This window comes from Mustela lutreola, chromosome 3 (assembly GCF_030435805.1).
Source record: "Mustela lutreola isolate mMusLut2 chromosome 3, mMusLut2.pri, whole genome shotgun sequence".
Taxonomy (NCBI): Eukaryota; Metazoa; Chordata; class Mammalia; order Carnivora; family Mustelidae; genus Mustela; species Mustela lutreola.
The window spans coordinates 72,494,877-72,566,965 of NC_081292.1; the positions used below are offsets into that span (position 1 = coordinate 72,494,877).

The window sequence follows — 72,089 nt, forward strand, 5'->3', positions numbered from 1 at the left end:
TCCCCCCACACCCCCTGCCAGGACGCGGCTTTCATAATCTCCTAGGGAACTCCCCGTAGTGGAGCCCTGGCGGCCCCACAGGATTCCACCTCTTGGGTCACAGGCGGAACCTGATGCCCTTCCCCAGCTTCTCGGGTTGCAATCCTACCTGCCCCAGATTTCGGGCCTGCGTCAGAGGCTGCTACAGGAGGAGGCAGGGAGGTGACCCTGTTCGGTCGTGCAGGGGCTGAACTCCTCCGCGCAATTTCAGCCAGCCAAGAATAGTCCTGAAGGCAAAGGTCGCTTAGTAAGGTTGTCCTGAGAGGTTGTGAAGCCAGGACTGCCAGGCTCAAAGCCCTAAGTCAGTGGTCTTTGCGTGATCAGTGAGTCACCGACATGTCCTTCATACTCGCTGCCACTGTGGAGTAGCAGGCTTCAGGGACATAGTCGGAGCAACTTTGGATGCAAGAGACAGAAAGCTGATTCGAACGAGCTTAAAATAGTTTATTGGCTCGGAGCTAAAACGGAGTCGAGAGCAGTGGCAGGACTGAGGGCTGCATCCAGAGATGGTTCAAATGCTATTGCTGGGGGGTTTCTCTCTCTCTCTCTCTCTGTCTTGGAAAGAGTGAATGCGCACAACAAGCAGGATGTCTGTGAGGGAACATGACTTACATCCCAACACATCGCAACTCAAGAGAGGCAGCCAGTCTATCCCAACAGCTCCAGGAGAAAATGTCTGGAGAGAATTCCGACTGGCCCCGTCCTGGTCACGCGCTCATCTCTGAGCCAATCAGTGATCAGCCAGACCTGAACCCACAAACCCACCGGGGTGGCTAAGGTGGGGGCTGCGCTCCAAACCTACGGAAGGGGTTATTCTGAAGAAAATGGGGCTCGCCATTGCTTTCACTTTGCTGTGACCAGTTGTCGTTTTCAGACTTTGCCTTAGCTGCCATGGATAACCTCTTCTTCCTCCTTGAAACATGGCGTCTACCGTCCAGTGACTCCGTTCTCCTGGTTTACCTTTTCACTGGGCCTTTTATTCCCAGCCTTTTTTCCCCTGGCCTTCCTCATCTCCCTGGTTTCCTTATGCTGCAGCCCCAAAGCTCAGACCCGACCTCTCTCTTTCTTTCTCCTCTGCCTTCGGTTCATGCTCCATTGGTAATCTCATTCTGTCTGTGGTCTTATATAGCATCTATATAGTGGACGCCAGATTTAGATCTCTGTGCTTCCTCTCCAGAGCCCCAGACTCCACTTGGAGTGCCCCTCAACCCCAACATGGACGAGCAACAAACATCTCAAACAGTTTCAGCCCTGAGCTTCTGATAGGGCCCACAGCGTCTTCTCCTTGCCGTTCATGCAACAGTTGCTGAGACCAAATGACTCAGAAATATCTTTGTCTCCACTCCTGCTCACATGCCACATCCAGGCAATCAGCAAATCATGGCATCTCACCTTTGAGGACAGACTCTATTACTCACCTCCTCCACCATTGCCAGTCTGGGCCAAGTCATAGCATGCCTCACGAATAGATCACCACCACCTCCTAATTGCGTGCCCGTCCCTGTCTTGTTCCTCTTCCTGCATTCACTCAGCTCAGCGGTCAGAGCAAACCTATTAGCAGAATCAGACAATGACTTCCTCTGGTCAGCACCCTGAAGTGACCCTCGGCTCACTCAAGATAAAACTCTTAGAGTAGTCTGCAAAGCCCTACACAGTCTCCGTGTGCACCAACCCCCATTTCTTCCCTGTTAGTCGACTGCCCTACCCCAGTCCACACCAGCCACACCAACTCCCTTGCATGCCTCTCATTAACCAAGCAAGATTGTGCCTCAGGGCCTTTGCACTTGCCCTTCCCTCTATCTGGAGTCCTCTTTCCCCAGATGTCTACATGGCTTCTTTATTCATGTCCATCGGATTTTTAATTCAATGTTCCTTTTCCGTGAGACCTTCACTGACCACCTCAATCTAGAACTGCAAATCCCTTCCTGACTCAAACTTCTTGTCTTCCATCACTGCTTTGCTTTTTCTCCATAGTAGTGAGTATATTCTAACACACCTATTTTTAAAATGCACTTTTAATTTATTTATTTCATTTAATTTTCCCTTACTTATTTTAGCCCCTGTTTCCCCAGTACTAGACTCTGCTGAAGGAGGGCCTTTTGTCTGTGTGTTCAGTTCACTAATACTGCTAGGATAACTCCTCCAGCCAACGGAGGAACGAATAAAATGGAGTGACTTTCTCAGTCCTCCAATCTGGCCCCCATGGGCATGTGGTAACCTTCAAGCTCCCCTCTTGTCTCATCCTCTGAGTCTTCTTGGCCAATTGTCCGCATGCAGGGACCAGGGAGCAGCACAGAATTACTACCCAGGCAGAGGCAAAATGGCTGCCTGTGACTGGGAAAGAAGAGGCCAGACCACAGAGGGGCACGTGTGAGGGTTGGGCAGCAGGGAAAATGCGGTGGGCTGTGACATTCCAGTCATAGGAAGGGGCCCCGTGGGCAGCAGCTAGACCAGCCCGGGCATGGGGGCCTGCAGTCGTGGGTGGGAAGCTGCATGGCCTCAGTCCTTTTTTAGGCCGGTACAGAGCAGATGCCAGGTCCAAGCAGGGCAGACAAGGGGAGAGAAATCATGAGACATGCTGAGGTCAAAATGGATGGGGGCCAGAACACAGTGCCCAGGAAGCTCTGCCACAGAGGCAGGCAATCTGTCACCCTTCCCGGCCAGGGTTGAGGTGAGCTGTTTGGACACCAGGCTCTCCCCGCAGGGCTGCGCCTTCTCTTACCTTAAAGGGTCAGCTCCTTATTTCTTTCACTTGGCAGCCTGGACCTCTTCAGGCAGAACCCCAGTTACGGCTCTGGCCACCCCAGGAGGGCCGCCTCCACTGGCCTTGTCATACCCATGAGACACCCCCCTCAGCTTCAGCCAGTCCACTCACTGCTTGAAGGAGACCCACCTCCCAGCTCCCCAACACCCGCCGCAATTTTTGTCAGCATTATAGAATGCAAAGGTACCTGAGAGACCCTCCCAGTCCAAGATCCTCATTTTATCCGTGGGAAACCTGAGGCCCTGTGGGGTTGAGCTAGCTGCAAGGGCAGGGCCCAAATGAAGGCTTCTTAAACAAGACCGTGCTGTCTAAAGTGGCCTCCATCCCAGAGGGTGGGCTAATCACAGGCCAGGCCTGGGTGCTTTACCTGGGAATTGGAAGCTCTCTAATGCTCCAAGAGTTTGCAGGGTGAGGGGTCAAATAGCACAGCCACTCTGTGAGGAGTGTGTTTACACCACCCTCTCTCTTTTCTCTCTGCTCCCCATTTCGTGATGGAATCGGGGGAGGTCACTCTTCTGCCTGATGAAAATCTCGGCCCTCGCCAAGCTGCTGCTCTCTCTAAGCTCATTATCTGACTGGCTCATACTTTCCCATGGGTTGCAGGGAGGAGGAAAGGTAATTAAGTGTTTTGCTTAAATGGCCTTTTCAGTTGACAGAAATAGCTGCCCAGGGATGTGGTGGCCGCTCCTTCCCCGTTCTCTCCCTGCTACTGTGGTGGGGGAGGGCGGGGGGCAGCAGGCTGAGTGCAGGCACTGGGGCGGGGGCCAGGCAGGGAACCAATGACAGTGCAAAGGCCAAAGGGACCAAGGCTGCCGCCCTCCCCCAGATAATTCCAAAACTGGATCACTGGCAGGCAGATAATGGAGAAGGGGGAAATAAGCCCAGGCCGGCCTTCCTCCCCTGGTGGAAGGAAAGCCTCCGATTCCCATGTCCGCGTGATTTTGGGTGTCACATGTGATCAGGCCCACAAGAACCAGGGCTCTTCTCCTGCCTCAAATGGGCCTCTGTGGGACCAGCGTCCTGTGTCTAAATCTTTTCAGTGGTGATGGCTCATGTTCCTTTACAGCGCCACGTAGTCACTGCTGCTTAGAGAATGCGTTATTTTGGGAGAAACGATACTGCTCTTCGGAGCCCTTCTAGGCGGGGGGGGGGAATATGGGACAGGAGCTGCAGGCCAAGTACAAGGGTACATCTCCCCAGACTCCCGGCCTTTGGTCCACAATGGCCTCAGGCTTCAGAAGAAGGAGCAGAATACACGTTTCCATACACAGAAGAATCTGGATGCCAAAGAGGTCATTATCCAAACATACAAAGCAAGCAAGAAAGGGGGGGGAGGGGTGGAAGCAGGAAAAAAAAAAAAAAAAAAAAAACAAAGTAAAAACGGGACTGTGACTTGCTGAGGCTGGGAAACCACTGACAGGGCCACAAAGAACTACTTAACTCGGCCCACAAAGAGTTAAGTCTTGGTGACCAGCACCAACGGATGTGTCCCGGGCACATTCAGCATCATTGTGTTAAAGATAATAGTAGCCTTATTATAACAGAGAGCCCCCTATACATTAGTGCCCACACAATGTCACCTGTCTGTGAATTCAGCAGAATTTTGTTCACGGAATAATACAGTTTTACCATTGTTCCAGCTTAGAACTACACATTCATTAATAGAAACAGTATCTCTGCACTTCTCGGCTATGCTAAGTCCCCAAAAAAAGGCTCATTACCGAGTGTGGCCCCACAGCCAGTAATGGCAGTCATTATGACAACGTGCATTAATATCAAAGGATCCGTGATTATCTTTACATTTGTTCCTGGCATCATCAGCGGTTTTCTAAATTGTGCACCAGTCTCAATGTAATCAGGGGTCCTTGCAGCCTCTGTCCTTATGCAAAATTTCCTTGCAAGTTGCTAGAAATTGCAGAAGACAAACCTTATAGGATGTTTCTGAGCTATCATTTTGTTTCAGACTGAACCTTGAATCGTAGTCAAGGTGACTTCACTGTCCTTCAGTGGTATTTGGCCCAAATCAAGTCAATCACGTGCTTCAGAATTATCATGGGAATGAACATACTGAAGACATAAATCTTCCCTCTTCTGTATATTGGGTTGGGATGGTTCAAGGTGGGCCACCAAAACTCTCGGGAAAGGAGAGAAATTGACATGTATAAGAAAATTCAAGGGAGGAAAAATGACTTTGCCAAAATTGTGTTTACTACTGAAGAGAGTCCTAATCTCTCTTTCTCGTATAGATGGGCAATGTGACAAGCTCTAGCCTATGAAACAGAAGTGGGAGTTGATGGTTGTTTCTGGGCCTAATTAGAGGACAGTGTATGACACCCGTACCCTTTCTCCTCCTGTTCTACAGTGTTCTTGTAAAAGTTCAGCAAGCTGGGGGCGCCTGGGTGGCTCAGTGGGTTAAGCCGCTGCCTTCGGCTCAGGTCATGATCTCAGGGTCCTGGGATCGAGTCCCGCATCGGGCTCTCTGCTCAGCAGGGAGCCTGCTTCCCTTCCTCTCTCTGTGCCTGCCTCTCCATCTGCTCGTGATTTCTCTCTGTCAAATAAATAAATAAAATCTTAAAAAAAAAAATTAAAAAAAAGTTCAGCAAGCTGTACATTTCAATGTGCTTTTCTGTTCATGCATTATGTGTCTATTAAAAAGCCATAAAAATGGGACACCTGGGTGGCTCAGTCGTTAAGCATCTGCCTTTAGCTTGGGTCATGATCCCAGGGTCCTGGGATTGAGTCCAGCACCGGGCTCCCTGCTCAGCAGGAAGTCTGCTTCTCCCTCTCCTGCTCTCCTTGCTTGTGTTCCCTCTCTCATTGTGTCTCTCTCTGTCAAATAAATAAAATCTTAAAAAAAAAAAAAACCCACACATAAAAATAAGAGGTGGTCCTGAGTAAATTTTGCCCTCCATGGTACCCTTCACTTCTAAAACTTCTGCCTTCTGGTGGCTCCATTCACCAACATCCTTACTTTTGTTCAAGGATAATGAATAGAACGCCTTCTCCCCAGGTCCTAGGACCAAAGGAGGGAGAAGATCAGAGTCTCATCAGAGTTTCAGGTGTTAGGGATTTATTGAGCAAGTGGCTTACAGGGCAAACTGGTGAGGGGAGGAGGGAGTGAAGCATCTTGGAGAGGAGAGGAAAGAGCTGAGCAAAGCTGTAAGCTCAGGAAAGTCCAGCCTTCGCCTGATCTGTGGTAGGGAGTGAAGGGAGTTCCAGAGCCTCAACACAACTGCAGACCTACTGCTCCCACATGATGTAAAAGATTTTGCCTTTCATACCCCCTTTGCAGTCAACCATTGCCTGGGAGCCCCCCCCCCATCCTGGAAGTCAATGCAAATTTTCCTGGTATGATATTCCCATCAGTGGAGGGAAATGTTTTAGAGCAGGGGACAACAGATACCTATGGACCACGGACACACAGAGCAAGGGAGCGTTCTGGCCCAGGACAGTGGATCCAAACACGGGAACACGGCACCTACTACAGTCCACCCATTTCACCATCCACTTCCGCTTGTTCTCACAGCCAGTGGGTTTCCTCGTGACCTTGAGTGTCATGCATGATCAGGCCCATCCATCCAGGCCTGGCTTCTTCTGGATTCTGTGTCACAATTCCTGAAGAAACTGACAAGAGGATTGTTAGTGGGATGAGTTACAGTCCCCATGACTGCATCTGGTCCTGGGGCTACATACTTCATCATCATTATTGCCCTGTTCTACCAACTAGTGGTTCATTCCTCTCACCCTTGGGTAGCACTTCTGTGGTCCTGGGTGATTTTCATGAAGCATCTAAGTTCTTCAGATCATGCCCTAATCAGGCCATGTTTGCTCTAAATTGCCCATCTGCAATTTAGAGTGAGCACTGAGAGTAACCACAGGAAGATTATCGGAATGCCAAACATATGACTCCCAATTCTCTGCATGTACCAGCAGTTTCTCACGATGGTCAGAATCAATCACTTCTGCTTATAATAGATTTTCCCTTGTTCAGTTGTCAATTGGCATGAGAAGACCATATGACCAGAGGGCCAGCTATAGCTTCACATTTGCCAGAATCCTCACCGTGCTTCTCGGTGGTAGCAGCAACTTTAAAAACCAGGATATCTAACATTGTACGGATAGAAAACACAAACTTCTCAAGTCAGACATGATGACGGCAGTGCTGATGATCAAAGTCATGGCTATTTCCTGGAGCCATGATTTTTTTTATCTCTTATGGATACAGCTTGTATACTAGCATTAGTCTGCAAAGTCTCCTGCATCTTGAAATAGTGCCTTACTCACACAGGGTGTCACACTCAAGCCAGTGATTCAGCTGCTTGGTTGAAAGCCTTTTCCACTATTCTATCAGGTTGGCAACTTCTGAATGGTATGGCATGGGGTCAAATCAGTAATCCCATGGTCATATGCCCACTGCCTCACCTCCTTTGCCATCAAATGAGTCTTGAGTCTAAGGAGATGCTGGGTGCAATCCCACATCAGTGAATCAGACACTGCCTGAGCCCTTGGATAGTGCATAGGCCAAAGTCTCATGGGCAGAAAAGACAAATCCGTATCCAGATTACTTGTCAATCTCTGTGAGCATGAATCACCACCTTATCAAGGATGAGAAAGGACTTATATACTAGACTTTCTACAATGCCTTTCTGATCTGCTCAAGGAACTCAGATTTGATTTTCAGTAGCAGTAGTAGCTAAATCAGCTTTGGTGAGAGGAAATCCATGCTGTTGGGCCTCTGTTTCTGCCTTCATAATTGTTCCATTCATGAGCCCATTGCAAGGGTAGAGGCTGACGTCAACTGGCCAAGTCATCCTATTTGCCTGATTGTTCAGCATTTCCACTGTAGTGGTTCCTCATGTGCGGTCATATGCAATACAAGGATCTTCACACTTTATGACCTCTCCCATAGGTCCATCTACATATCTCATCCCCAGAATTTCTTGTCCCCTCTCCTTCTGTGTGCCTTCAAACCAGCCAAATCATCAGTCACTTTGCCAGAGCCCATATATATTCTTACTTTAAGCCACTTTTCTTGCTCTATGAAGTCAATGACCAGATGCCATGCTGGTGCAGAACTCTGCCTATTGATGGCCTCACATCTGTCAGGGCCACAAGGGAAGCTGTCACCAAACAATAGCCCATTTTCAGCTTATGTCAGTATACCTTAGCTGATCCATCTGTGAGTTAAACTCGGGTTTTCCGCTATCAGCTGGTCATAAGAAATCCCCTTTATGGCAATAGATATGAGGAAGGGAAAGACATTAATGCAAAGTTTTATGTGACATGAAGATTTGGGCCACCAACTTATTTGTGTCCTGTGGACCTGCTCAAGCCCAGTCTAAGATGTACCACTTACAATCTATACTGGATTGCTCCTAAGCTTGTTTGACCTTGTCTCTTGGTGGGGCTGATAGAATACAGGTCATGATAGGTAGTTTGCCATGTGCTCAATTGATACTTACTCCATATTTAGGTGGTCTGTCTCTACCCAATAGAGACAGTGCCTAATAACAAGTCAAGAGATATTTTTCAAGTGGTGTAGGATACTCTGTTGCATGCAATAGGCCTTGCTCCAGAACTTTAGAAGTCTGTGCTGGAATTCCCCTTTGGGGGCTTAGAAGAACGTCTAGTCAATAGCCCTTTCTACCCAGACACCTGAAGGGCCATGAAGTGTGTTGGTTCATAGAGTCCAAATAGCAAATGCTTTTGCTGCAAGGACTCTTCTTGCTCTGAGTCCAATGCAAAACTAGCAAGCTTCCATGTCATTTAATAAGTTAGAGAAATATTCTCGATTGTATAATATACTGCCTTCAAAACCCAAAAGATTTGACAATTATCTTGCTTCTTTCTTAGTAGTGGTGGGTTCAAGGCACCAACTGGTTCCTTACTTTGTCCTTATTAAGAACACGGTATCGTTTGTTCTTTTGGAGGACCTATCCTGGCATACCCTAGACCACTGGACAGTTACAATCTTCACTGATGTCATAGGTCCCTGAAACTGTGGAGTGTTTATCTCCTACTCTCTGGAGCATTTATCTTACTAAGGCATCCAAAGCACTTGAGTGGATCAAAATTCTTCAGAAGGTCCAGCCAATCCAGATCCTTCCAGACTGTATTATGACAGAGTTTAAGACAATCAATATATCCCTCATACTCGAACATGACCTTATACTGTTTTCCCTCCCATAAGGAATGCTGACTGCTACTCTTTGTCTTTCCTTACGGAAAAGAATTCACTGATCACATCAATAGCTGCATCCCTCATACTGAGGCTGTGAGGATCTATGCTAATTAAGCACATCTGACAAAGCCAGTGTAACTGAAGCTACTTTCTGGTTATGTCTGCAGTCGTCCTTTGTCGTATGCCATGATCCACCTGGTTTTGCAAAGACCAGCCTGGCATGGTAGTTATGATGAAAGCCACTACCTTTGTATCACTTAAGTCATTTAGTGTCACACTCGTGTCTGTTATTCTTTCCAAGAGAGAATTCTGCTTTTGATTTACTACTCTGGTGTGGGAATGGGCTTCCACTTGACTTGTTCTACTACAACAGCCCAAGAAACCAAAAGGAGTATTCTGTTAGGCTAAGTATGTTTTTACCAACTGTATACTCAGGAATTTGGAGAATGACCACCTTCGGTCTATGGACCCATTAGACCCACTGTGAGATGGACCTGAGCCATGACTCCCATAAAGCCGAGAATCAACATTAATTCAGACCTACAACCACCAGCCTTTGATCAGGCCAGGTATAACCTATTCCTGAGTGGATGGATACCCAAGTAAATAGCTTTAGATTCCTTAAAGGAAGTACTGAAGAATCACTACTCTATCCACTTGCCTCTACATTGCGGAAGCATCTTTAAAGGGCCTGATCTTCAAACGGGTGTCTGAGAACTGGCTCTAGTTTGGAACTTGGGCCATTGATCATGAGTTTAAACTGGGATCTAAGTTTTCTATTCTCTTCTTCATCCTTGTTCTCTTATTATGCCGTATTTACCAACTACTGAATGCCTTGTGATGGATGCTGGATGTTGGAGATGCAGGGGGAAAAGATACAACCCATGGCCTCCTGGAACTGTTCCCTTCCCCCTTCTCTTGATCATCTTCTCCTAAACACAGGCTGAAAGAACCAAATATGAAGATAGAGAATGTTGTGGATTCTTAACAGCTAACATATTTGAAAGTAAAAATGACAAGAATGGTCAATATTGAGGAATTATTAAATATGTTAATATAGTATTATAGTATTGTATAGTATCATAGTACTGTATTATCTGATGTAATCTTCACAGTCCTGTTGGGGAGTTTTCCTTATTTGGTGGGTGGGAAACTCATACTTACAGAGGTGGTCAAGGCTCAAACTATCTCCCAAAAGCTGTTTATGACCAAATGAACATGAGAGAGATGCTAACTGCTGTTCGTAAAAAAAAAAAAAAAAAGAGAGAGATCCCAGCTAGTTGTAATTTTTACTGGAGGAAGCCTAATTCCCCAGAACTCAAAATGGTTACCTTTGTAAACAAGTTTTTTCTCTTCTGATTCAAGCCAACCTGGGAATGGCAGGGAGTTCAAATGATAGGAGAATGTCACCTAATTCAATTATTTCCCATGGGAAACACATACCATGTCCTGAGCCCTGTGGAAAAGTGAAAACCCCACTATACTTTCCTGAAGGAGTTCAAAGCCTGTTGAGATGAACTTGTACACACTGAAAAAGTAAGGAACCACAGAGGTTCAATGGCCTGGTTATACATGGCCTTAACCCTTTTGTGAATCATGACAACACTTTAGTAGGTTTCCACTAATATTTAAAAATTTAAATAGAACCTAACCAAAGAGGGGCACCTGGGTGGCTCAGTGGGGGTAAAGCCTCTGCTTTTGGCTCAGGTCATGATGCCAGGGTCCTGGGATTGAGCCCGACATTGGGCTCTCTGCTCGGCAGGGAGCCTGCTTCCTCCTCTCAATCTCTGCCCGCCTCTCTGCCTACATGTGATCTCTCTCTGTCAAATAAATAAATAAAATCTAAAAAAAAAAAAAAAAAAAAAAAGAACATAGTCTTTGGACTCATTAAAAAAAAAACCTAACCAAAGAGAATATTATCAAGTAGAAAATACTAGGTTACCTCTCTCTTATAGGAAGAATACATACTGTTTTTGTGAAGTTTTGTTACTTTGGATGAAGTAAAACATATTCCTTGCTGTGGGTTGTGGTCAAAACTTTTAAAAAAGACTACCATAGAACATATATTAAAAAATACTTTAACAAACAGACACAACAAGCCAGCCTCAAATCAAGAGGGAAAGGAAACGCTGAGTTGGCATTACATAAAGAGAAAAGTGAATGACTAAAACAGAAGTACCATATTATTTGGATACCTAATGTAATTTGGATATCTAATGTAATGTATCCATATTATTTGGATATCTAATGAACTAATGTAACTTCAAATGTTACATTAGTAACATTTGTAGGGCCATCTCAATAAAAAATAATGTCGTTAACAGCATTAACAACAAAAGACCTTAATGCTTCTAGACGTTGGCTGATGGTGACCCTCTCTCAGAGTCATCTAGGACAGAGAAGTGATTGTGTCTAGTCACTTCACTTCATCAAAGAACCTCCTTCTACCAGCATTCACACATGCTAAACACTCACTTCTCCATAAAGTGAGTCTGAGGGAAATTACTTTGGTACACAGGCTTCAGCAGGAGAGTCACACATTAACAAAAAGGGCATGGGAGGCTCACATGGGCTTGAAATACTTGCCAATGCTGCTTAAAGGAAGCAACTGTCATTTTTTATTCCTGCTTGCCACATTCTGGTTGACTGCATAAAAAGCCAGAATTTCTTCCTTAGCAATCCACTTGGCAGTATAAAGTCTCCTGGCTTGAGAATTATTCCACTATGAGTCCAGGAAGTATAAAATGAAAAGGAGGTAATGTATAGGTTTTCAAAGCACTTCTTACTCCGAAAGGGATCTATATGAGTCACACTTCATATCGAGACAGCATTCCTCTTCCCGAAGGGTTTCAAGAGCCTTATCTTACTTATCACTGCCTCTTAATTGGATCTAGCAAAGATCCTTGTTATGGATTCCCCAAAACCCCAAGTTCTAAAATGAGGCTGGGTTAAGTACAGCCTGGAGAAGAAGGATATCCATGCTTCTAGCCACCTTTGGTCACTCTGGGACTGAAGTCACACAGTATGTCAGTAGCATATGTCAGTAGTTTTATGCTTGATTCATAAATTAAAACTCTGAGCTACTCGAATGTTAGCAACTCAAGTCACACTGAGGACCAGAAACAGGGTCAGAACTGATTTGCAAAGGGGGCGTTGGAAAAACAGTTCTGGAGTTTTGCCCACAACTTGTTTCTGCTGCGCCCTCACCCAGAAGTTTCTTCCCTCCTGCTCTGCACCAACCTGACTTCTTCTGATTCTCAGACCTCAGCGAAATGTCGCCTTGTCAAAGAGCCCCTCCCTGACCACCCCGCCTGAGTCAGGTCACCCAATCAATGCATTCTCGATGGATCCTGCCCTTTCCCTTTACAGCACTGATCACGATGAATAACTATATGCTGATTTGTATGTGCAGTTGTTTAAAATCTCCCTCCCCGGGTGACTAGAAACTCTGTGACAGCCTGTGGGTTTACCCTGGACCCCTTAGCACACTGCCCCCAGCACCCGGCCCTCAGAAGATAGTGAATGTGTATTGAAGTAGTAAATGAGTTCTGTTTATGTAACTGAAATGTCTTTACCTACTGCTTCCCATTGAGCAGTGGATTTGCTTTTGAATTATTATTATCAAAAGAGTGTGTTGTGTACCCCTGTTTATAGCGGCATTCCTCACAACAGCCAAAAGGCAGAAGTGACCCGTGTCCATTGACAGATGAACGGATAAAATTGTCGTTATACATACAATGGAATATTATTCAGCCTTAAAAGGGAAGGACATTCTGATATGTCCTTGAGCACATTCTATTAAAAGAAATAGGCCAGTCACAAAAGGACAAATACTGCCTTATTTTGCTTTATATGAGGCACCTCAAGCAGCCAAGTTTATAAAGCCATAAGGTAAAATGGTAGTTACTGGGGGACTAGAGGGAGGGAGGAATAGGGATGTGGTGTTGAATAGGTACACAGTTTCAGTTTGGGAAGATGAAAAAGTTCGAGAGATGGGTGCTGGTGACTGTTGCACAGGAACGTGAATAAACTTAACTTCTAAACTTCACACTGAACTTCACACTGAAAAATGGTTTAGATGGTAAATTTTGTGTTATGTATATTTTGCCATAATTTTTAAAAATAAAATTTAAAAATTCACTTGGAAGTATTGTTTCTTTCCACGCACATGCTTGCTTTTGGTATTCTGGCAAAATAGAGCACATTTTGTATAAACATTAATGTGTAAATACTGAAAATATTGGTCACATACTGAATCAAAGTTTTGCATTCCAGCTGATTTGGGTGGAGGTTTCTTCCCTCCCTCTGTCTAACTGGGGAGGCCCTTGGTATAGCCCTGTGTCTGACACATGGCAGGAATTTAGAAATACACACTGAACGGATGGCTGGAGGGCTGACAGGATGCATGGGTGTACAGACAGGTGGGTAAATAAACAGAAGGATGTTTATGATAAAAGAAGGTGTTTAGGGCGCCTGGGTGGCTCAGTGGGTTAAAGCCCCTGCCTTTGGCTCAGGTCATGATCTCAGGGTCCTGGGATGGAGGTATGCATCAGGCTCTCTGCTCAGCAGGAAGCTTGCTTCCCTTTCTCTCTCTGCCTGGCTCTCTACCTACTTGTGATCACTGTCTATCAAATAAATAAATAAAATCTTTTTAAAAAAATTTTTAAACTTAAAAAAAAAAGATGTTTAAAAGTGTGTTAAGGAGGCTAAAATTCATAGCCTAGATTTTGATAGTTAGGACACCTTATTTTCTTTCTTTCCTTTTTTTTTTTTTTTTTCTTTAAGGTTCTATTATTTATTTATTAGAGAGAGAGAGAGAGTGCACACAAGTGGAGGGAGAGGCAGAGGAGGAGAGAGAGGAACAAGGAGACTCCACACTGAACTTGAGATTGTGACCTGAGCTGAAACCAGGAGTCCAACACTTAACCGACTGAGCCATCCAGGCACCCCCTAGACACCCTCATTCCTCAAATCACTTCATTCCCTTTCCTAATGAAAGGTTTTAATAATGAATATTTTTCAATAATCAAATTTGGTGAAAATCTTAAGAAAGGTAGAATTTTAAATTGTATTATGCTATATATTTCTGAAAGAAGTGTTTTATTCACAGAGGCAAAAAATTATAATCATATTTTTAATGGCAAACATTTATGAGTGGCCATTATTATCATCAGATTTCACAGAAGAAATAATTGGAGCAGAGAGAGTATGGTACATCACAGAAGAGCATAGAGCAAGGAAGTGACACAAGCCACAAGCCAGATCCAGTGTTGCTAACGGTAAGTTCTATAGCTCTCGGGAAGGGAGAGGTAGGAAAAGGTAGGAAGATGGGGAAGGGAAGGACCTTCTAGTTCATCTTCTTAAAATTGGAAAGCCAAGTCATATTCAGCTACTAAGTCTATTTGAATACAAACAACTCAGAATGGGGCGTCTGGGTCTTCCTCCAGGCCGAGCCCGAGTCTTGCCAAATGAACTCTGCTCTTGTTTCCCAGGTCGCTGCCCCTCTGCAGCTGAGAGCCCAGCCGGCTGTTCCACAACACACTGCCTCACTCACTCTTCCTGTAACAAGGAATAACTTCCGTTGACACTCCACAGTTTCCAGAAGGCTGCATTGTTCTTGAGTCCCATGTTGGAGTTCCCAAAGACCTCATTTCCTCTGGTTATTCTTCGGCCTTCCCTGGTAAGTGGGAACAAAACCAACTCTTCCATTTTCCTTTGCTTTTGTTTGCCATCGCCTAGGGATCCTGAGAAAATGTACTTCAGGTGCTAAGACACCGATATTCTCAATAAGCTTCAACACCACAGGAACATAAGCTAGGTGCGGTGAGCCCTGCTGGGGTTGGGGTGTAGGGTGGGGCGGCAGCGGCGGAGGAGGGAATGAGGAAGTCACAGAGAGAGGGATGATACAAAAGCCCTTGTGGTTGTGTCTAGACAAGACCAACCTCCCCGTAAAAAAATTCAATAAGTACACCAGAAAGTGCTATTGAACTGGAATTTATTGTAATAGATAAGTTTTGTCTACGGCCAAACCCTGAACGCGCCCGATCTCGTCTGTAATAGATAAGTTTTATTATTGCCATCAAGTTCACCCTTGATCCATAAGGCTATTTAAAAAGAGCAATTTTAAAAGTAGGGGTTCCTGGGTGGCTCAGTCAGTTAAGCCTCTGTCTTCAGCTTAGGTCATGATCCCAGGGCCCTGGGATCAAGTCCCACTCTGTGGGGGGTCTGCTTCTCTCTCTGTACCTCCCCCTCCTCCTGCATGCATGTGCTCGCTCTCTCTTTCTCTCTCCAACAAATAAATTTTTTTTCCTTTTTTTTTTTAAAGATTTTGTTTGTTTATTTGACAGAGATCACAAGTAGGCAGAGAGGCAGGCAGAGAGAGAGAAGGGGAAGCAGGCTGAGCGGAGAGCCCAATGCGGGGCTCGATCCCAGAACCCTGGGATCATGACCTGAGCCGAAGGCAGAGGCTTTAACCGACTGAGTCACCCAGGTGCCCCTAAATATTAAAAAAAAAAAAAAAGCAATTTGAGGAAAGTGGTATGTTTACTAGCACTTTATATCTTTACTCTCTTTGAGATATAATCTATCATCATCATCGCTGGGATGTCTGCCTGGTCTTTATGTCTTTATGCTTTAAACAAGTCTAAGGAAGGCTTCTGTGCTGAAAAGAAATGGTATTTGTGTAAACTCCGGGCAGCTACCTGCTGCTCTGGGCTCATATGCAGATTACACAAAACAGGCCTTCTTCTTTCCCTCTGAATTCTGGCTATCTCCTGGCAATGCAGACCAACTCTTGGTGACGGTGAGACAGGTCAGACACCCAAGTGCCTGGCCACAAGGAGGCTGGTACCACTGCACACTCATCCTTCAGGATCAGATTCAAAGTGTTGTCAGTTTCTCCGTGAAGCTGAGAAATCTTAAAATTACTCTTACAACTTTAATAAATAATTAAAACACACACACACACCCTAGAACTTCAGACTGGAAAATGCAAACAATAGAAGGAAATGATGAAGGCACCATGACTTTTAAGCTCGAGCGAGCAACGCAGCTCCAGGGACACAGGAATTGCAGACTCTCCCTCTGCTGCACCCCACAACCCTATTGAGGTCAGGGAAGAAAACTGAAAGCTGCAGTTCTCCTCAAAAGAAAACACTGAAGACCAAGCAGCTCAGGGCTTTAGTTCCACTTGATGCAATTTGCATCTCTACTTTCAGCCTTGAAAATAAATGAACACTGGGGTGCCTGGTTGGCTCAGTGGGTTAAGCCTCTGCCTTCGGCTCAGGTCATGATCTCAGGGTCCTGGGATCAAATCCCGCATTGGGCTTTCTGCTCAGCGGGGAGCCTCCTTCTCCCTCTCTCTCTGCCTGTCTCTTTACCTACTTGTGATCTCTGTCAAATAAATGAATAAAATCTTTTAAAATAAATAAATAAATAAACAAACAGATTTCCAGGTATTTGACATAACAATAAACCAACTTGAACTACATACATTTTCAAGTAATATGTTCACTACTCTCCTTCAACTTCTAGACTTCTTTTCAAATGCAATATCTCTACATTTAAAGCAGTAGGTCCAATTATTTGTCTGCAAAAGGGGAACAGATTGACGAAACATCTGGAAACCCAGGGAAAGTTGGGTATTTATTATGTCTTTATCCAGTGTACCTTGAGTTTGGGGACCTCCCTTATTTATCTCTTTTTTTGTCAAGTCCTTTGTTTCTTTTTCCCAACCACCAGATGGGTTTTCCCTCAGAAACTCCTGAATATAACATGCACAAACACAACTGCAAGGAAGATAAAATCACACTCAAAAGTTAGACCTAACTTTGGCAAATAAGACCTAGTGATTGTTAGTGAATGGATAAAACTGCTTAATCAATGATTCTTGGGTGCTCCAAGTGCTGAAAGGTCATTCCTGGTATCTTGGGCTCTGAGTAAGGGATTGCTGGTTTCTGAGAACTGGAGCTATGGTCCCTGGCTCTAAACTTTCCCCTTGAACTTGGGGATGATGGTGAAGACCTCTCAGAGCTGACCCAGTCCAGATAACAGGCTAACGACTGCTTCTCCATCTTACAAACCCAGCCCAAGTTGCTAAGACAGGGGTTATTTGCAGGATGTTATTGTTCACTCCTGAGTTAAACTTTAGGCTGATATGAAGGTCATTTGCTCTACAACTTGGTTCCTCTGTCAAGGTCCGTCCAGCCCTGATGTGTAGCAGAGAATACAGCTCTCTTTGACCAGCCTGAGGGAGCTCCTTGCTTGAGCAGTAAGCAGGATTCAGACCCCTCTGGAGACAGCAGTGACATGATGGCTGAGTGGTCCTGCCTGAGCTTTTCAGCCAGAATACTCTCAAGCTGTTCCAGATCTTGGCTGGACTGAGGACCACTCCCCAGGAGTTACACAAGCCCCTGGAGGCAGGGGAAGTGAGGAAAGGTGGACCCCCACTTGCCCCTGCCAGAAGAAATCCCTCTCAGGTTTCCCTCCTCACCCAGTAAAAAGATCAGTATGATAAGGTCCCCCATTCTGGGAAACCCTGCCTGCTCTTTGTTCTTTCCTGGGCTCCTCCCCAAATCATCGCCCTGCCCTCCCCTTTCCAAGGAAGCTCTCACTTTGTCATAATGAGGCTTCCACACAAAGGAGAAAGAACAGGTGCTCCCACTGTTGCACACAGACCCATGGAACTTGGCCGTATCCACCCCTGTGGGCAGGGTTACCTCCCCACCTCCACCCTGGGCTCTTGCTCAGGGCGATGAGGGGACGGACAACATGGGGCAAGCACAGATTTTACGACTGGCTGGCTCTCTCACACTTCTGAGAAGGACAAGCCAGGTCCAACCTGTTGTCCCAGGACAAGGATGAAGGACATCAGGAGCCATTTCCAGCTGGAGCTCAGGCCGTCTGACTTGTAAGAATGAACAGAAGACCGGTGTTTTAAGCTCTCATGTTTGGGGCACTTTGTTAGGTAGCAGTCAGAGGCAATTGCTAACTGATACACCCTTTTGGATTTTCCCAACAGGCCCTTCTTTGATGGACTGCACCGCAATTTTACTTAAGACCGGAAGAGGCTTTAGAGCCTGAAGGTACTGGAAGAAGAGAGAAATAACCTTTCACTTGTTCTCAGTCCTTTGTCCGTGGTCTCAGCCGCCCATGTCTCATGGCAGGCAGATGCTTAAATGGTGGAGGTGCTTACACACAAGGTGGAACAACCCTCTGGCTGTCTTCATTCGTGTCCTGCTTTTCTTTAGAGGAGGGAGGCCAGCAATATGTCCCTCAGTCCCACAAGACCTAATTGGTGCTTGACATCTCCTGTTGATAGCCATCAGCCCTTTGGCCAGCGCCATTTTGTGACCAGACCAGATCACATGCATCACCCACACAGGGAGACAGGAAGTCACTTCTGAAAAAGATTCTGACACACAGAGGACAAGGTATGGAAGACAAGGTACAGACACCCTAGAGACGCCACAGCCTGTCACCAAACTGGTTTCACCCCCTCTGGCTTACACTTAGTCTGGGAAAATAGACCCCTAGGTGCTTAATGATGAAGACCACTGGGACAAGAACGGTCTAACACAGACAGCCCCGCCACCTGTCTCACCACTCCAGACGTCCAAAAGGCCTCCAGGGCACAGGCTCTCCTCTCCAATGGAAGAACCGCTTACTGATAGCATCACCGTTTTATCCTTGATGCCCCACATCCGTCCTAGGCTCGGGCTCTGCTCTCTGGGTCAGCTAGTTCTTGCTGGGTTCACAACCAGTTCCCACACTTCACTCCCTCTAACACACCATATCTGTTAACCTGTGAGGATCAGGTATATTTGTCTGCAAGCCAAAACCTGCCACCACTCATTGCCGCCATATTTTCTCTTCTTTGGTTTCCTTGTCCTTCCTTGGCCTCTTCTTCCCAAATCTGGAAGACTCTGGGTCTTCTATCTTCTCTGTCATAAAATCTTGATTCTTCATCTTCCCCCTCCATTGTCTGCTCTCATTTAGAACATATGGCAGTTGTTTCAACTGCATTTTGCTCCTCCTGAAAGCCTACCTGCTCCACAAAGGATTTCATCAGGAAAAGCCACGAATCACCTTGTCCCCATTCTGTACTGAATTGTCTATGCCACTCATGCTATTGGATTTCAAGTTCCTCAACGGCCAGAAACTTTGCAATTGATTCAGCTTGTTTCCTCTGCTGGACATTTCTGTGTCCGTACTGTCCATACTGTCCATTTCTGTGTACTACTCCAAACAGAAAATAATGAGAGAGCAATGAAAGAGTAAAACCTCAAGGTATAAAATGGTCATCTCCTTAAAAGGTACTGAGAAAAATTGGGACATAGTGTATTATGTCTGGTATTTCCCAAAAGTGCCACAGAAGTTGCTTTGGACAAGTCCTAGTGTGCAGATGGATGGAGCTAGAGGCGGGCATGGGGACTACAGAAGGAAGGTAGCCTCTGAGCAGGGAAGGGTCCATCCCTGGCAAGATGGCCCCAGAAGTCCATGCTAAGGGCCCAGCAAAGGATTCATGCTACGGGCTCCCTCCCAAGTCAAGGGAGGCAAGGCCAGTGTGCCATCCTGTACCTCTCTTCCTGTGCAACCCTCCTACCCCCAACCCCACACCTCCCCAACCCACTCCCAGCTCTTTATTTTCATCCTGAGGATTGGCTGCCCAGGCATTCCACCCACTCCTGTTCTCTCCCTTTCTATCAAACTACAAGAGCTGTAATTCACAGTCACTCAGAACTTCCTAGACTTGGAGCTCACATATTCCAGAGTTTAAATAAATGATCTCATTTAATCCTTGAGCAACCCTGCCAGGAAATATGGGTGATTATTATCTCGATTTTATGAACTAGGAAATTAAAGCCCTAAGAGTTCCTAATATGCCCAGAGTTACAACCCAGCTGACCTTTGGACCCAGGTAGCCTGACTCTCAAACCCAATCCATGCCTTTCTAGGGCTCTACCTTCTGGATGGTAACCTCAGCAAAGTATTTAGGCAATATAGCTCAGGAATGTGAGGCATTTGGGGTAGTAGAGGAGCATTCCTTTTAGCAAGGATCTTTCAGCCTCTTGGAAAGCCCAGTGCTTGGCACAGAGTACGTGCTCCAAAGATATCTGTTGGACAAACAAATGAACGCCTTGTCAGCCTCTGCCTCCTCCAACCTGGGCAGAATCCTGTCCCAAAGTTACTTCGTCAAGATATTCTCTTTTATAAGATTTTTTAAAAATTTATTTGAGGAAGAGAGAGCACCAGTGAGGGGGGGAGGGGCAGAGAGAGAGGGAGAAGCAGGCTCTCCGCTGAGCCAGGAGCCCGATGTGGGGTTCGATCGATCCCGGGACTCTGGGATCATGACCTGAGCTGGAGGCAGACACTTAACTGACCTGAGCCATGCAGGCGCCCCTACTTTGTCAAGATATTCTAAAAGCCCCAGGGGGAGAACAGGACTTTACCCAGCACTAATTAGCCGCTGCCTTCGTAGAAGGGTAAATGTAAAGTGTGCAAAGTACACCCATGTGTGCAAAGACATAGTCACATTTACTGCTCCATAATCAAACTTGGTTATCTCTGGAGCTCCCCATTTCCACTGATGTTGAAAAATTTAGCCTTGTTCATTTCATGATAACTTCGTCAATTTCTAAATTTCTTCTCCACCCCTTTTGGGTACTCGGTCAATGCCGACATCACTTCCCCATGCCTTCCCATTTCCCACTCCCCCAAGGAGGATCTCAGGTCCATGGAAAAGAACATTTCTTCTCTAAGACTGAAATTATTTTTGAATAAAATGTTTTAAAACCATAGTCCTGGTGGTAGTAAGTGCTCCAGACTGGATAGAGACATATGCGTGAGTCTCCTGGGCTTGGCCCTGGGCACCCCTGCCAGGCATGCACCATGGATCCACCCCAGATGGGAGGCCCCAAGCTGGATCCTAAGGCTGGGCTGTGCCTGGCTTCACGGAGGGTTCCAGTGCTTTCTACGATCCCTGCAAGACCTTCGATGCAAATATCTTTTGACAGAAGGGAGGGGCAGGAAAAGGGCCTTCCCTCCCAAGAACCTGTCACAGAGCCTACTCTGACTTGTAGGAGCTTCACAATCACACTGACAGAACCAACTATCTGCTAAAATCACCCCAACCTTCCTCCTTGTGTTGCACCCCGTATTAGTCAAAGAACAAATAAACACCAACATTTTTGTGGCCTAACACAATCAAAATGTATGTCTGTCTCACCCAGAGCAATACAAGAGCTCCCTCCTTTCAACTCAGAATTCTTCATTCTCCTGGCAGATGGGGGGAATCGTGGCCAAGGCATTTCTGGTTCTTAAAAACCTCAGCCCAGAAGTGGCGTGTTTCACTTCCACTTGTGTCAGTGGGGACAGCTCTCTGTGCCCCACCTCCCTTGGTCCCTCCTTCAGAGTTGACCCAGTTTCCCTGGGTGGCTGCAGGGGCATCACAAGAAACCAGACGTTCACAGGGAGTCCACACCCTTCTGGGTGCCAGGTGGAACTTTGGGGCTGCTTGAGAGCCTGAGGTTAAGAGTCCAATGTTGGTGACAAATAAACCCGGGTTAAAGTCTCAACCCACCTCTAATATGCTGGACACCCTTGAGGAAATAACTTGACTTGTGACTCGAGGGGCTGTATCAAGATATCCATGAAGCGTGTAGCACGATATTGGGCATGTGGTACGTGCTGGATGAACAGGAGCTCTTGTGTTCCCTGTAGCTCTAGTCAGACTGCATGGGCCAGAGCGAGGCCCCCAGGCCCCGTGGCATTTGCTTCTGGCCACTGGAACCATCCTTATGGAACCCATTAGTTGGGGGAGAAGAGTGAGCCCCCTTACCTCTTTCCCCTCCGCTGAGCCACCATTTCCAAAGGAAGAATTGAGGTAGAAACAGACACAGGAAAGGAAAGACCGTGGCGGGGACAGAGGAGGGCGACAAGCAGATGGAGTGGGCACAAAAGGGAGTGGGTGGGGGTTGGCCAGAAGTCTGAGTGAGAAGCAGGATCCACAGAGAAGACACAGAAGCTCTGGGGGGCATGCCCTAGGCTTCTCCCAGTCCAGACCCTGTCTACTTCTCCATGGGTATAGAACAGATATGGGTGCTGGAGATTTTCCTGTCCAAACTGGGTCGGGTAGAGATTCACCAAAGTATTCACCTCAAAAATGCACTCACTTATGTTGAGTGAAATAAGTCAATCAGAGAAAGATAATTATCATATGATCTCCCTGATATGAGGAAGTTGAGAGGCAACGTGTGGGGTTTGGGGGGTAGGAAAGGAATAAATGAATCAAGATGGGATCAGGAGGGAGACAAACCATAAAGGGACTCTCAATCTCACAAAACAAACTGAGGGTTGCGGGGGCGGGGGGGCGGTGAGGGTAGGGAGAGGGTGGTGGGGTTATGGACATTGGGGAAGGTATGTGCTCTGGTGAGTGCTGTGAGGTGTGTAAACCTGGAGATTCACAGATCTGTACCCCTGGCGCTAATAATACATTATATGTTAATAAAAAATTTTTAAAAATAAGCAAAGGGAAAAAAATGCACTCACGATACTCACCACTTGTGGGAGGTTGAATTATGTTCCGCCACCCACATCAGAAAAGATATATGGTCATCCTAACCTCTGGTGCCTATGAATGTGATCTGATCTAAAAATAGGGTCTTTCCAGATATCAGTGAAGACAAAGTCAGCCAGGAGTAGAGGCATAAGCAGAATCTTCTAAGCCTGCAAGAAGGGACCAACCCTACTGACGCCTTGATTTTGAACTTTTAGCCACCAGAGCTGCAGAAGAGTGCATGTCTGTTGTTTGAAGTCATCCGGCTCGTGGTATTTTGTTACAGCAGTCCTAAGAATCGGACACAACACTCAGGCATTTAACAAACACTGTTACGAATCCTTAAAGTATTACAAACTAAACATATTTGGTTCTTGCCCTCATGAAGTTTATGGTCCTGTGGGAGAAAGACATTAACCAAATAGTTCACTGTGAGAGTCCAAGGTGACTCCTCTCCCTTTGCCCCTGTCGCGAGGGCAGAAATGGGGTCGTAGTCACTTCTTATCCCTAGACCCTAGCATGGTGCTTGATTAAAGTGTAATTAAAAGTAGATCACATGAAGTTCAGCTGTCTCATGATCAGTCTGTGTGCAGTGTCCTGTTCAACGAAACACAGCCTCCAAAAGCCTTGAACAATGATGTAAGTCTTTAGGCAGGAATCCTGGAGAAGGTGGCAATGACGGCTGGGGGATGGTGGGAGTTACCTGGCCGGGCACACAGCAGGAGTTCCTGAAAGTCCTCCCCAGGATTTCCTTCTTCAGAGCAGCAGCTCCAAATTCCCTAGCTCTCCACCTGCCTCCCTTTGGAAGCTTGCCCCAAATCTTGGTCTTTTCTCATGCAAAGAAATTTGACTTCTCAAATGGGACGGGAGGGAGATAAAGCAGAAGAAACTCTTACTCTCAGGAAACAAACTGAAGCTTACTGGGAGGTGGGGAGGAGGGATGAGGGAGGGATGGGGTGGCTGAGTGATGGACACTGGGGAGGGCATGTGCTATGGTGAGTGCTGTGAATTGAGCAAGACTGGTGATTCACAGACCTGTATCCCTCAAACAAATAATACATCACGTGTTAATTTAAAAAGAAAGAAAGAAATTTGACTTCTCTTGACTTCTCTTGGCTTCTCAGATAAGGTTCTGCTTAGATGCCAAGAGAAGAGAGAAGCTATTTGATATTTAGACTTCATTTCTTGTTCTTCTCATGGATTTGTCAATTACCATATACATGAGCAAACAGCCAGCTCCGAGGTCTTAGATCTTTGCTTTTCACCAAGTAGGAATGATTTTGAATTACTGAAGCAGGCCCAGAATTCCAACGCTATGCAAGAGCCCTTCTCCTAGGACAGGAAATTAACCCATCCGGAAAGTATCTCCAGCCATTTGCTGGCCCACCATGTGGTAAACACTTTGCATTTTCCTCCACTCTGTCCCAGCTCACTGCTTGGCCAAGGTGCCCCGTTGGAGGGCCAGCAGGAAAGACGCTGGAGCGGGGATATACAGGTGTGCACACTTGGAGAAGTCCTTCTACTTCTCTCTGTCTCTAGTGAGCTCCAGAACACAGTAAACTTAGACCACAGCTAGGATCCAAAAGACCAACCAAAGAACAGAACCTCCTTTCGGGAATCCTTGCAAGGTCTTTGTTGACCAGCGTCTAGTGATTTCCTTCAGCTCATCCGTGGTGCTGTGATCACAGTCTGCTCAGGAGGCTCACGGAGCAGCCAGTATCCATCAAAGGGCAATGACCTGGACACCACTCTCAGCAGCAGCCAACCCAGCAGAAGCAAAATGGCCAATGGAGAAATCTCATACCTCTAGAATTGAACTTGTCGTGATTGATACCTCAGCCGGGGCCCTGGGATTTGCCACCCTCAGTACCTGAATGCCTGAAATTCTAAAGTTTATTAGTTTATTAGGTATTCGTTACCATTATCCCACTCATAGTGGCTTCATTCAGTATGAATTTTGACATCATATAGGCAGGACTTTCATAAGAATGACCATATTAATATACCATTAATTAATCATCTTCATTAATTTATTATTAATTAATTAATCTATCTTTAAAGTGAAATGCCAACAATCAATTCATAGGTCTTCGATCCTTAAGCCACTGGCAGAGCCCTTATTATAATTATTTATGAACCGTGCAAGGTATTTTCAAATACTTTTATTCACAGGTTTCTCCCTGTCCCCTATCTATACATCAGTGCTGCCTTGCCAAATAGATTTGTCTAATCAATACCTCAGTATCCTTATCTTTAAAGATGTCACCTTGTGTTTGCAGCTGTTAGCCCATCAATACACGTAAAGATTTCCAAGCAGCCTCTGTAACAGTGAAATGTATCATACCTTCATTTACACCACATTCATCTCAAGGACCATCCAGATAGGAAAAGCATCAGGATCTTTCCTATTAAACCATGAAAATGCTCCCTTGATTGCTTAACATACCTTATCTCCGAGCGGTCGATTCAGCAATAAACAAACTCATATTTTAAAATGTGAACATTAGAATCAGATTACGTTGAAGGAAATGATATGTTAGGGCCTAGGACTCTGTATGAGCCCATTTAGTATATCACCTCAAATACCCCGATGACAGGTGAAAAATGAAAAACAATGCAGGTGTTTGTCATATTCTTACCAGACAATGGATACTGTAAATATACACAGCCCATCAGCTCTCTGGTGCAAATGGTGGAGAGAGACGAGACACACCAGCGCTGGAGAAAGAAAGAGATTCAGAAAGGAAACCCAAAATGGTAAATCACTGGCGTGCTGACACTTCTTGAACTTGACCTGAAAGATCTCAACAGCAAAAGAGAGTTATTTTTAAACGGGTGAAACTATAAACTTAATTTATGTGGGATCTTGAGTTATGGACCCAAAGCAAAGGTGACATACATATATAATTATGAGTTAGACAACTCATTTTATTCATTTTATTAATTCCACTTCAGTTTTCGACATTGGATTAGCCTTCGCTGTATTTAATTCCCAAATCCCAAGAGAAAATGCTAAATTCTTTCTTAGTCCATAGTGAGCGTGTGTGTGTGTGTGTGTGTGTGTGTGTGTGTGTATAAAGTCAGGTAGGGAATAGTTTATTGTAAAGTACAGAGTCCATATCAATGCCCATCTTCGTTGACTTTTATCAGGAAGACAGTGTGAGTATCCTTGAGATGATCTATCATGCTCATTTCCTCCATATGTTCTTTGCCCTGTTGGAACAGGCACGAGATGACGGCAATCTCATGAAAATACAACATGATTTGTTTATTACTGGAGGTTTATTTAAGGCTGTCACCATGACCTGTATCCATTAGTAACCTTACAGGTTCTTTAAAGAGACACTAATAACAATACCTGATTTTTTTTTTTAATTCTACCAAGCTTTAGGAAAAGCTCACGCAAAAGGCATCTTTTTGCACCACATCTCTCCTGCCTTCCCGTCCCTTTTGACATTCATTTTGAGTTTTATCCACTTTTCCACAACAAGGTTTCAGGACTGTATTTCCGTTAAAAATTTTAAAAAATAAAAATTTAAAAAAAATTTTAAAAAGCTACAATCTTTTTCAGGGAGTCGGAATTCTTTTTTTTTTTATGTATATATTTATTTATTTGACAGAGGGAGGGATTACAATTAGGCAGAGAGGCAGACAGAGAGAGGGGGAAAGCAGGCTCCCCGCTGGACAGGGAGCCCGATATGGGGCTTGATCCCAGGACCCTGAGATCATGACCCGAGCCGAAGGCAGAGACTCAACCCACTGAGCCACCCAAGCGCCCCAGGAGTCAAAATTCTTATGATTCGACTTTGTTTTGAAATTGTTTTTTTGTTTTGTTTTTTTTTAACTAACATTGTGGGGGGGGGGGACCATAAATCCAGCTGAAAGGGTTTTTTTCTTGTTTTCTCATGTCTACTAAACCAAATCTACCACGTGTACCTGAGCAGTTGCATTGTTTCCTGTGTCCCCCAGATTGCAAGTGGGGAGTGTAGTTTCTGGGGCGTTACTATGAATGTTGTATGGAATGAACTCAATGCCCAAGGCACCCAGCGAAAGAGGAAGCACATACTGCATGGAGCACTGGGGGTGGTGCGTAAACAATGAATCTTGGAACACTGAAAATAAATTAAATTACATTTTAAAAATAAAAATAATTTAAAAGAAGAAATTTTAGAAAGAAGAAGAAGAAAAAGAAGAAGGAGGAGGAGGAAGCATTTGGCCAAGCACTTCCTGGGAAAGACAGCTAGCTGCATGGATTGAGAAGATGCATCAGGCAAGTCCTCAGAAAGCATTTACAGATGAAGGCCTCAATTTTCAGGGCCCAAGCCAAAAGCCCTTACCTGAGCTGTCTGTCTGGATGACATAGACAAGTGCTGATCAGTACCCAGAGACTGAATTTGCAGTCCACAGAGCTTAACTCTGTTCAAAATCCTGTTACAGGTCTGCAAAAGAGACCCGTAGCACACTGTGTTCCTAAAGTGTTTTCATTTCAGCATGAACGTATTCCTTGTGTCCAGACATATGAAGCCAGACTGAAGACAGCTACATTCATTGTTAATCAGGGTTTGCACAAGGCAATAATGCTCCACAGACTTGAGTGTTACCTTATGATTTCCCCAGGATTTAGCAGTTATGTTAGGGTGAAGCTGGAGACTCCAGGGGCATCATTTCATGTACCATGGAGCCCTGCCACTGAGAAACACACCAATTCTCCTGCCAAGGAAAATGAGCCTCTGGCTTTTCCAAATCATGGAAGTCATTCTGGAATATGAAAGTACACTGATGGCTGAATTAGTTTTCTCACCTTCTGTATGAATTTGCAAGGGCTACAGTGGCAAAATATCACAAACCGGGTGACTTAAACATTAGCAGAAATGTATCATCTCAGTGTTTCAGGGACAAAAAGTACAAGGTCAAGGTGTCAGCAGAATCAATTCCTTTTGAGGGCTGTGAAGGAAGGACCACTCTCCTTGGCATGTAATGGCTACCTTCTCAGTGTCTCCCATGGTTTCCTCCGTGCATGTCTATGTCTTAATCTCCTTTTCCTATAAGGACACCACGCCAATTGGATTAGGGCCCGCCTAATAACTTCATTTACCTTAATTACCTCCATAAAGAACTTGTCTCCAAATACACCTACATTCTGAGGTACCAGGGGTTAGGACTTCCACAAGTAAATTTGGTGGGGGGACACAATTCAGCCCATAACACCTTCCTGAAGGTATTTTGATGTCAGAGTGCATAATCTTTTAGATGCTTTGTTTCTGGTTTTCTCCATAAAAGACAAACAAATCGAAGATTGGGTTTGGGGGAACTAGTCCATGCCTGTGTCTCTTCGCCAACTCCTTTAAACTCAGTAGAGTTTTTAAAAACCCACCAAATACTGTATTTGACCAGCACTAGAAAACCACAGTACTAAGGAGGGATAGCCCCAGGTGTGGGTGCTAACTGCACGACAGAGTTCCCAGAATCACATGCTGGCTGCTTGCCAAGGCTTGCAGAGCCTGGAACAAAGCAGGACCATTCCCACAGGGACCTAGCCATTAAAGCCATCTTAAAGATAATAATACCAACAAGATATGAACTACGGGGCGGGCGGGAATATTCAGAAGAGTGTGCCTTCGGTCACCAGATGAAGGAAAGACAGTTCCACCTGGAAAGTGAACCACTTGAAGAAAGAGTCTTTGGTTTTTCCTCCCATCGCTGAAGGGCAACGGGGAAGGCTCTGGGACAGTCCTTCAGGAACGGGATTTTCTGCATTTATTAAATACAAGCTCAGTAACAAGACTGTCTAGCACCCCTCAGTCTGCTTTTCTTGAATCCAAATGAACAATATTACTTAGTTGCCACTATTGCTCAGAAGATAAAGTGGTCTTATAATCGTCAGAGATTTGTAACCTAGCCTGCACAAAAGAACTATAAATTATGGGCTTCTATTCCCAATCTGGCAACTTTTCCCTTACACTTCTTCTCTGCACCCAGACTGGAAGAACTGCTTAGAAGCAATGGGGAAGAGCACTACAAGGGAAGCGGAGAGGTTTCTTGTCAAGGAGAGGGGGGAGACTTCCTTCAGAGGATGGGGATGACACCTTCTGACTGTTTGATCCAGGGGACCCCGTGAAGTAAGCTCAATTTTTAAAAGAAGGTTCAAACATCCCGTTTGAATTTATTAATAAAAGAGTAGGTTGACTGTTGAAGTCTTCCCGAGAAAGTGCAAAATGGACCATCCCAAACTCAGCAAAAAGCCTAAAACACCATCTGTTGCTATATTGAACCATTTTGGGGTGGGGGAGGGGGGAGCGGGAAGATGGCTGACAAATTGGGATGCGCTCTCAGACACCCAAATACCCACTGTGAGTCCTCTGCTTGGGAGACTTAAAGGAGAAAAGGAACTTCCTGGATGCCTAGTCGGGATGCCTGGATCTTAAAAATCTGTGAAAGCCTGTCAGTGGCACTCTTCCACAAGAGATATTAAACAAAGGTGTCAGAAAAGTTTGGAATGAGGACTGTCTCAACACTGCTTCGAAAGTATTTCTCCCTCCCGAAACACGCACAGCCGTCATTTCACAGCTGATTATCTGTGCAACTATTAAATGGAAAGTACATTTAAAAAAAATTTTTTTTTAATTTATTTGACAGAGATCACAAGTAGGCAGAGAAGCAGGCAGCAGAGAAGCAGGCAGCAGAGAAGCAGGCTCCCCACCAAACAGAGAACCCAATTCGGGGCTCAATCCAAGGATGCTGGGATCATGACCTGAGCGGAAGGCAGAGGCTTAACCCACTGAGCCACCCAGGCGCCCCTGGAAAGTACATTTAAACCAGCCCGGAAAACAACGCACGCCTTTGAGGTTGCCCCAGCCACGCCAGAATTCAACTTCCCTGCAGAAGTGTTTCGGGGCGAAAGATGTGCCTACAAACAAAATACTTTCTAAAACACACCACTTGGGAAATTTCGGCCTTGTCTTCATCTGGGGCATCACGCCCTTGGCACCAGCCGCCACCGCCTCTCAACGTCCATGTCCTCCGCAAACAGGAACATGCATGAGCAGAGAATGGCTTTCGGTAATGAAGGAAGGGCCTCCCCGACCCGTCGGGTGCACAGCAGTTTGATGAGATCATCCGGCCTTTAACCAGGAGGAACAGGAGCCGCACACCACCACCAGACCAAACGGGCTGGCTTTGCAGCCGGAAGAGAAAACACTCCTCCAGCCTCAGCGGCACATCTCCCTGGGTTGTCCCCGCGGCTACAAGTTGACCCACAACGACAAAGCCTCAAGGGAGCCCACAGCACACTCGCTGACAGCCTCGTCCTGTCTGTGATTTTTACAGTGACAAGAGCGCTGCGGCCCCACGCTGGCTTTTCGGCGCCGCTCTCGGAACTCCGCAGCGGGCCGCTGTGCCCGGAGCAGCCGGTAGGTGGCGCGCCAAGCTACCGACTCCGCCTCGCCAGCCGCGAGCCGCTTGGGCCGGCGAGGCCGGCGAGGGCTTTGATTCATAAAAAACATAAATTCTACTTGATGAACAATAATAATAAAGGCAATGGAGTACTGGGCACCATAGAGATGAAATTTTAAAGCCCCGAAATCAAGTTATTTGGGATTATTTAATTTAATTTACTAAATTTGAATAACTGTGCGATGTAATGATGCATGGCAGGCCATTTAGATTTTATAGCTTCTAAATGCTTCTCTTTAGGGTGATTGCACTCAGTTGCACGGTCGCCAGAGAACCCTGTCCCCATCTCCAAGCTGTGTAAACAAATTGAGGAGAGAATAATTACACATTGGGAGGAAGGCAAGGAGGATCTCTTGAGGGAAGAGAGAGAACCCCGGCTACAAAATGTCTCCCTTTCTTCAGGTTAATAAACTACCTCAGAAGAACTCAAAGACCAGTGTCAAAGATGTTATTAATCTTAGCACAACAGCTAAGCCTAAACTGAGAAGCTCTTTTTCGGGTGCTTCTTGAGGTAAAATCCTCATTTCGTAATCAAACAAGATCCATAACAATCTTTATAGTCACATCTAAATGTGTTAAGTCGGTGAACGTACACCTCTAGTAGCTTCTCGACCAACAAACTGGGACATGGCAAAATCTGGGATTTCTGTTCATCCTCTGCTCCATGAACATTTTCTGCAAGCAGATGTAAAAAGCCCTTTGATAAAAATGCATCCCCACGTGCTCGACGGCGTAGCCCCAGTGCACACACTCTGTGTTTGCAAAATGTGCGTGCGTATCCGCAGAAACCTAGGGAGTTGCACACCCACAAGTATTAATTCAAATATCTGCGGGTGTGTGCACGTAGATGGGCAGAGAGATGCTGTCTGTGCACCACTCTTCTCTATTGTTTTCAACATAACTGATTCTGGCACCCACTCTTTAGCACTTTGGAAGGGCCTTCATTAGCACTGGGATAGTATCCAAAAAGAATCCAGAAAAATCAACACATGGCTGCTCTTGTTCTCACGATAAATGACAGCTTTGGTGGAAAACAACAACAGTCAAGAAGCAAAACAAAAACCAAAAAGCAACAAGAGTAGCAATAACATGAATAGAGGAAGTCAGACATCACTAACTCAGATTTTTTTTTAATTTTAATTTATTTATTTATTCCATTTTTACAACTTTCGTCCTTTGCCACTAAGCCTCCGGGTACTTCCATGCAATTAAAAATATAAATAGTGAAAGTATCTTAAGGACCCTGAGGAGGGGAGGGGGGATAATCATGCAGTCTTATGTCTCTTTATTGACACAGACATGCCTATTATAAACTTAAAATATGTGAAAGCATGTAAGTGGTACATGTATATAATTTTACTGATTATGGTAGGGCAAATGCTCCCCATGAAACTACCCCAGCCCCCAGACTGAACACTGTCCCCTGAAACATCTGCACCAATAAGCCTCAATTCTTTGGACCCAGAGTTCTGAAGAGATGAGCCTTTCCTAGAAAAGAGAATCTCCCTAATTACCTGGAAGTCTTATCTCAGAATCACTAATAGGAACTCTTGGGTCATTTGGAAGCCATGAGAATGTGCAGGGAAAGTAGTAATCTCTAAACTAATCAACAACTCCATACTACCCAATGTGAGTGTGTATGAATATACCCTCACATGATGACTTCATAGGTAGATAATAAATCACGCTTTAAAGAAAAGCAGTCATCAAACTACAGAAGACTTTGATTCAAAGAGTTAATTCCTTTGCACTTCAGCTGTCAAAACAATAGCATAGAACTGCACTGTGCGTGGCCCTTTAAGGCTAGTGGCTTTTCCCCCCGGTGAGACCAGACCTTGAGGGGAGAAAACCCTGGGTCTTCAGAGAAGAGAGGTTTATAGTGCTATTCATTCCTCCGTTAGCCCCTTGCCTCCCCTTTCCTCAGTTTCTCCAACTTTGTGAGCTGTTTGTACCTGAGGGTCTTGACATTTTTCAAGGACAAGAGGGAAGTGGTGAAATGATATGAAGAAGAAGAGGAAGAAGGAGGAGGAAGAGGAAGAGGGGGAGGGGGAGGGGGAAGGGAAGAGGAAGAGGAGGAGCCCTGCACAATGCTGGTGGTGAGGGTCCAAAGGAGGAAAAAGCTGTATGTGAGTAGGTGCAAGAAGGAGTATCCAAAAGAGCCAAACTTTAAGCTTAAGACATCCTGGAAGTGTGGCTCCGGAGTCAATCAAAACACAGGAGTAGCCAGAGATGGTAGATCCCAGCAGACAGGAAGCAAAGCATCTCCAAATTAATCCATTTATCCCACAAATATTTATTAAGTGCCTCTGATGTGACTGGCACCATGCTAAGCACCAGGCATGCGAAGGTAAACCAGATTTTTCTTCTCACCGCCTTTCTTATGTAGAAGCACGACCACCATTTCATCTTTCAGCTCCGTCAGTGTACGAAATCCTCTCATTCAGGCTGCAGAGGTTGAAAACCTGGTGAGTCTGTGCAAGGAGAGGAAACTGAGTCCCAGAGCGCCAGGATGGTGTATGCCTCATGGTACCTTCAACCATCTTCCCTCCTCTGGCTGATTGCTGCACGCTGAACACACACCCTCTGAGGGTCTCAGTAGTTACTCTATACCATAGCCTGAGTATCTGTTGACAACAGTTCATCCGTAGAAGCAGCTCCATTTTATCCTATTGCTGATAATTATTATGAATAAGCTAACACAATCTCATGTTTGACAGAATTGTCTCATTCCCCAAGAAGGGCCAGAGAGCCGATTGAAAGGTTTCCAGAAGGAGGAATGATTCCAAGTAGTGCTGAAGCTACTTCTCAACAGCCTATTCAACAACCCTTCTCTCTTTCGTCTCCCCCAAGATGAGGAGAGAAGCAGCCTGGCGTTTGGCAGGGAGACCAATGTCAACACTCTATATTTACTTATTTATTGGCAGTTTGGAAGGCAGCCACCATTTATGGTCCTTCATTCCCAAATAGAGGGAGCGATGATTCCTGCCAACAATGTCTCCACGCCACCTGACTGCCCTCTCTCTACACAAGCCAAGAGGGGAATGGGTCCAGGATGTTCGCTGTTGGCCGCCATATTTATAAAACTTTGAATGCTGCCTGTACTCTGAAAGACCCCAACTGGAGAAGAGAGTGGGCTGCAACTCCCTGACATGGCTTAGCTCTCACAGAAGCAAGGTTTAGAAAGGCAGAAACCGACTCCGTCCACACCCAGCCACACAACCCCAATATTGATGTTCTCTTTTGGAAGTGTGATGTAAAGACCTTGGAGAGAGTCCCAAAGAGTCTCATGTAGACATGGATGGTGATATGTTTGGGAAAATGTCCTTCTGAGAAAAGAGCAAATAAACTGGATTTATTTGAGGAGCAAAAAGACATAGCTAGGCTTGAGGTGCGGACCTAAAACAGTCTTTAGAATTATACTGGGAGAATGAGATTTTGAATGAGAACAAGCAGAGGTTTTCAACTTCTAGCACAGCTAGAACAAGAGAAATCGGAAAATTTAAAAACCAGATGGGCCGTTAGGGGTTATCTGGTCTAACCTCTTCATTTAACAGATGACGCAGTTTATTTTTTAGGAGAAGATTCTGGATTAGATGTAGGTCCCCTAAGTCCAAATAGAGGGCGGGATTCTCACAATTGACTGACACCCACACTAGAAGGATGAGTTTAGACATTACTGAAAGCACAGACACATGTCACCGAAGACATTCAAGCCACAAGTTGAATTCTAGATCAAAGTAAGCAAATTTGTTCAGTCTGGAGCACAGCACAGCCCAGGGCCAGGAGTCCAGAGACCTCCTGGGAGCCTTACTATGGGATAAGACAGCTCTTAGGAGACAAACTCTCATACTGCTTTTAAAAGCAACATGGCTGTGGCAGTGGGAGGCAGGGCAAGTTCTACCAGTCGAGGGCCTAGGAGAATGTGGCTGTATTCATCGTTGGACAAAGCCTAGTTAGGAAATCCAGGGAGCCTCCAAGACAAGCAGCTCAGCTGTGGCTTCCCAGGTTGTCCACACTTATGGGCAATTTCATGGGAAGCAGGTTGTGGACACACCGCGTAAGCTATGAAAGCTCAGTTGGCCTCCACCGCAGCGGCGGCATGAAATTTCCCGTTTGCTCCACAACCTCTGAATTCAAAGCGAAATTGCCACCAGCTGTGCTTTTAGCTTTCTCCATTGCAAGGGAAGAGCAAAACATCTCTGTGGATAATGTGGGTGGAAGGAAATTTAGGGAACCCCTCTTCAAGTGAGAGTTAGTCAAGGTTGACCAAAGTCAAAGTCAACCATACCACTGGAGTGGTCATCAGCTCTCAAAGATGATGCCCTACAGAGTCCAATAAAGACGGAATGGTGAGACTGGACTGGAGGTCAAAAAAGACTGGAGAGCTTATCTTTCTGTTAAGACAGTATACAATCAAGATCCAAGTGTTTCCCCAGGAGAAATGTGACCTGGACACTGTCTGAGGTTTAGACGTTAATTAGTGTGGCAGAAATTCGGTAGGTAACAGCCTTTCAGCTTCTGAAACACTTCACTCTCCTTTTCACCCTGTATCTTATGCACACCATACCCATCCCCACTAGGTCAAGTCCTGCTCATCCTTTAAAAGCTGACACAAATTTATCTTCTCAGTGAAATCCTCTAGTGTCTCCAAAATTGAATGATGCGCTCTGTCCTCCATGATTCCAGATATAAAATAGTATGTATTATACATATATACTTAACACTGATCACATTAAACTCTAAGAAATAGCAAGAAGGGAAGAGAACTGAGGCTGGGGTCAGGGATAAGAAACTCTACACCCCACTCTTCCATCAACAAGCCCTGTGTCCTTGAGCAAAGTATCCAATCTTCTCGATCCTTAGTGCAAGTCTGTCTATACAATGGGGACAATAATGCCTACTTTGGAGTATTCTTGTGAAGATAACAATGTGATTGGCAAATAAAGCCCCTAGCACTGGGCCAGTGTCAGGGTCAGTACTCTATAAATTAGTCCCCTTACCTTCCTTCTCCCTCCAAAGGCAAAACCTTGCCTTTCATCATGTGTCCTCAGTGTTGATCATGGAACATACTAGAACATTCTCGAGACCTAATACATGTGCTCATCAGTGACTATGATAACTAAGGACAATCAGGGGCCAGTTTTTACTCATAAAATGTCAGGCTTAGAAAGGACCCTAAACCAATAGCCTTTGACCTGATGATCATTACAGGCGAGGAAGCTCAGCATGGACAAGCAGGGGAGCGGGAATGGGATAGGACACCCCCCCCCCCCGGCCTACTCCCAGCTCAGGATTCTCCCACTGCTCCTCGCTGCCACCTCAGGCTCCCCTGCTTCTCGGTGCCGTGGACCCGAAGCTGCGTGGGCCTTCCTGAGAATACACGACAGTCGGCCTCTCCGCCCCTCGACCTGGAGACGGGTGCCCAGCCTTGGTGGCTGTTCCAGTATGAACCCCCTCCAGCTATTCGTGGTTAGAGGCAATCTCTCATCATCCACACTAACACGGCTTCATTCAAATTGGAAATGATAGATGATTAACAGGCATGAGAAACCGTGTTGTGCTACATTCAGAAAGGATGCAAATGACAAAAACAGGCTGCCTTCTGGCTAGGCAGGGAAATGGCGTAGAGCGGAGCGCACCCGGCTCCTTGCACCTCCGCGTCTGGCTAGACGGTTTTACGGCATTTAGCTGCGCCGTGCGAAGGCACCCACGGCATACCATAACTCTCTCAAAACAGCGTTTTCATGTGCTAATGGCAGCTGAATCAGAAACACATGGATTTAATTTCCTTCAAAATACCCCCGGGTACAAAAATCAATGCAGGCGAGCCATTTGGCTAACTGTGCTGGGGGCTTTTCCGAGCCCAAAAAATGGCGAGAAATGGCTGGAGAGGGCTGGTGAGCCCCAAATCCCACCAGGCTCAGCCCTCCCCAGGCACGGCCCTGGCCCTAATGCGATGTGAAGCCCCGGCTGTCTTTTTGGAGCGAGGCAGGTGCTTGCTGCGCCGTACCTTGCCGGCTGCCATCTCCGCGCGTTTCCGACTTTCCGCTCTCCGTTCATTTGCTCAGCCTCTCCCGCCACACAGCCATCAGGGAGAGCTCATTTTGGCAGCAGACCGGGATCCCTGCCTGAAAGTTGATAGAGGTTGAGCTATTTGCAGAAATAATGCTTTCCAGACGTACTAAACAGTACCCCTCTTTCCAGATGGAGTGCCATTAGTTTGCTTCCAGCCATTTCCTCACCTTCTGGTATACTTGTCAGTTCTCCCATATGCACCACAAGCCTTCCGTATTCCGGGGAATCTCAGAAAACTGCTCAGACCCTCAGCTTCTCATCACTTGCACGCACACACACGCACACACATACACACGCACACTTACACAAGCCTCGGCTTTTATGTATGCATATACAGTTTTCTTCCCCCAACCCCCACCCCCACCCCCGCCCCTTCTACACGCACTCCCCACCTCCTGGGAGTGTCACCGTAGATTTTCAAGAGAGCTAATCACTAAATGTGATAGTTGAGCAGCCCAGGGAATTAGGCACGAATCGGTGGGACATCCAAAAAGTCCCTTGGCTTCCCAGGGGTGAGGAGGTGGGAGGGGGTGTTTCCACCAACCCTAGTCAACCGTGATGACGTTATCCACATGGCCTCTTGGTGGCCTCTAGTTTTGAATGTCAAAAGTGGGCCCTTGGTGAAGAGGCTCCTCCCTAGAGAGGAGCCCAGAGGCTTTTTCCTCCCAAAACAAATCTGTTGAAAGCTGGATTAAGCCTCTTTGTGCCATGGCTGATATCTAAGATACTTTGTTTGGATGGCGGGACCCCAGAATATCACTGCCACGTGCATTTCCTTACTGAGAAATTGTCCCGCTTGCCATACTGTATTAGCTCTGGGGGCATTAAATATGTCCAGGCCAGAAATCAGGTTACTTCAAACAGGTCGTATACTGAGCTCCGTCCCGACTCTGCAATCTCATGCTCTCAGGAGTCTGGACGTGACTTTCATGCACTCAGGTCTTCAGTCCGGTGGTCCAGTGGAACATTGCTCTGCATGGATGGCAGCCAAATGGAAACCGTCCGAATTTCTCTACATTTTGCCATTCTACTTCCTTTTCGATTTCCCTCCTGAAACTGAGCTTTCTTTTTAAAGGGAGAAAACAGAGAGGGGAAGGGAATGTTCTACAGGCATGCAGAGTTTCCCTGTCCCATCGCTCTCTTTTCTCATTTTGGCTGCCTGGGGTGCCTGGGTGTGTTCAGGATGGATATGCTTTCCCCCCAAAATCTAAGGTCTAGTCTGTTTCCATTCTCACAGAGTAAAGACCCATGGATCCTGGAGCAGTTGAAGGAATCAGGGTTACCTTCTCAGAAGAGCCTGACGTTGAGTAGCTCTTAATTCTACAATACATCCTGAAAGTCAGGTTGAACAGCCAAGGCCAATTACTAAACCTGAAAAAGACAAGATATAACAGAAGATGCATTAAAACAAAATACAAGTCATTGGCTATAACCAATACCTTCCTCTTCGACTCTTCAATTATTACAGAGTCATATATATCAATATTATCAATATATATCAATATTACAGAGTCATTATATATCCTGTGTGACTTTGGGCAAGTTACTTAATCTCTCTGTGCCTTGGACTCCTCACCTGTATAATGGGGCTAACACTAGTAAATCCCTTCCAGGTCTGCTGTAAGGATTAAGTGAGATAAGGCACGTAATGTGCTGAGAACAGGTTGGAGGGTAGTGAGCAGTCTCTAGGTATAGGCTCACAACCAAACCATAAATTTCCTTTCTACCTCCAGGAAATCTTCCTTCCCATTACCCTCAACGCGTTTCAGAACTGGAAAGACCTTAACTTTCAAGCTGGCAATTGCCACTGGTAGATTTGATATTTGTCACACTTCTTGGGTCATTGTCATTGATGCCCTTGTCTTTGTGTGAGTTGAGTTACTCATGATTAGACTTGTTCCCGAGAGATATGGTCCTCAGTGATGAGCTGCTTCTCCTGGAAGGGCACTGTCCTGGCCATCTCAGGGAAGATAGCACCCAAAAGCCACAACAAAAAGCTTTTTACAAGTTATGGCAATTTTTCTGAACATTTCAGAATGTGCCTTATTGCTTACTTGATGCATCTGTACAGTTTACCAGTACAAGTCGACGCGTCCATGCTCATTTTTGTCATGCCCACACTCTTTCGTTTTCAGAAGTCCCCAAAAGCAAAATATTGCCCTCTCTGACTCTTTTTACTACTGCTGTTGATAACCTCACACCAGGCTTCTGATTATACTGTAAGCCTTGCTCATTAATGCAGGGATGGGTTGCAAAGCAGAAAGGAGGGGTATCCGTTCAGCCTGCCATGGGAATAACCAGTTGATCGGCAAGACACACCAGCTCCACGAGGGGGAAATACCTTCAACAATTCCATCAACATCGATTTACTTTAACCAGGTGATATTTTAATGAGCCAACCCCAGCGCTCTCTGGGTGACATGACTTCTCGCACTAAGAGAGCACACCGCCTTTAAAAGGAAAAAAAAAAAAAAAATCACGAAGAAAGCCAGAGAATTGACACTTGCAGATGAGTCTAATTCCCTTTGTCCTGTGGACATGCGCTGTGTTGGGAGAGCTCCAAGAGCATCGGGCTGATTTTTGCTGTCATCAGAACTGACCCTCAGGCCCCCAGGAGGCCCGCAGCCTGTCTGCTACAGTGACAGGGAAAGGAGCCAAGCTTCAGCTTGGGGTCCTCAGATGTGTAGCATAACAGGCTACGTCCAACCCTGACGAGGGCAGCTGGATCGCATGAATTTTTAAAGTAAAACCACTGATTTTGGCCGGGGCGGGGGTGGGGGTGGGGAAAGGGGGTAGCAGGGCCGGCTTTTTTCCCCCTGTGAAATCCCCACAGAAGAAACGCATGGACCCAGCATGTTGATTTTGGCAGCACACACACCGTCCCTCTGTTCTGAAGATGAGCTGACACGTGCAGATTTGCAGATCAGCCGTTTCAAAAGGTTAATTAAATATTACCATTGTTTTCCGAGCTATTAATGTATGTTCTTTCTTCATGTGAAAGGCTTCTCCCCACTCAAAAATCAGGGTTTGGATTTGCCTTCCAATCCCTTCCCCTTTTAAAACCTGGAAAGAGAGAGACTGAGGGGCCTAGAGAGAGAGAGAGAGAGAGATTGAGATTCCCAGGCCAGAGGCAAAACACAGTTTAGAGCTGAGGAAGGAGAGACTATGGCTGGCATTATCTGAAGCAGAGCCCGAGAAACACATTCTCAGCTGCAGCTGGGGAATAGAGTGATGTCATTCGAGGAAGGTTCTAGAAAGGGGCCAGGAAGGAACCCCTGCTCTTTCCACCTTTATTTTTTTGCCGACGTAATTGACCATACTGGAGCTCAGAAACATGGCAAACCTTGGCCTTTGGAGGTTCTGGGGGAGGGTCGGCAGGTGCGCCCGCCACAGGGCCCATGAGGGCTGAGGCAGGGAAGCGTCCCACTTTGCAATGTCTGTCTATCCCCTGCCACTTCCAAATGATGTGGTTTTCTCTCTGCCTGAGGCATCCAGAGGCTGGCAGCACAAGGCCTTCCTGTGAACGGGAGAGGGATTCCAAGATGGACGACAAGGGATAATAAGACAGAGGTCAGGGAGAGGACAAGGTTTCTCTCTGGCAGGAAGTGCCACCCTCTGTGACTGCAGTTTACAAGAACTCTGAGCCAGGATGAGCACAGCAGTCTGCAGGAAATCTCTCCAGACAACCCATCTTCCAGGGCAAGCAGGACATGTTTTGTTTGCAAAGTAATAATGCCTCCCTAGATGTGGGGAGGAGACGGCTAACCTAACAGTGTAATGAATGGAAAACAAAGGGGAGGAATGAAGGCAGGTGATGAAGGGATGCTGCGGGCAGGGTGGGGTCTGGCACAGATGGAAAGAGGAAGGGAGACAGCCAGTCCCAAGGCTGGTCATGGATAAAGCTGGAAACATATTCACGCACTCGCGCCTACCCCGAATATCGCCCGCCCGCTCATCCGTATAGATACCAGGCGGATTGAAATTTCATCCACAGAGGGTTACACGGCAGCAGAACACGGTGCTTACGAATGCAGAAGACCTGGGCTAAAAGCCCATCTCCATCACTGTCTGGCTGGGTTTCCTTGAGGTTTTTCATTCCCTAACGTTTCCATTTTTTAAGTACAAATTGCTATACTGTAGGGTTGTTAAAATGAACAACAACAAAAAAGTATGGAGGGGGTCCAGTGTCCGGTAAGTGCTCTTGAAATAGGAGGAAAGAAAGGGAGAGCAAATCCTGGACAAGCAGAGGGGAGAGGAGGAGAGTACCAGAGGAAGAGGGGGAACGCAGAAAGAGAGGGCATAGATACCTTCGCCCTTCTGGAACCATCTGTTAGCCTGCCATCCCAGGGGGTCGTGGGTGCAGCTTCCTGGAGGAGCTCAGCCCAGTCTCCTGCAGTTTTGACCCAGTGTCCCGTCCGCTGCGATCTGACCCAGTGTGGTCTCCCTTACCGGCAGGATCGCCTGGACACCCTACCCACACCCAGAGCTGAGCCCCTGCACACGTGTACGGCTTGGTGGTAACTGGGCAGGCTGGGATGGAAGGCGCCAAGGGAAACGCGGGGGCCGAAGTCCTGAATGAGGAAGGGCACGCCCACGTGTCCTCAGCATGTGTAAGTGCCGAGAGGCCGCCTCCAGAGAGCGGTGCTGGATTTCCTGGAAGATTGGTGCCTGAGGGACAGGTGTGAAAGGGAAACCCTATCACCCAAAGGGGGACTTGGGGCTGTATTCAATCCAACCAGGTACATACTGGGACCTAACACATGCTAGACCCTTAATAAAAAGTTGGAACACATTGGAGAAGCTCCTGACCAGGTCTTCTCCTCATGGAGCTTCTATCACAACACAAAGGAACAGAGTCTGCGAATCACAGGGCATGGTACCGGAGAGAAGAGGATGAGATCAGGTGCTCAGCGCCAGGGGAGAGATCAGGCAGAAGAACAGCTAGTCCAAAAAGACAGGTATGGCGGATGCCCTTGGAGTTGTCTTCTTAGCCTAATAACCACCCCACCCCCACTCACGAGCAACTGAGCAGTAATGAGGACATGATCTAGCCCACTGGCCATCACTAACTGATGTGAAGGTAGACAGAACCTCAATTCCCTGGCTCTGGGCCAATTGGTCTAGAAGCAGACTCCTGACTAGGGTTGCCATACTTAACAAAAATATAGATGTCCAGTTACACGTGAATTAGGGTAAGTATATCTCATGTGACTTTTGGGAAATACTTATAACTTAAAAATGATGGATTATTTCTCTGAAATTCTAATGTATTTGGGCAATCCCATATTTTATCTGGCAACCCTACTCCTGACCCAACCGGGATCCTCAAGAGAGTAACTTCTGTAGGATGCAGTTAGAAGAGAACTGAGTCAGCCTCTCTCCAGGGGCTGAAAGTGCAAGATGTTTTCCACCATGTGAATAAAGCCAACCGACCAAAGGAGAGTATCAAATGAAGTCAGAAGTCAGTGAGAAGCAGAGACAAAGGGAGCAAGGATACTGGTGGCATTTGAGGCCTAGTCTTTGCCTGCCCCTCTTGTAGCTTGGTATTCTGCTCTATTTGGTGGACCCTACTCCCCACCCACCTCACCCTCACTCCCAGTTTCTAGAGACAGGGAAGAAAGCAGAGGCATTTTAATTCATCAGCTCAAATAAAGTCAAGCAAACATACCTTTAGCACAATATGGCCAGAGTTACCATGTTAAATGTTATGTGATCAAAGCCATATTACAAGAAGATACACCATTTCTTACATAGATCAGATAGGGTGTTCTTCAAAAGGAAATTGATCCTCAAGATGGTGAATTATACTTGGTTTCCAAATTTAAGGAAAACACAAGCCAGTATTGAAACACACGCTTCTCCCCACTCCACCTTTTCTGCAGAGCCCAAAGTTCCCTTGCAAACCAAGCAGAAAATCTCACTGATAGAATACAAATACCTAAAGAGCCTAAAATTTGTATCACAAATTATTTGCCATAAATTATAGACCCCAGGTGCATATCCCATAAAGAGGTTCTATAAACCAGTAAGAAGAACATGATGGGCACCTCCCTCCAAAAATAGGCAGGGAGGTATTTGCAAAAGAAATATGAATTTTTAATAAAAATATGAAAAAATTATTCAGATTCATTATTAAGCAAATAAATATAAACGAAAACATCAAAATTCCCTTTTAGACTATTACATTGGCAAATGAAGTGAATTAGTTCTACTGAAAGCTAGCCAGGGTGCGACAGAGCGAGCACTCTTTTGAGCTAGTGGTAAATCCCTAATATATAGTATACCAGTGGTATATCCCCAGTGTGCAGTACACTAACAGTATATCCCTAATGGGCAGTTTACTAAGAGTAGATCCCTAATATACATGATACCAGTGATATATTCCTAATATGCAGTATACTGATGGTATATCCCCAATATATGAGGGACTTCTGCAAAATAATAAATGACCAAAACCCCAATAAGAAAAATGGGCAAAGGGTTTGAACAGGTAATTCATAGAAGAGATGCTAGTGGTCAGAGTAGGTTGGATAGAGACATACATTTCCATTTAGATAGGGATTTGAATTTAGATAAGCGCTCCTCCTCACAGTCAGGGAAGGTCAGGACGAAATAAGATACCAGTTGTTGGCCTCTGATATCATAAGTACTGATAACTTCTATTTCTGGGAAGGGCTTTGAGGACTAGCCAGTCTCACACCGGCTATTAGTAGGTGCATAAATATTCCTACACATTTTTAAAGGATAATTCAGCAATATCTTTTTTTTTTTTAAGATTTTATTTATTTATTTGTCAGAGAGAGAGAGTGAGAGAGGGAACACAAGCAGTGGGAGTGAAAGAGGGAGAAACAGCTTTCCTGCTGAGCAAGGAGCCCTATGCAGGACTCGATCCCAGGACCCTGGGATCATGACCTGAGCCGAAGGCAGACGCTTAACAACTGAACCACACAGATGCCCCAGCAATATCTATTTAAAGCACCTGAAATCTCTGACATCTCTCTGTTTCTTCCTTAAAGATGGAAAAATGTTGTTTACCCCCCTCTTCGTAAAAGGAAATTCCCAATTCTTACTATCTCAGGAAAACATCGTTACCCTGTGGTCCCCTCTTCTCTAATTTAAGAAACACATTTTAAACTATGGTGTTATTTTCCACTTTCTGTGTTTTGATCCATTTTATCTATATTCTGGGGCAGTCTTTGATGAATCATCTCTGTTTTTTAACACTCCATTAAGAATGTGGTGACCAACGCGGGCACAAATGTTATTCTAAAAAACAAAGCTCAAATGCCGAAGACTGTACCCGAGTAAAAACGTTTTCGGCAAAGACGGGGAAATAGTGATTGTGTTCCAGTGGAAGAGGGCATCCGACATCGTGGGCATCCAAGAAGCCCCGCTACTACATGGCCCGTTCCTCCTCTTCCTTCCTTGGAATTTTTCCCACTGCCCCTTCAACTAAGCACCATATTCCCTCCTTCAAGGTTTCCTTCGTTCCTGGGCAGGAGGCCCTGTGCCTGGAATCCTGCCCCATCCCATCTCCGCAAGCTGTCTCCTGCAATCATTCTACCAGCTCCTGAGATCCTGCTTCCTCCACAAAGCCCTCCCCAGCTGAGAGCAAAGTGATTCTCCTCCAGCTTCCCACCTGTTCTGAGCCAGTGCACTCTCCCTCTCTCCTCCTCCCATTGTTTGTACTGAATAGCAGCCGCTTGGTGATGTCCTGTCCCCGAAAGGGCTGCAGTGTTCTGCCTATCTTTTTCTATGCCCGTCTGCATCCGTGATGGCCGGAGCCAGGTTTATTAATGTGCTTTGCTCGGATCAGCAATGCGAGAAGCTGTGGAGTGACGGCTGGTGCTCTCCCGAGATCACCTTGCACGACGGCATCACCCAGGATCAAAGTTCTGTGGCTTGGTAAACCAGGCTCACATTTAGGGTCAAGTGTGCTCCCTGTGAGACATACTTCAACCTTTCTGGGTCTGGCTCAAGTGTCCTTGGGACAGAGTAATGCTGGCTTAAGCTGACAAGCTCTGAAAATTAAACTAATGATTGGGGGTTTAGTGGAATGGACGAATGGCTTTTTTTTTTAAGTGGTTAAAAATATCACTAACAACTGAATCTAAATAGTAGAATCCTCCTTCCCTCAATTCTATTTTCCTCTTTCGTGATTCAGCATCATTTTAATTGAACTGGATCCCTCAAGACTAAAAATCTGGTATCCAGGACTATAAAACCTCTTTAGTTGGTAAAATAGGTGGGAAGTTTGCTTTTAAATCCTTTTTTGGGCTTTTGTCTCTATCCACCATTAAAATTAATTTCACACCCATTTTCCTTGTACCTTTGGGAAAGATGCTTGCTTTTATCGCTTTCTCCTGATGTCAAAACAAAAGCTTCCTTATATTGCTTAGAATCTGGAGATCCTTTTCCAACAAAGAGGAAAACAAATGTGGTCGAATTAAGGCAACTGGGGACTTCACCAGATCACTGCAGAACAGAACCAACCCCCTTCAACTTGTATGAACCAGTAGCTCCAACATTACTAGACAACAGGAAAGAGAAGTATGCCAGGAATCACACAGTTTCCTCACTCACTTATTTTTAATTTTTTCCTAAAATGTTGTATGGGTTTGTGTAAGCCACAGTTTGAAGGATGTGTGGTTTAGAGTGAGATAAAAATCTTTTTACCATATCATACCAAATTTACTTCTGTAGTCGACGACTCAGTGAAGAGCGAGGGGTTTTTGTTTCCTTCCCCGCACTCCCAACCCGCCTCCTTCGAAGGGTAACAAGAGAAAGAGAATAAGCTCAGGGTCCAGATCTCTGGGCCATGTGAGTTATGTTTTCTTATTTTATAGAGGCTCTGACAAAAATACTCTAAGGAGGACAAACAATAATATACAATAAATTATAAATGCTGGAAAACTGAAGGGCATCATGTTTCAGCATTTCTGCCTTCTAATAAACCAGTGGGATGAGATGCCCTTCTTCATCTGTCGCCGGCAGAGCGTTTGTTCATTCACACCCACTGTGTCGTGGGTCACCTGCCCAGGACCTCAGCAGACAGACTGTAAAAGGTGAGTGGCCGCTGACTGCTGAACCCTGCCTCCCTCCTCCTCGGGCCATCTGATTTGGTCCAAGGGCATCCTTGAGAGTGGGGACAGATGAGCGATGATTCTCCTCTCCATTGCAAGGAGGGGCCTTGGAGACCCACAGGTCCCAGTCCCTGCAGAACCTTTGTCGGCAGCGTCAAGGTCTCAGTCCCTCCCACACGGAGCTGACAATCTCGTCCCCAAATCCAGAAGATCAGCAATAATTGATTTGGCTTCTGGCCCGTACCCTTCTGGTGCTGGAGCAACAGCACAGTTCACTAGCTCTTTGTGATTCCTCCCTGCCCTCCCTTAAAGAGAACTCTCGCGTCTGATTAAAATCGGTAATGCGCCGGGTCCTGGAGTGAAGAGGTGCTATTTATTTCTGTCAAGTTCTGCTTGGAAGGTTTGAGGCTTCCTCCTACCCGACATTTTACTAGTAAACAGCAAAGTTACCCATATTGTCATGCTTGCCCTGACCTGCAAGCTAGTGAACAATAAATCTTAATTACAGTTAAATGCCAAAATCTGCAAAGAATGAGACAGCACTAGTCAACTGTGAATTGGTCCGACTCCTGCCTGGGCTCGGGTGCAGCTGCAGGAATACATAAATTAGTTTGTGATTTGTCTGTGCCCGAACAATCAGTCGAGGCTGTTTCTTCAGAGGGTTTCCAGTATCAGTGGACACACTGGCATTCATCCCGCTGCTATGTCAGACGCAGGTGGCATCTGGGAAGTTTTATTTTAAAGGACTTTCAGCATTATGCCTGGGTTAATAAGAAAGCGCTATTTCTAAATATCTCGGCAGTTTTCCAAACTAGCGCTCTGTCTCCTGACATCTGCTCTGTCCATACTTGGTACCTTTGGGCTTATTCGGGGAAAGGCTGAATAACCTTTTGTTGGTAATCTCCTTTTTGCACCGGACAGGGCCAACTAGAGCACGAGGCAGGCAACCCATGCAGGAGCTTTTAAATTATTTTTTTCTTCCCCCGCCCCTGGAAAGCTCAGGAGCTCCTTGGTATTCAAGTGTTGGCTTGTCATAATGCTAAATAAAGCCACCCTGTTGTCCCCTTGCCTGGGTCCTCTTGACATATTGGCACCTATATGCAAGAATTAGAAAGGTGATTGCAGACATAACTCTGTTCAATGGCTCCAGGCTGTTCTATCAATTCTGAGACTGACAGGAGATAGGAGATGGAACTGGGAAGAAAGAATGGAGTTTGGGCTGCTGGGTGCTTTGTCCCATGAATCAATCTGCAATTTACTCGTATTATTTTAGATGCAGATCCTGTTCTCATTGGGAGTCAATCACCGGCTCGATGCCCTTCCCAGCAGTTTTCTAAATAATAAGGCCGGCCCCGCTTCCCGGGACTCCAGGAGCCTCGCAGGGTAATGGCAGGCCCCGCGATGAGGTGCTATTTCGCTAATTACGAGGTGCTGTGGAAGTGGCTAAGAGGGAAGTAGAAAAACCCTTTCTCAACCGAGGTGGGCGGGGGAGGGGTTACAAAAGAGGCAGAAACGGGTTCTTTCTGTTGTGTTTTTAAAAAGAAGGAAGGGGGGGGGCATTCCTCAGGACTGCAATGGCCAAGTCCGCTTCATGCGGGAGCCCCGCGGCCGCGCTTCCTGACACCCGGCGCTGCTCCCCGCCCCCGCCCCCCCCCCCGCAACCCCCACACCTGGCCCCCGGTCCCACCCCGGGGCTCCCCGCCCCCCAGGGCCCCCGCGCCGCCGGACTCTTCCCGGCTCTCGCAGGGCCCCATCCTGTCACCAGCGGTCCTGCTTCCTGTTTGTGTGGCCGCTTTGTTGCTTCCTGGTGGTCAGCCCGAGCCCGCCCTTCTGCTGAGCCTCCACCCCGGGACTGGCTCGTTTCCCAGCCCTCTCTAGTGCGAGCGAATCTGTCTCTGGCTCTGCCGAAGCGCACGATTTTTTTTTTTTAAAGGCCCCGTCCTAGCACGGGAGGGTTTGCCTACCCCACCCCGCCCCGGTGGGGGGAGCCCTTCCCCGAGGGAGGGCGGACCTCACCCTCGTGCTCCGACTTTCTGTGCTGAGCCCGGGCAAAGCAGGATTGCCTTTGCGACCCCTGCCCTGCCCTCCCCTGCCCTTTGGCGTCCACGGAGGAAGGGGACCGGCGAGGTGGCCCCTTTCTTTTTTTACTGACTGAGAAAGGGCCCCGGAGAGACTGGAGGGCTGAGGCGTGGTGGGGAAGAGTAGGACGAGCACCCAATCTGTTCACCCAGACTGCACACGGGGGGCATCCGCGCTCGCTGCTAACACCCACCCCACAGCCAGTCTCCACCGCATGCCAAGCCTCCACATGCCTTATTGCATTTAATCCACACAAGCACTTTGTCAAGTAGGTGTTAGTTTTATTTTAAACCAGGGAAAGGGAGGTTCGCAGAAGTTATTATCTCGCCCAGGGTCATGCAGCTGGCGCATTTGTCTGATTCAACTCTTCTCTCTGCAGAGACCGCCGAGCTTCCCCGGTGACACCCTTATTGCCATCCAGGTGTCTGCTCCTGTGCCACCCCTTCAGAGGAACTGCCTGAGATAGATGGCTCTGTCTCACGTGGCTCTCTGTGGCTGTCTGTCCCCTCACCCACCTTTATCTTTCTTCGGAGCATTTATCACTACCACTACTATGTGTATTTACTTGTCTGGCTGTTACTAGCATATGTATGAAGTGAGCGACTAAGACTGTTTTGCTCACGGCTCCATCCTCCTGGCACTGGGCAAGTTCTTGATGAAGGTCTGTTGGAGAGAGGAAAGGGGAAGGGAGGAGGGAAGGCAGGAAGGAAGGAAGGACGGAGAGAGGGGAGGAAGCACGGAAGGGACCGCATGTCTCTCAGCTTGAAGCTAAAGCAGTCATAATGTCTGGTCAGGTTGCCAGAAATGACAGGCAAAGATCCCCTCTACAAATGGAAAACTCAAGCTCAAGGTGGACTTGCTCAAGATTCTACAGTGAACCACTGGCAGATCTACAACTAAACCGTCAAATTCTAACAGACTCGGTCATTGCCAGTTGCCCCTGAAGTGGCTTCCTATACCCCGAAGATTCCCTCCTCCACCCCGTAGGAGAAAACTGCTTTAGGAAGCTTCTCAAAGTTTTCTTCTTGCGTTCCTTCCGTCCTTCCTTTTCTCTGGCAAACTCTGGCCTGAGCATTACGAATCTGACAACCAACACTTCGGAGGCTCTGGGGAAGCAGAAGGCGGCAAGCCTGTTGAGTTAACCCCTGTGTCTCCTAGACAGAACGGGGTACTTTTATTAAAGGTCAAAGAATTGATTCCTGTGTTTGTCTTGATCCTCAGAAGTCACTGCCTCCAGTGTCCCATACCCTCATGCTTAGAAGATCCAAGAGGAAATGTTTGGAGCAGAAGCCTTCTGGAGACCCCATGAGACTCTATAGAGCCAGCCCACTACCCCCTAGAAATCCTGTAAGTTCAACAGAGTCCCTTCAGAAATCGCTCCTTCTTCTGGTCCTCTAATATTCTTCATCAGAGCTGCAGAAAGACAGCGAGAGAAGGAAAGCAGCATATATGCAAGTCCTTTCGTGGCTTCTGGGCCCAAGAAGACATCCTCAAGAGTCCAAAGGTGAAGTGCCTGGGTGGCTCAGTCCTTTAGCATCTGCCTTCAGCTCAGGTCAAGATTCCAGGGTCCTGGGATCGAGCCCCACATCAGGCTCCCTGCTCAGCGGGAAGCCTGCTTCTCCCTCTCCCGCTTTCCCTACTTGTGTTCCCTTTCTGCCCTGTCTTTGTTAAATAGATAAATAAAATCTTAAAAAAAAAAAAAAAAAAAAGGCAGCAACCTTGATGTGCTAGACTAGACCAAAGTAATGAACTCAACTGTTCTCTTCTTTTTTCCTTCTTTTTTTTCCCCCATATATGGTCCTTTCAACATATATGGCCAATAGAATTGACTTCAAAGATCGAAAGAAAGGAGAAATCACACTTGAGCAAATCAGGAAAGATTTTAGGGAAGAAGTGGCTTCTTAGATAAATCTTGAAGGAATGGTGGGATTTTAACAGGCAAAGATGACATGAAGGGAAAATGCTGAGCCGGAGGGAGAAACATTTCACTGGAGACAAGAAGGAAGGGTGGGACAAAGCCTGGGCAGGTATGGCTGGAGCACAGGGCACATGGCCAAGAACTGGAAAAGATAAGGCTGCCAACGAATTAGGGTGCAGAAAACGAGTCAAAGTCATTTACACTTCATTTTAAAGGCAAAGGAGTATAAGGGGTCCGTTCCTATAGTGGGAAACTGCTCTGCAGTAAGAATGAGAGACTTTAAAAATTTGACTCAAATTTAACTGGTGTAAATTCAACTCTAAAACCCATATTTGATTCAGTTATTGGATAACTTTTAAGGTATATTTGAACAGCTTGGTCTGTGAATCTTCTGTTATAACTATAAATCTCATGAAAGCTAAATATAAATTAAGTAACCTGATTAAGTTTAACTTCCAAATTGAGATGTGCCGTAACTCGGAAGTACACACGAGATTTCGAAGTTCCGTGTAAAGTAAGGATGCAAAATACCCCATTCATCGTTCTGATGTGGGTTACACTTTGCAATGGTAATATTTTGGATTTCTTGGGTTAAATAAAAATGTTATAAAAGTAAGAACCAAAAAAAAGGCAAAGGGGAGCCATTGAAGGTCTTGGAGGCAAGCTGCCACCTGGTTAAAATACTAGTAATGCCTTTAAGGAAGTGGATCGGGCAGATTATAAGAGAGGGGTGGGAAGAGAAGAGGCACGAAAGTTTCACTGAAAGATTTTTTTTTTATTATTACTGCATCAGAAATAACCTAATTCAGAGACTCAGAAATCTGCCCTTCAGTCCCCAGAGATGGCTCAGAAGCGTGCTCCCCAGGTTTAGGGATATTTCCACGGGGCTAAAACTAACCTTTAATCACTCCACACAGACTTCACGTCAGGAAAGTTACAGGTTCTACGGGGAAGGGTCAGGTCCCCTGAAGGATCAACGGTCACCCTGAAGGGTCCTGGACCAAACCTGACCCATGGTTTGACTTGGAGGAAAACCTGACAAAGTTTGTTATTGCATTGGGGGCTGGAATTTACCATTGGAAATGCAGCCTTTGTCACTGGCACAAGGAGAACTGTTTTGCATTTGATGACATTTTCAAAATGGTGTGAAAAAACCTTGACGTTTTTATTAGAAAATCTATAAAGCCCAAACAAATGGTTTCATGCTGCTTTGCCTCATCCTTCATAGGTTTGTAGGCAATCCATCATCCTCCCACCTCCCGCGTGCCCTCCCACTCCCCTTGAACCCATCAGCGACAATGTCCTGCCCATGGACAAAAGGACTACTCAGAGAAGCCCTTTCAACCTGAGCTGTCCTTTGCCTCTCAACTTTTACCCCTGAAATCAACTACAACCATTCCATTTTCCCTGGCTCCCTTCCTGAAAGGCTGAACAGTGTTGTCACCTCCTTCCAGAAACTCTTCCCTTTACTTCTCATGACACTGAATTACAAAAGCTTGACCTGCCTTCTCTTCAGTGAGAGATGGGACTCCCTCTGGTCCCCCTTGCATGTGATGAAAGTTCCAGTTTAAGCCAAATAATTGGATTCAGAGCAAATAAATAAAAGTGTTCTCTCCAAAACAAACCAACGAACTGTATTCTCTATCATAGATCGCCATTTTGAATCAAAATCTTATCTAGCCTAAATTTCAAATAAGGTAACCTGCCTTGTTTCTGCCTTGTTTCAACTCTGGCCCGTCCAAGCTTACCTCAGGTATTGGTATGCAACTTCCTACCTATGCCTCAGTCTCCCTAAAACTAACTGTTCGACTTTCTCTCTCCCACTTGGGGTTTCCTCCCTGCTGACCCCTCCCCCAGTCTCTGCCTCCCACTTATCAGCACATTAGCTGACACGTCAGGTTCTCAAGCAAGGGCATTGCTGTTCGTTCATTGGACCCTGTCCCCTTTTTTTGCATTTTTGAATGACTCTGATGCTTCTACCAACATCATCACCATTTGGTTCTTCCTTGGCTCTCTGCCTAGCTCCCTCATGTCTACTTTGATTAATCGTCTTTTCTTCATATTCTGGTGTGTGCTCACCTAATCCTTCTTTCTTCAACCAAATTTGTCTGATAGTCACAGTTGACCAAGTAGTGTGTGGACATGAGTCTCGACTTAGGGGTTTTAATGTTTCCACTGAATTCTCACAATATCCTTGTGAGGTAGGAAGCACAGAAGTTATCTTTGGCTCTATTTTAGAGTTGGTAAAATGGGGGCACCTGGGTGGCACAGTCGGCTAAGGATCCAACTCTTGGTTCCAGCTCAGCTCATGATCTCAGGGTAAGTAAGATGGAGTCTCACGTTAGCACCCAAGCTCAGTGGGGAGTCTACTTGAGATCCTCTCTCCCTCTGTCCCCACTATACTCTTTCCCTTTCTAAAAGAAATATTTTTTTTTCCTTTTTAAAAATTTTTTATTTATTTGACAGAGAGATAGAGAGAGTAGAAGTAAGCAGAGCGGCAGGCAGAGGGAGAGAGAAAAGCAGGATCTCTGTTGAGCAGGAAGCCTGATATGGGGCTTGATCCCAGGACCCTGTAATCATGACCTGAGCCAAAGGTGGAGGCTTAACTACTGAGCCACCCAGGTGCCCCAGGAAATAAATTTTTAAAAAATAATGATAAAAAATAATAAAGGTGATAAGATGGAGGCTCAGAGGAGGTAAATCCCTCTCCTAAGTCTCCCCAGCTAATATAGGGCAGAGGTGAGACCCTAATCTTCTGCCTTCAAACCACAGTGCCTTTTGGCCATACCCACTGTTTCACTTCCTTATTAATCGCCATTCTACCTTCTCACTTCTGATTTCTGGCCTCTCATCTCCCTCATCAGTTCTCTGCTTGGCTTGACTACACCCACATCACCTCCTCTCCTCTCCATCCCCCGCCCCCCACACTTCTTTGCCCCAAGGAACCACCAGCCAGTTAGCCATGCACTAAGCTGAGTGTGACAAGTCAGCTAGAAGTCCCGTTCTGTGTTAGAGCGAATTCCTGGGTTTGGCTGTGAGATCTTTAGAGCAGGGCTGAGATCTGAAATGCTGCCATCGGTGGTCCCCACCCTGCTCTCTGCCCCCTCTGCCTCCCTGACACCTTAGTCTCACACAAGCCCATCGTTCCCTAGCACGCTGGCCGTTTGATGGCGGGTCTGTCCCCTGCATTCCCAAATCACCCGGGACTGTAAAACCTTGGAGGCTCCTTTGTGTTTTCTTCTCATCCTTGGTGTGTTTGGTAGCACTCCCTGAGAACATACAGATACTAGAAGGAAGAAAGAGAAGAAAAACCCAGCAGGAGGCGTCTCCAGCAGCACAACGGACTACCTGGTGCCAGTTCAACCCACACCAAGTGAGACAGTCGTCAAACATGTACTACACATGAAGGGAAATGCTGCCAACAAACAAACAAACTGCTTCGTTGTGGGCTTCTTCTTTTTAAACGGAGGCTTTTGGGGTCACATTTTCTGATTCCCCTCCTAGACCAGGAGCAGACCCAAAGAATGGAAAATGCAGTGTTACTCGAAAACACACAGTTGAGCCAGGAGCCAGGGGCAGTAGATGGAATTTGTAGAGTACCCCAAGCCCTCCCCTGTGCCACCAAGTGTGACAGAAGCCAATCCAGCCAAACATAGAGTCATGGAGAGGAAGTGACACCCCCATCCCCACCACCAGGGACAAGCAGTCACATCTGCATTGGAAGCTTCAGTCAGGTATCCTGGTATTACACACAGCTCTGGAATTAAGGTCACGTAAGGCCACACAACACGACTGAGTGGGTTCAAGCTTGAAGATGACATTGGAATAGGCAGGAGGCACGTAGGTAGCGGGTGGGCCCCAGCTAGCCAGCAGCCCCGGCATGACGCAGCACCTGCTTTTTCCCTCTGCGGGTCCTCTCCAATCTCTACCAACTGAGAGCCTCAATAGGACCTTGGAGTAGGACCAAAGAGTAGGACAAGCCCGCTCTCTCCTCCTGTCTGATGTCCTCCCTGAAAAAGTTCTCAACTATGAGTCTATTACATGGATTCTTCTTTGTGGGTTATATTGGGCAAAATCAAACCCTCCGTGTTTCACCTTCTTTTAAAAGAATATGATGCCTTCCTTCCTACCTATTCCCAAGCTTCTACAATCAAACGCACACGCACACACGCACAGAAGGATCCTGAGGGCGAGTAAGAATTCCAAGAGGGCTGTGAGTTCCTTTCCATAAGTATTAGAGCATTTTCTTTGGACAATGACCACCCACCTATCTAAGGTAACTGGGTACTGTTTTAAAGGACATGTCTTGGGCTCTTCTCAGCTCAAGAAGAGGGAGCCTGAGTAAGCTGACAGTCTCACCTTTCCTCGGCGGCCCGGCTTCTGCGGAAGGCACACAGCATGCCTCTGCGTGGGCTGGGAAGTGCTCACCGCTCCAGGAAGCCGGTCCCTTCCCAGAGAGGGAGCCAGGGACTTGTTTGTTTGCTGGGGTTTTTTGTTTGTTTGTTTAAGACTTTGTTTATTTATTTGACGGAGAGAGGGACAGCCAGAGAGGGAACACAAGCAGGGGGAGTAGGAGAGGGAGAAGCAGACTCCCCGCTGAGCAGGGAGTCTGATTCGGGGCTCCATCCCAGACCCCTGGGATCATGATCTGAGCCGAAGGCAGGCACCTAATGACTGAACCACCCAGGCAACTGGGGAGCCAGGGACTTGTTCCCAGTAGCAACACACGAGAGCTGACCATGACCGGAGACTGGGAAAACTTCCTCCCCATTTGATTTTATTCTTATCAGCAAAGATTTAACAAATGGGTGGTATGGATATGTGTGTGTATAACATGCATATAAATATATACATATAAAATATATATCTATCTTACATATAAATAATATAAAATTTGTCCACAGTTGTATACATGTATATGCTAGATATATAATCTGTGCGTTTGTTCTGAGCACACGCTTCAGACCCTGAGACAGGATTGCCTGTAGGCCTGTATGTTAGGCAAGGATATCCCACAGTCACTTCTAGATGCTAATTGCAATGGCTTCCAGGATTCCCAGCATGTCGGCCAGCTCTCTGAAAGCTCTTTGAGGGCTCTCATCATTAGAATTCCCTGAGTTTTCACTCCTTCCTTGCACGCCATCTGGCCTCACTGTTCTGCAGCTGCAGTCCCCCATCCCCTGCCACTCACACCTGAGCCTTTGACATCCCCCACCTGAAGCAGATCCATCCATCAAGAATATCCAAAATTGCAACCAGAAATTTTTTCCTCCAAAATCTAGAAATAAAAGGTTTTGGTTTTTTTTTTTTTTCTTTTAAACCTCTCTTCGTTTTCATGGTTAATTTTCTTCTCAAATTCATTATTTATGGTCTTGGAATATACATTGCTGTCTGTTGGGGGAAAAGTATCTACCTCCACTTAATCAGATTGCCCAATTAGCTGTGGCCTCCTGAACACGTATGATTGTCATTAACCACAAGAGCACAGAAGGTCAGAGTGGAGAGGTCTTGGCGAGTCGGAGGTTGCTGGCAATCACGTGTGGGGCTCAAAAGTCTCCATCTGCCTCTCTTCAGAAGAAGGTGGGAACCAGTTAGCAAGTCCTCACTCATAGTCATTAACCCCGGCCAGAGGGGCACTTTGAGGGACAGAGAGCCCCCAGATGACCATGCAAAGGAACACAGGACTGGTGATGCAGGAACCCGGAAATAAAAAGAGAAAGTCAAGGCCTCACAACAGGAACTGCTACTGTGGGTCTGGTGATAGAATTTCCAAGAGACTGATCTGGTCAAAGAGGGCTTTTCACATTTCTTATCTTTGGAACCAAGTCACTCTTTCTACCTCTTTCTTCATTTTTGTGGTGGTTGTTTGCTTGCTTGTGTTTCAATTGAAGAAATACTGAAAAGCTGTTTTGTGAAGATACTGTAAGCGATCCAAGTGGCTCAGGACAGATTTCCCTTCATTTGTATGAAGACAATGGTGAGCTTGTGTCCTGGTGACACCGGGCATGTGACCGTGAGAGCAAAATCCAGACATGAGAGATGATGTCTTAAAACCACCAAGGAGATTCACCGGGACAATTGGCCATTCGGTAACACTGAAGCCAAACAAAATTCTTAGCTCTCTTCTCATCTGCCCCTTACCAGAGGTGGCACAGCAGGGAAATAGGACTAGGACGTCAGGGCCTTGTGCTTTGATCTAGAAGAAAGGAAAGCCCGATTACCAATTCAGCCAAGTCAGAGCAGCAGGACCGCCCCTCCACAAACCACAGTTGTCTTAGCGAAGTGCAGCGCGGTGACACGCGTCAACATATTGAACTAGCACTTACCAAACGCCTGCTTTCTACTAGGGTTTAACACACAGCGTCTCACTTAGCCTTCTGTTAGGGGTCCAACTGCACTTCTGCCCCAAATTCATATGTTATCATCCTCATGCTCGGTATGGCAGGATGTGACTGTATCTGGAGAGGGAATGAAGGTAAAATGAGGCCATTAGGGTGGGCTTTGATCCAATCTGACTGGTGTCCTTACAAAAAGAGGACTTGAGAACACAGACATGGACAGAGAGAAGGCCCCGTGAGGGCACGAGAAGATGGCCAGCTGCAAACCAACGGGAGGAACCAACCCTCCAAGCACCTTGATCTCAGATCCTCAGAATCATGAGGAAGGGTACTTGTGCTGTGTAAGCCCCCAGTCTGTGGTATGCGGAGGTCAGTGAGGGGCTGGCTCAGGCTCACCCATCACCTCCCCTTCAGGGAGGAGTCTCCCACTGGCACACTTCCGGCTGGCGAGGCTGTTAGAGGAGCCAAATCTTAAACAGCTATCGTGGGTCGGTTCCCCTCTCGGGTTTCACATGTAGTGTACCGGACAATCCTTACCACTGCCCCACAAGCCCGGGACTGCTATTAGTCCCATTTTATAGAGCAGAAGCCTGAGGCGGAGAGGTGATTGGCTCAGGGTCACCCACCAGTGAGAAGCAGAACAAGACAAGAGCCCAGGCTGGTCCAAGGGCCCAAGTGCTGCCCACTGCACAGAAGTGCTTCTGGAGTGTAGACTCCTGGAGTAGAATTCCGTGCTTGGAACTAATAGAAAAGGAGGAAAGGCCATTCCAAACTGACAATATGTAAGCTAAATGGGAAAAGATTCTGTGATTTGGGAGGTGCTGTAAATCTCTGTTCATAGTCCCAGAGGTCAATAAGAAGCTAATGACGAAGCCGCGCTAAGGGCTTCCCCCTTCCCACCGTTCAGGACTGTAGTTATTGTCACACAAAATTTCATTGAAATTGCATACAGAACAAATTAAAAAGAGGACCCACACACACATACACACACAACTTTCCAGTTGTTAAAGAGTCTTTCTTATCCCCTCATGACACCCTTATGAGGTCAACCAGAAGGTATTTTTGCGATGATCCCCAATCCTTCCTTCTCCTAACAGTGGAAACGAGGCTCAGTGAAGCAAATGACGTGCTCACAATCCAGACGGTGATCGTGACGGGGCTCCACCACGGGTTTCAGTGACCTTCTGTGACCTTCCCAAACTCCGCTTCCCACACACCTCCCGCTGGCCACTGCTGTTTCTGTGAAAGGCGTCCAACATCCACTTCCTGCTCCTCCCCTATGTCACAGTCAGGCTCTTACGACCTCATGTCTTCCTCTTCTCTTTACTTCATGGTTTGTCGAAGCCTGACAAGATCGTCAGTCCATCTTAAATACCCAGACTTTCAGGATCCTCAAAAAACTATGACGTTTACTCAAAAAAAAAAAAAAAAAAAAAAGGCACATAACGATCTCCAGGGATGCTTTCATGTACTTGCTAGAGGTTCACACACCTCCAAAAGCACAGACCAGATAGCTGGCTAATGACCTTGCCCTACTTATTTCCCTCTCCTCTAAGAAATTTTAAGTCTTTTCTGTTCACCCATTTTTCCCACAGCCTTTTTCTCTCCAACATATTTGTTGTCCTCCATCATATACTGACTCAAGGAAGGTCCATGCTTCATCCCTTCCTGTCCTGCTGTTTTATGTCTCATCCTTCCCACAGTCTTTCCCTTAGCCTTCACTCCTCACGAAAATTTTATTAAGATTCCCGCGTTCTAGCACACACTATGCAAACTGATTGTCTCTTTATTTTCGATAACTGTGGCCCCCTCACTTAAACATGCTGTGTTGTGCTCCCACTACCTGGGAGACCTGGTAAAAGGTGATGCAACCCAGGAGAAAATGAGATGTACGTATGCTCTCGCAGTGTTCACGGATGAGTGAAAAAGATAAAATCAGACCATTACCTACATGTGGGACATGTTGCCTTACCAACATAGAAACGTAAAGGGTTCTTGGGGGAACATAGAGCAAAGGGTCTTAAAGCAATGTGCTGAATGGGCTCTGGGGATCTGAGGAGGGAAGGGGTGGCTGCCAGAAATATGGCAGCAAAACCCGAAGAATGAGCAGGGGCTGGTCAGACCAAGTTGTGGGGGGGAGGGGTAAACCAAGCAGAGCAAAGAGCTTGTTGGCGGCCTGTATCAGAGTGAGCTTGGCTGAGCTGAGAGCCTGCAGAATCCCATATGGCAAGCCGAGAGCCCGAGGAGTGACAGGCACAGGGCGAGAGGACACAGCAGCCAGATCAGGCCATTCTGGAAAGCTACCAAAAGGACTGTGCATTATATAGCAGGGGTAATAGGACCTGATAAAGGGATTTTAATAGAAGAGACATGGTCTGCTCTGAGGGAGGAGCTGAAAGCTTATTTCACTGTTTATATTAAATTTTTGGTTACACAACACATTCCCATGTTTTCAAAAACCAAAAACTGAAAAGGCATTCTTTAAAAGGTTTTCCTGGCCCCCAGTTCACCTCTCACCTGAATAGATGTTCATAGTTCAATTTTTCATAGTTCTTATGAGTTCTTTGTGCTTATACAAGCTAATATGACTAGAAATTCTTATTTTCCTCTTTATATATTCAAAAAGTAACATACCATGCAGTGTACTGTGCCTTGATTTTTTTAACTACAGATTCAGAGCCCTACCCCCACAGTTTTCAATTCCTAAGTTTTGAGAATCTACATTTTTTTGAAGGGGGACTTGCAAAGAGAGAGGGAGAGAGAGACTCTTGAGCAGGCTCCGTGCCCAGTAGTGAGGCTGATGCGGGGCTCGAACTCATGACCCTGAGATCCTGACTTAGCCAAAATCAAGAGTCAGACACTTAACCGACTGAGCCACCCGGGCACCCCTGTCCCTTGAATTTTTTGAGATAGCTTTTGACCCTTTTGTATATTGTCAATTTAGCTCTTACATTAATATTCATACTATTTACCTTTAACAAATGTAGTTCTCTCCTCCCCACCCAGGGGTGAGCTTCTGAGGGGCAGAAACTACATCCTACTCCATGTTACACGAGGTAGAAGTTCTGTAAAAAAATCTGTCGACTTGAAGTAAGTGACGAAAAAGTATCTTTGGTGACTAACTCTTGTTACTATTGGAAAGAACAAAGGCTTCATCTGGTCCAATCACTCGGGTTTTTCACATTTTATTATGCCACTTTTCCAACATGCATAAAAATAAACAGAATACAAAATAAGCCTCCATGTACCTGTGCCCAGCTTCAACAACGGTCAGCATTTTGGAGACCTTGGTTCTCATCTATGCCCACCACCCATTCACTCTGAGGAAAGAGGGGGCTTCGGTGTTTTAAAAAATAAATGCAAGGCATCATGCCGCTGCCTCTATAAATACCCGACTGCACCTCCTACCGAAAAAGCCTTTGCTGTAAGAAGACAAGCACATGCCAACGAAATTACCAGTAGTTCTCTAATATCGCCATCCTTCCCTGATTTTCTCCAAACTGTCTTTCTGCAGTTGGCTTCGGGAATCAGGAGCCCCGCAAAGCCCGCAGATGATATTTGTTCATTGTGTTTATAGTCTTTACATCTCTTTGATTCCATCACAGCTGCCTCCTCTCTTCTTCCCTCTCTCTTTTATGCCATTGATTTGTTAGAGAAACCAGGTCATTTGTCCTGCATCGTGCCCCACATTCTGCATTTGGCTGATGGCTTCCTTGCAGTAATCGTATGACTTGTTTTCCATCCCCCATATCTTCTTGGAAGCTGGCAAGATCAGTGTTCTGCAAACTTCATCCTAGCTGCTATGCAGAGCACTGAATGAAGAGAGGGAGAGAGGACAGTGAGAGGCTGTATTGGTCATCGAAGCAGGAGGGTGGCCCCCAGATGATCGCAACGGAACATGGCTTCGGGGGCTGCGTGGACAGAGGCGGTATGGGCCCATTCAACAGATACTTAGGAGACAGGACCCACAGGACTTCTTGACTAATTGGAAAGGAGCATGCTTCCTGATGCTCTATTAAGAACCTGGGCCTCACCAAGAGACAAACCAAAAAGGCCGTTTCTCCTGGAAAAACACTCACATGTTTACTGACATTCTCCTCACCATTATCATTTATGGCAAGTGTTAAGAGCATACAAAGTTGTAGCATTATTGTTGGTATTAAATTTTATTGCTGTGGCTTTAGAACATAAACAAAAATAATTCCTTAAGTAGTTGGAAATTGTAATGATACTCTTGGGATTGGATTTCACTGCCTTGGATACTGTAAAACATGAAGATAATAAATTTAAATTGTGGTATTAGTATTGGGAATATATTTTATTACTTCGGCCAGAACACAAAGAAGCAGGATTCATAATGTTTGTTTTTTCCCCAGCAGCAGGTGTACATCCAAGGACACCAGTGTGTGGGCAGGCATGGGGAAGATCAGAGGTCACCAGCATCACAGGCTGTGTAACATGGTAAGAAGCCTGGCCGATAGGAGAAGGTAGAGAAGAGTTTGATTCTTACAGGTGGTCGGGGTATGGGAGAGAAGCAGGTCACGTGAGGAAGGGGCGGTAAATGGTTACATGACATGGAGAAAGTTTCATCTGCCAGGAATAGCTCCAAAGCCCCACCTCGCCAAGATAGAACCGTATCCCACCACGTGCCCCCGCCCCCCACACCACCCCCATGACTTCACATGCTCCCAATTTGAAAACAAGGGTTATAAAATAAGGATGACTTCAGATTTGGGTGTTGTGTGCTCTTGCGCTTCATAGACGTGGCCTGAGGTTTCCTCTGTGTTCATCTCAGCGGAAGGGCCACCATACACCCAGCCAGAAACCCAGAAGTCATTCCTGATGCTCGTCTCCCTCACTCCTGCACGTCGTCAGTCATCAGCCCTCTGCATTCTGCTCCCCCCAGTATCTGTCCCATCAGCTGCTACCTCTCCATCCCATCTCAGACCACCATCCGCTCTCACTGGCATCTCATTCTAGCCACGGTACTGTCCCAGGTCTCGCCCCCGCCTCTACCCTCCACACTCACCGTAAGCATAACGACCACCCTGTACTGATCTTTCATACTGGGACAGGGACTGTGTAAGCCTCTTACAGCAGTATCTCTTTGCACCTTCAAGAGCTTCCCTAGGAAAGAGGGATAGCTCTTTTTTCAGAAAAGATGAAACTGAGTTCAGACGTTGAATAGTAAAAGACATCACATACTCATGAAACTCACCAGACACAAGCAGAAAAGGAAACTCAGATCCTTGCTTGGTCTCCATTCTCCCCATTGCCATTTCTTCCTTCCTCCCCTCCTGCGTTCCTTCAACAAATAAGCCCCTTGGCATGAAACGCAAGACCACTGCCAGTTTCTCCAGACTCACCCATCACCTGGACCCCAAGTAACCACAGCTCTCATTAACAAAGTAACTTTTCGTTCTTGGAATGCCATTTACTCTTGTCATTCCTCTTATCTAGAATGTAAGCTAGTTCCCTGTCATTGTCTAATTATCGTTTGTCTTTCAAGATTTATTTTAGACATCAGTTCCATCAGGAAGCCTACTTTTAAACTATGCCCTTCAAAACACCCATGAGCTTGCAGCCTGTGTGTACATGCACGTGCATGTACACACAGATGCAGACACACACACACACACATATACATGAGTACAGCTGGATCCGTGACGCCCCTCTCGGATCTTACTGTACCCCGCATGTCCATGCATGTCTCCCTATCAAGGTCCTTATCCTATTGTATTGGGACTACCTACCTCATTTTTAGCCTATAATTTGCCTGAGGGCAGGAACCCAGTCTTTTGTCTCTGAACTCCTAGAATCCAACACCTGAATTTCAGCACATAGTAGGTGCTTAATGGCACTGCTGAATGAATGCATGAGCAAATGAGTATAATAGAAAATACAATGATTCCAACAGTAATTATTAGAACAATAAGATATAAACCTTTAGAACTGGAAAGAAATATCGGGCTTTTATTCAACTTCAAGAATTATATTTATATACTATGTTTCAAATTCATTCTGCAATTACTTACATGTTTTCATTCTAAAACCCAGCAAAAAGTTACCTATAAACTCAGGGCACAGTGTAATTGATGGAGAATAAGCAATTCCTTTCCGTGCACTTTAGCGGACCTGTGGAAAGCAGCACCCGGGCAACACAAAAAATAAATACTGGGAGTGACATTTACCAGGTTACAGCAAACTCGGAATGCAGCAAGCAGTTCAAGAAATTAGAAGGCGTAGTAAGTTTGAATCCTCCCAAATGCCAGCCGGCCTAACTTCTATGAGCTTCTTGTTCGGGGGGAAAACTAAATTCTCAAATTAAGTGAAGTTTTTTTCTTTGTAACTGGTCGCCACTGAGGTCATGCACTCCTAGCATCAGAGCATGGAATTCGGGAACATGGAAAGCAAGAGAAGCTGACAGGAACCAGGCCTCTGACCATGGCTGGTTCCTGCCTCTGTTTCTGTTTCCATAGAAATGGCCATCTGATAGCCAAAATAAGTTCAAGATTCCTCTACTTTGTTTTCCTTTCTTCTTCCTTTGAGATAACCCCACAAGGTTTGGCTAATTGGACAGAGGGGGTTTGTGGCTACCCGTGACAATGTCTGAGAAGTTAAATATTCTCCCATTAGCAACGGCATGTTTCTACACCCTCTGCACGTTCGTTGGTCTGCTCCCGGGAAAGCTGCCCGCCCCCCATCTGGGGTGAGGCGCTCACAACCTTTGGATCACCAATCACCCTCCAAGTCACTTCCGGCAGTTGGATAACCTTTATGACTGCACGCGTTGCTGGGTATTCATGATGGTCCCTCTCAAACTGAGATGAATGCATTCCATAATGTCTGTTTTTATTCCATTAGGCTGGGAAGATGAAATCAAAAGAACTACTTTCAACAAAAATGTCCTGTGTGGACAGTTCAATACTCTTTCTACAGGCCCCGGTGATTGCCCTCATTGTATGCGGGATAAAGGCTAACCGTGCAGCTACCCGCTAGTTTGACCACGCTCTTCCGCCAGCAGGTTGCTCGGGCTTCTTCTTTTTTTTTTTTTTTCTCCATAGCAAGCCCTCTGATTCCACCAAACCCACTGGATTAACAAAAACCTGAAAGCAAAACAACACAAAATGATATCCCCGCATGAGCTACTATTAGACTTTGCAACCTACAATTACACCAGTTCAATCCAAATGCCCCCGAACATAATTTCATTAACGCAAGCCATGTCAGAACTGGTAAATATTTTCTCTTCTTGAATTTTCTGTTATTATGAGTTTTCAGCAGAGAATGATGAAGCCAGCACAGGCCACCCGAACAAGGTAGGGGGGAGCCCACCGCCCAGTCGAGATGACAGGCAAGGGAGGGGTTGGCAGAGGAATGAAGAGGAGAAATGGGAAAGTTGATCTGGTGAGAAAAGAAAAAAGCAGAAAGAGTAGAGAAGGAGAGAGAAGGGTGATAAGGGAGGAATTCTGGAGCCAGGTACACTGAGCTGTGCAGTGGTGGGGAGTGAGGGTGCGGGGAGACACGCATGTCTGTGACTGGCACCGCCTAGGGGGCTGGCCAGCAGGGTCCCCAAAAAGCTGAGCACCATCTGCAGGCGCAGGACCTGGACCTCACGGCTGCTTGAAAGGCCAGAGTTCAAGACGTCCGACTCAAACCCTTTCAAGAGATTTCCTCCTGTGACAGAATCCTTGGGCCGATACAGATGCACAGTGTGTAGTTAATTTACTTTATCAGAGAGAAAAAGAAAAAAAAATGTCCTAACATTCTGAGCTGGTCCAGAATCTCCCTTCTGTCAAATGGCTTTCCTGGCTGGCAAAGAGGATTAGCAGGAAGATTTCGGAGCTGGGGCTCAGACCAGCAACACGTGTGCTCTTGGGCAGCCAGAGGCCAGGAAAGAGGGCAGAGCAGTTATAAAAGGGATCTCAAGGCTTGATTCGTTTTGGGGACAGTACCAAGAGGAGGCATCCGGCTAAGAGAAGGACCTTGATTTTAGTAGCAGCTTGAACACTTAGGGAGCTGTGACCTGGGATAAGCTAGCATGTGTGAGCCACCATTCGGTCACCCATAACAAAGAAAGAAGGACAGTACCTGCCTTGTAGAGCTCCCCTGACAACAAAATGCCATGGGGCAGGGAAGGGGCTTAACACACGTCTGGAGACACAATCTGCCCTTGACTGGAGGTTAAATAGTATGATTTGAAATACAGTAAAAAATGATATGAATAGAACTAGGCTTAGGAGTCTATAAGAGTTAGGGAAAGGGGTTAAAACGAGTTTTAGTGTCTTAATTCTCATGAGCAAACACTGAAACGAGAAGCCTCATTTTGGGGGGTAGCATCTTTCTAAAAGGAGGGTCTAGGATGGCCTCAATGCTCTAAAGACACGGGGATTCCATCGTAGAGTCCCTTCATGCTGCTGAGGATGGACGTCTGCACCTGCGAGGAAGGGACGCACCCACGAAGTGTTGCGGGCTAGGGTGGGGGATCAGAATGCAGCGGGGAGCTGACGTCAAGGAACCGGGGAAGAAATCGCTGGAATTCAGGTTTAGCTCGAAGTACTTTCCAGAGCCACAAAAGTGTCCTCCTGGAAGATGTCCTGTCCTAACCTTGGGGGGCAGCTGTGCCAGGAAGAGCACCTGCCCACACGTCCATCCCTTGTGCAGAACACAGGGGAATCAGGGGGTCGTCAGTTACTGTGCGCACTGAGCGGAGCGAGCAGCTGGAGCTCATGGGCATTGTGCTAGCCTGGATTTCACACTGTTTGCACAATTACGAAACAACAGACAACAAAAAAGGTGCCAATTCACTCTTCAGAGGCTCACTGACACCCCTCGTTCCTAGGGCTGGTGTGCCGCACTCAGACACCATAAACACTGCTCCTGCTTCCCTCTCTCTGGGGATCCACATTCAGTGTGTCGAGCCCTCCCGAGGGTCCTCCCTGTAAACCTCCCCCCCTTGGATGGAGAAGCAGCTCCTGGCTGGGGAGCCATCTAGGATCGAGGACTACTGCCCACTTTTGTGACAGCAAAGCCTTTTGCAAACGCTGGCCCTTTGGTTTCTTTGCCCTCCCTGGCTGCTGAGGAAGGAAACCAGCTGCATCCCGGAAAACAATTCCACTCAGCAAACAATGCAGTGCCCCGACTAGTCATAATGAGGTCTGGTTCAAATGTTGGCACACATGCAAAATATTAATTAAAATAACGTGCATGATAAATAATATTGGGATCCAAAGCAGAGGCTCCTCTAAAATCACAGTTGGTAATTATGTGAGCGCCTGCTCACACACTCAGAATTCCAGTGTTGCTTACCTGACAAAATTAGTCTCGGAGAGGTGACCTTGAGAGGTCGTCTCATGCTAGTATCCTCCTGCTTAGAAACAGAACAGTGTCTAAACAACACCGCGAGAAGAGCATTCATCCTCATTTCCGAGGGCTAAGGGAAGAAATTCCCCAAGAACTCAATAATTCAGTTTAATAATAAATATTTGAGCACCGGTTGGTGTAAAGCTCTTTCTGTTTATCGCTGGGGATATAGGACAGGGCACAAGGGGAGGCATGGTTCACATATTTAAGAAGGAACTGTTAAGGGGTGCTTGGGGGGCTCAGTCGGTGAAGGGTCCGACTCTCGGTTTCTGCTTAGGTCATAATCCCAGGGTCGTGAGATTGAGCCCCCCGTCGGGCTCAGCCCTGGGTGTGGAGCTTGCTTAAGATACTCTCTCCCTCTCCCTCTGCCCCCACTTACCCCCACTTCTCCCTCTCTTTTAAATAAATAAATGGTTCAAATAAATAAATAAATGAGGAGAAGTAACTGGTTATTGGCCAATACCTTTTCCAGATAAGAAGTCCTTCTATATCCCTCACCTAAATCTTTCCTGCTGCTACTAATAACACATTGCCTCTTGTTTAACTCCTTGACTGAGGATCTCACAAGATTCCATTTCTAGAGCTTCTAGGATCTTTATCAGGCACCACAGACTTTGGGATAGGGCCGACAACAAATAAGTATGCCCAATAATTCTGTGCACTACTGAGACACCGACCTAAGGTTTCCCACCGAGTTGGTGGGAACATAATGAAGCAATCGTGCCCCATCTACTTCATCTAGACCTTTTAAATTATGACCAAATTTGACATTTATTGCCCCAGTTAATACAGAAGCCTAAACGGGAGAGGAAAAGACCTCATTATCTTAATTCCAAAACCATTTTCTATTTGTGGCTCAGTCAACATTTCGGCATCTCGTTAAATGTATTTAATTTCATTCCCTCAACAATAACCCACGTACCACACCAGTGACCACAACTTCAGTGTCCCAGCCCCTAAATTCTATTAGTGTTCCGGAAGCCTCATGGTTGCCACATAACGTTCAATCAGTGCAGAGAAATTAATTAAATTAAAATTATTTTTATTGTGATTTAATTAGCTTGATTTAATTACTTTGTTCACGGACTGAGCATTCTGTTTACAGGCAGAGCCCAGCTCTCATTCGTGGCATGAATGTTCCCATAGAATTACACATTTTCTCTGTTCAGCCATTGGAGCAGGCTGGGGGAGTTTGCCAGAAACTCACGATTTATCACAATCAGCATCATCACAAATTATAGGAAGCATCCAGCAATATGATAACTTCTAAATGAAGTGTCTGAAAGCAGGTCATACCACCAGCCTCGCTGTTAATCCATCATATTTCATAGTCAGCCTGACACCCTGTCCAATTTGCTGTGCCTGCTTTATCCCGGGGCAGCTCCTGTGAGCTGTGGCCTCTCACTGGAGAGGGTCCGCCTGGGGGGGTGGGTTCCAGCTCCCACTCAGGCTTAAGGGCCTGCCTGGCCCTCCTCGGCCTCCCTGCCGCCCTGACCCCCCAGGGTGGCCACTCAAGCTGGCGCTCCTGATTTGTCTTTCTGTGAGCCAGAGGTCCTGCCCCTGACGTTCCCCATCTGACATTCAGGATTTCAACTGGGGGCTGTAGGCAGCAAACAACAGAGCACGAGCAATTCCTGAGTCTTGGTCTCAGAGAACACTGGCAGTTTCCGTACTGCCATCGCAGTTACACTTGACTTTGACCCCTACTTCGAAACAATAGCAAGTATGAGACCCTACAGGAGATCCTGCATGTTCTCAGCCTTCTTCACGGCAGCCCATCCCACAACATAGTGTGAGACTCTAGCCGGCCCCACAACAGTGGCCTTTACATGGGTGTTCCTCACAAATAAAATCAGGGAGTGCCTGAGTGGCTCAGTGGGTTAAGCCTCTGCCCTCGGCTCAGGTCGTGACCTCAGGGTCCTGGGATCGAGCCCCACAATGGGCTCTCTGCTCAACTGGGAGCCTGCTTCCCGCCTCTCTCTCTACCTGACTCTCTACTTGTGATCTCTCTCTCCCTGTCAAATAAATAAATAAAATATTTTTAAAATAATAATAAAAATAATAAAATCAGTTCTGGGGTGCCTGGGTGGCTCAGTTGGTTAAGCGTCTGCCCTCAGCTCAGGTCATGATCCCAGGGTCCCATGATCGAGCCCTGCATAGGACTTCTTGCTCAACGGGGAGTCAGCATCTCCCTCTCCCTCTGCCTGCTGCTCCCCCTGCTTGTGCGCACCCTCACACACTCTCTCTCTCTGTCAAATAAATAAATAAAATCTTTAAAAATCAATCAAATCAAATCAGCTCTAACTTGTCTGTATCTGAAATGTGTCATCTTCAATAGTGCACTCAAAGCCATATACAGTTGTTTTCTCATGTTCAAACAACTATGTTTCAATATATTTGCCTTTCTGCACCATCTTAGATATTTTATTTTATGATCTGAAACCATTTGGCTGAAAAGGGGGCTTTGGGCTTTGTCAGACGGCTCCATCAGTAGAAGCTGGAACGTTTCTGTCCCTGTATGAGATTTCTGTGGCTGCTAAAACAAATAGCCACAGCCGTGGTGGCTTCAGGCAACACAGATTTATATTCTCTTAGGGTTCTGGAGGCAGAAGTTGAACTTTAGTCTCACTGCGCAGAAATCAAGATGTCGTCACCCCTCGTCTCCCTCTGGAGACTACAGACGAGAGTCCGTCCCTTGTCTCTTCCAGCTTCTAGTGGCTGCCAGCATCCTCTCACTTCCGACCATCTCCTTCCAATCTCTGCCAATCTCTCCCGCTGTCCACACACCACCTTCTCCTCTCCTGTGTGTGTGAGCTCCCTCCGACTCTCTCCAAGGACACTGTTAACGGCATGGTTGGCCCAACTGGACAATGCAGAGTAATTTCCCCGTCTCAAGGTTCTTAACTTCGCCACATCTTCAAGGGCTCTTTTTTTTCTTTCCAAATAAGGTAACATTTACAGATTCCAGGGATTAGGGCCTGATCTTCACCCTTCAGCCCACTGGTCTCTACTCTTACTTAATTCTTTATTGGCCGTACAATTCTGGCCTTCAGGAAGGAACATAAAATGATTTCAAAGATGTGACAGAAATGGCATCAAATTGAATAGATGTCCATGCCAAAGCCCCTTAAAATAATCAGATAAAAGTTAATATGATGGTTAAGGAGAAAACAAGGCCTTTAAAAAATAAAATTTTCACCAAGGCCTAGGAGAGAAACAGGACCCATTCCTTCATGTGTGGATGAAGAAAGTAAGAGATTTGGAAACCTTGCCACTGAAGCACGCTTGGTTCTTGGGCCCTGACTGTTCCCGAGAGCTTGTGTGAGCCACTCTGCTTGCCCCTCCTCTGCCTCTCAGCCTGTCCCAAGGGTGCTGTATTTATGTGTTGTGCAAAGGGTTGAATGAGGAACTTCTGTCACCAACCAGAAGTAAAAAAGGGCAGGAACCATGTGTTTTTCAGTTAAATAAAACAAGAGGAAATAAGTGTTAACTTCCACATGAGATACTCAGGCCACCGATTAGAGCTAAATCTCCACGGGCAGGTGTGCAGGACCTGAGTTTATTTCCAAAAGAAGTCCTATAGCCGCCTCTTTCCGAGTCATGAAAATGGTGGAAGAGCTGATCCGGTGACAGCCGGATGCCGATATCTGGTAGAGAAGTCAGACCTGGCATCCTGTCCCAGCTATGCCTCTTCTCAGGTGATGTCATTCCTAAAAGCCAACATCACTAAGCGCCAGTCTCCTCACCTGGGGCAGACAGACGACACAGGCTCTTTAAAGGCGGGCTCATCGTCATCTGTGTGCAGGTTTGGGCACATGTCTGGCACACGGAGGACCCTCAGTAAATATAACCTTACTTGAACTGAATGTCTGCTTTACCTTACTCACGACTCAAAGTGATATTCGTCACGCTGTGATTCACACCCGGGAGCTCCTGGCCAGACGCCCACCGGGGCAGCTTTGCTTACTGTTTTGCCCTGCCCGGTGGCTTCCCCCTCACCCTGGCATCATCACTGCCTGCCAAAACCAAGAGGGAGAGCCTGCCTTGCCTTGCTTTGCTGCCTTAGCTGGCTCCAGCCTCTGCTCCCAGCATTTTCCAGAGATTAAAACTATTTAACCACCAAAAAATTAAAAGAAAAATTACACACACACACACACACACACACACACACACACACACACACGGCATGTTGCTGCTGGAGGTAACTCAAAAACACTACACGGACAAAAGATATCACTATTGTGGTAGATATCGTTCCTCTCACACGAAGTCCTTTTGCAAGGTTCCTTCCAGCCATATAACACGTTCACCCCTTTTAAAATTAGTCTCAGGGGCACCTGGGTGGCTCAGTCGCTTAGGCGTCTGCCTTCGGCTCAGGTCAGGATCCCAGGCTCCTGGGATCCAGCCCCACACTGGGCTCCCTGCTCAGCAGGGAGCCTGCTTCTCCCCCTCTCTCTGCCTGCCACTCTGCTTGTGCACTCTCTCTCTCTGTCAAATAAATAAATAAAATATTTTTTAAAAAACTAAAAGTTAAAAGTAGCCCCAGAGAACACACATCTGCACTGGGAGTGAGCAGAAAGAAGTCTCCATTACTTGTGCTCTTCAATTCAGAGAGCCTGCCTTACCATGCAGGCCTTGGTGCTCATCAACAGACTGGAAAGCCCTTTGAGATTATCTAGTCCAACATCCTCTCTTTAGGGAAAAAGACAACTAGAGTTGTCCATTGTCATATGGCTTCTCAGCAGCAAAAAAAACACAAGCAGCTAGAACCTACCTCTACTGTCTTCTAGTCCAGTGTGTTCTCCTTTCTCTTGTGTCCTTTCTTTAACCCAAGGTTCTCACTTGGCCTTACAAATCTGGCTCAGTGCACCGTCTCACAGCTAAGTGTTACAAGCTGCCTGGGCAGGGTATGCCACTGACTCCCCTCACACAGGCTGGGTTGTGAGAACCTATAAAGAAAAAACATTACAAGGTACTCTGAAAAAAAGTGCAGCATGTTTTGGTAATGTTTGATTTTGTAGTATGCCACTTTAATTCCCTCTTCTTGCCTTTCCTATATTTTAAAAGTTATTTTAGTAGTCACTGTCTCGGGGATTACAATGAACACCTTTAACTTGTTTTAAACAACCTAGTTTGAGTCATACCACCTGAGTGTCAAAAGCATACAAACACTGTGCTCTGAACATCTCCACTCTCCCCCTTTACATTGTTCATTGTCACCGACTACAACTTTAACCATTGAGGTGCCCCATTAACACAGACTTCTAGTCACTGTTTTATGCATTTGCCTGTTAAGTCACAGGAGAGAGAGAAGTTATAAACCATAGCAAATGTACAATGATACTGAATTTTATATTTCCCTATGTACTTACCTTCACCTGTGTTCTTTGTGTTTTCTTTCTTATGGCTTTGATTGATTTAAAGTCTACTGTCCTTTCATGTCAGCCTGAAAGACTCCCTTTAACATTCATCATACAGCAGATTTACTAGAACCAAATTCCCTCAGCTTTCGTTTATCTAGAAATTTCTTTTTTGTTTTTTTAAGATTTATTTATTTATTTGACAGACAGATATCACAAGTAGGCAGAGGGACAGGCAGGGGTGCAGGGGGAAGCAGACTCCCCGCTGAGCACAGAGCCAGATGTGGGGTTCAATCCCAGGACCCTGAGATCATGACCTGAGCTGAAGGCAGAGGCTTTAACCCACTGAGCCATCCAGGCGCCCCTATATGGAAATTTCTTAATATCTCCTTCATTCTCGAAAGATAGTTTTGCCAGATACAGAATTCTCAAGTGGCAAGTTTTTTTCCTTCAGGATTTTAAATTTGTCATCCCACTGTCTCTGGCCTCCATGATTTTTGAAGAGAAATAAGTTGTTAATCTTATTGTGGGCCCCTCCAATATGGTAAGTCCCTTCTCTCTTGGTGCTTTCCAGATTCTCTCTTCATCTTCATGTTTTAATGGTTTGAATATACTGTGTCTCATTGTGGGTCTCTCTGTGTTCATCCTGCATGAAAGTCATTGAGCTTCTTAGACCTGTATGTTTGTGTATTTTTTCAGTTTTGGGAAATTTTCAGCCGTTATTTATTCAAAATTGTTTTCTTCCCTTTTCTGTCTTCTCCTAGGACTCCTTCCCAAAATGTGTATATTAGTATGTTTTGTGATACTGCACATGTCCCTCATGTTTGGTTCACAAGTCATTTTTTTTCCTTCGAGTCCTCACACTAGATAAGTTCACTGTCTTACCTAAGTTCATTGACACTTTCTTTTGCCTGCTCAAATCTTTTTTTTTTTTCAAGATTTTATTTATTTGACACACTCAGAGAGAGAGGGCAAGAAAAAGCTAAAGCAGGGGGAGCAGTAGGCAGAGAGAGAAGCAATCTCCTTGCCAAGCAGGGAGCCCAATGTGGGGCTGGATCCCATGACCTTGGGATCGTGATCTGAGCTGAAGGCTACTACATAACTGACTGAGCCACCCAGGGGCCCCAAGCTTGCTCAAATTTTCTGTTTAACCTCTTTAGTGAGTTTTTCATTTCAGTTATTGTACTATTTGCCTCCAAAATTTCTGTTTGGTTCCTTTTTGTAGTTTCTATTTCTTTGTTGATATTCTCATTTTGTTTATACATTGTTTTCCTGATTTCTTTTATTTCTCACCGAGCACATTTAAGACAGCAAATTTAACATCTTCGACTAATCATTCCAATGCCTGGGATTCCTCAGGGATGATTTCTATCAAATTCGTTTTCTCCTGTGAATGGGCAATATTTTCCTGGTGTTTCTTTAGGTTTTGTTTGTTTGTTTTTTGTTTGGGGGGGGTTGTTTGTTTTGGTAGATTTTGTATGTGTTGAGAATTGGACACTAAGTATTAAGTAATTCTAGAGATTTCTCTCTCCTACCCGTCTGGAATCTTACTTGTTGAAAGCTAAAGCCAACTCTTTGTTACTTTTCCTAACTATTTTTGCAAAATATTGTGTTTTTTCTTTTGTGTGGTCCCTGATGTTTCTGTTCTGATCTATCCATAATCAGCCAGTAACCTGACAAAGATTTCCTTAAATGTCCACCTTGCAAAAGGGGGGGTAAGGGAAGAAAAAAAAAGTAGTTCATATCTGTTTAAATCCCTTCAGAAACTGCTTTGGTCCACGAATGGGCTGACGCCGCCAATGCAATCATTGTTTTGGTGAAGGGACAGAATCTTAGAGCTTCCTACTCTGCCATCTTTTTGTGATGTCATCCAATGGTGACT

General features: G+C 46.1%; 2 long non-coding RNA genes across 2 annotated transcripts; one reads left to right on the forward strand and one right to left on the reverse strand.

Annotated features, from left to right (window-relative positions):
- Positions 1–14,251: 14,251 nt before the first annotated feature.
- Positions 14,252–18,107, forward strand: LOC131828059 (uncharacterized). Its single transcript, XR_009352210.1, has 2 exons — positions 14,252–14,664; positions 18,004–18,107. It is a non-coding gene; the product is annotated as an uncharacterized LOC131828059 (long non-coding RNA).
- Positions 18,108–31,153: 13,046 nt separating this feature from the next.
- LOC131828060 (uncharacterized) lies at positions 31,154–40,600 on the reverse strand. Its single transcript, XR_009352212.1, has 4 exons — positions 40,374–40,600; positions 37,350–37,437; positions 36,002–36,119; positions 31,154–32,462 (listed from the first exon to the last, which is right to left on the reverse strand). It is a non-coding gene; the product is annotated as an uncharacterized LOC131828060 (long non-coding RNA).
- Positions 40,601–72,089: the final 31,489 nt, after the last annotated feature.